We start from the raw sequence: 71,307 nt of genomic DNA, 5'->3' as shown, positions 1-71,307 counted from the left end.
TTGAGGTTTCCTGCCCACCCACACAATGTGGATTCCCCTTCCAGGTTTTAATTCTCAGCATATGCAACAGAAATTCGCACATAAGGGAGAAAAAAGAAATTTGCACGTGAGGAATTAAGAGTTTCTCAGACTCCTGGAAAAAAATTTTATTTAGGAAAAAAGCCCTCTAATTTCAGGTGTAAACCATCAGTGATTAAGTGACAAAGGCAGCCTAATTCTATTTCCCTAGCTAGCAGACCTAGGATCACAGGTGTAAATGTCCTCTCGTTTTACAGAGGCAAAAGCTACCTGTCCTAAGCCACTTAGGACATCAGGAGCCGATGAACCCAGGTGTTCAGAGGCCCAGTCCTGGGCTGGTTCCTCGCACCACCTAGAAATCTATGATAATGCGTCATCCAGGGTCTTGTTAGTGAGTCTCTTTCAAGTTCAGGCAGGACCCACAGTTAGTGGGGAACCCCTGTAGTTTCATTTCAAGTGAGTCAAAAATGAAGCTTGTGCTGCTGGTCAGGGTAGAGGGGAAACTTGCACTTGAGCCAGACACGCCAGATTTCAACTTCTGACCCTTCACCTCCTACTAGGTGGGTAATCTCAGGCAACTTACCAGAGCTCTCTAAGCCTCAGTTGCTTTATCTGAAAAAGTAAATATCCCCACCCCACAGAGCTGGCTGGAAAATAAGCTTAAAGGCGATAACATTAGTGAAGCTGGTAGCCCTGATGCTTAACAAAAGTTCACCCCTCTGCTACTTGCTGCCACCTGAATCCCTTTATCCTAGAACCAAGGGTCTGTTACGACCACGTGCACGAGCAAGGCATTGCTAAGGGTAACCTGTGACTTAACAACTGAAAATAGAAGATCCAAAAACAGATTCTGAAGACTTTAGATTCCCAGGACAAAGGGCATCTCTAGTCTGATTAGAGAGCTGAGGGGAAAAGGAAAAGGTGGGAGAAGGGAGACCAGGGCAGTACAGACCAGAGATGTCCAACAGAAATAAAACGCCAGCCTTATGTGTAATTCCAAATGTTCTCGTAGCCACATTAAAGAAAGTAAAATGAAACAGATGGCATTCATCTTAATAACACATTTACCTGCAGTTCAATCCTTGTCCTAAGAGACTTAGACATGCTCTAACCCCGTGGATGGTGTTCCTTCCCGTTGTTCACGTCAACAGCTGTCAGAGTATGCATCTGATTTGGAAGTCTGGGAATCTAAACAGCTGTCAGATTGCAGTACTCCAGGGAGCAGCGTAAGGGAAGCAGGAGGTGCCTTGCTCTCTAATCCCTGAAGGCTATACCATGCCTATTTTATTCTTGTGGAGCCCAGATGCCAGAGCAGCGGGAAAAGGAAAGCAGTCCCAGCCCTCCGAGAGCGGGTTACCTGTGTCCTGGGCCAGCAGCAGCAGCGCGAGGGGCCGTCCATGCCGCAGGGCAGCTGCGCTCACCACCCGCCCTTCCCGCTCCGCCCTGGCCTCTTGGCCTTGCCCCTCCCTGGAGTGCCTCTTCGTTTCCTCCACCGCCTGGCTGGGCTCCGAGGGAGGCACGCCAGCTGCTGCTTGCAAAGCTATCTTCATGCTGCGCCGGGGTGGGCCTCAGCAAAACCACAGAGAGATTTGCTTTAGATTCTCTAGCATTCTTTTTTTTTTTTTTTTAAGCTCTCCCTCTCTGTAACTCCATCCTTGCTCCCATCCTGAGGTCCCTCCTCAACTATTCCTGCTGAGAAACTAATTCATACCAAGGAGTTAATGGCTCAGTGAGCCATCTTTCCCAGCTATATTTGCTGAAGGACCACATATTAATAAAAAGAATAGCTGAAATTGATCGAGTGCTTGCTAGCACCAGAGTGCTTAAAAGGATCTCTGGCTCAGCATCACTAGGCATCATGAAAATGCAAATCAAAGCCAAGACCTCACACCTGTCAGAATAATACACAAATATGAAATCTAGGAAAATGGTACTGATGAATCTCTCTACGGGGCGGAACAGAGACACAGATGTAGAGGATGGATTTGGGGACGCAGCAGGGACGGAGAGGGTGGAACGAACGGAGAGCGGAGAGCGTAGCAGTGAAATACACATATCACCATGTGTAAAACAGGTGGCTGGTGGGAAGCCGCTGCATAACACAAGGAGCTCAGCCTGGTGCTCTGTGACAACTCAGAGGGGTGAGATGGTGGCTGGGGTGAGGGGGGCTCCAGACGGAGGGAATATATGCTTACTGATTCATGTTGTACAGCAGAAACCAAAACAACGCTGTAAAGCAATTATCCTCCAACTAAATAATTATTTTTTAAAAGTCAGCAAATAAGAAGTATTGATGAGGATGCGGAGAAAAGGAACTCTTGTGCACTGTTGGTGGGAATGCAAGCTGGGGGAGCACCGTGGGAAATAGAATGCAGCTTCCTCAGCAAACAGAACGACCACACGATCCAGCAATGCCTGTCCTGGACACGTGTCCAGAGAAAGGGAGAACACTGATCAGGAAGGGGACACACACTCCTACGTTCACTGCAGCACCATCGACAATCGGCAAGATACGGAAGCAACCCAAGTGTCCGTCATTAGACGAATGCGTAAAATAGGTGTGGTGTGTGTACCTACAATGGAACACGTGTGCCTGCATGCTAAGTCACTTCAGTCGTGTCCGACTCTTTTGACCCTACAGACAGTAGCCCACCTGGCTGCTCTGTCTGTGGGATTCTCCAGAAAAGAATACTGGAGTGGGTTGCCATGGCCTCCTCCAGTGCATCTTCCTGACCCAGGGATCGAACCCTCACCTCTTATGTCTCCTGCATTGGCAGGCAGGGTCTTTACCACTGGCACCACCTGGGAAGCCCACCGCGGAATATACTCAGCCATAAAAAAGAACGAACTCTTGCCACGTGCAACAACAGGAACAGACTTAGTGAAATGATAAGCCAGACAGAGAAAGACAAATACTACATGATTTTACTTATATGCGGAGTGGAAAAAACAAGTGAACCAACATGAAAGAGTCACAGATAGAGAGGACTAACAGGTGGTTGCCAGACGAGAACAGACAAATAAACGAGGGACCCTGCGGTACAGATTTCCAGTTAAAAGTAAGTGAATCACAGGTATGGAAGGCAGTGTGGGGAATACGATTGTATATAGGATCTTTGTATGGTAATGGAGGGTAACTATATTTATTATGGTGATCATTTTGAAATGTAAAGAAATATCAAATCACTATGCTATGTAATGGGCTTCCCTGGAAGCTCAGCTGTAAAAAAAAAAATCTGCCTGCAATGCAGGAGACCCCGGTTCTATTCCTGGGCTGAGAGGATCGCCAGAAGGGATAGGCTACCCATTCCAGTATTCTTGGGCTTCCCTGGTGGCTCAGCTAGTAAAGAGTCTGCCTGCATTGCGGGAGACCTGGGTTCGATCCCTGGGTTGGGATATCCCCCAGAGGAGGGTGGCAACCCACTCTAGCATTCTTGCCTGGAGGAGCCTGGTGGGCTACAATCAATTCATGGAGTTGCCAAGAGTTGGACATGACTGAGCTCCTAAGTACACAGCGTGTGCTATGTGACAGGAACGGTTAGTGCTGTAGGTCAGTTACATTTCAAAAACAAACTCGGAAAGAGATCAGATTTGTAACTACCAGAGGCAGTGGCAGGTGGGGTGCGGATTGGATGAGGGCAGTCAAAAAATGCAAACTTGCAGTTATAAGAGACATAAATGCTAGGAAAGTAACGTACAAAATGATAAATATAATTAACACTGCTGTACGTTATAATTGGAGAAGGAAATGGCAACCTGCTGCAGTATTCTTGTCTGGAAAATTTCATGGACAGAGGAGCCTGATGGGCTAAGTCCACGGGATTGCAAAAAGTTGGGCATGGCTGAACTCACACACACACACACACACACACACACACACACACACACACACACGTTATAATACATATGAAGGTTGTTACAAGAGTAAGTAAATTCTAAGTTTTCATCACAAGTTTGTTTCTATTTCTTTCATTTTGTATCTATATGAGATGATGGTTATTCACTAAACTTATTATTGTAATAATTTCATGATGTACATGGCAGACCATTATGCTGTACACCTGAAATTTATAGTGATGCATGTCACTGCTATCTTGATGGAACTGGAAGGGCTAAAAAGGACCTCTGGCTGTGGTCAGAGGGAGACATGACTATAGAAAGATGTCAGAGAAACGCACCTTTGCTGGCTTTGAAGAGGACGGAAGGGGCCCTGAGCCCAAGAACGTGGGCAGCCTCTAGAAGCTGGAAAAGCAGGCTAACAGATTCTCCTCTAGAGCCTCTAGAAACTCCCTTCTGACACCTGGCTTTTAACCCAGAGAAACCCAGATCAAACCTCAGGTATACAGAACTATAAAAATTTGGCTTGTTTTAAGCCCCTGCATCTGTGGTCATTTGTTACAGCAGCAATTGAAAACTAATAAAGTAACACAGTCACGATTCAAAATTCAAACAGTGCCAGAAGATGTACAATGGCAAGCCTCCTTCTCACGCTGCCCCTCCTCATCCAGTTCCCCTTCCAAAAAGCACCCGGTGCTACAGGCCTCAAGGGACCCTGGCCCGCAGGGCTTGAGGCAGGATTTCAATTTTCCTCCCGGAAGTTGAAGTCACGATACGGCTGCGAGAGCGCTGAATCCTAACCACTAGAGCACCAGGGGCCAGTGGCTATTGACAAGAAATAAATTCCCACAAAGAGAAGGAAAGTAGTGAAGCGTTTATCAGGAGGAAAGGGGATGTGTGCGGCTGGAAACACGGGCAGGCGCAGAGAGCGAGCCGCGCCCTTGTGGTAGGTAGTCACTCCTGCGGAGCATTTCTTCCAGGTTGCCTTTGGCCAGTCATCCTGCTTTGCCTGGTTCTGAGTCCATATTTGGTTTATCTCAGGATTCTCTCATGTGTGTGCACGCATCTCTCAGCCAAGATGGATTCTAGCAAAGAGACCTACGGGTGGTTGACATCACTCCCTTTTGGACCTCCAAGGAGCCTTTCTGTGCACGCATAGTCGGGAAGGTCTCCTTGACCGCGAGAATGAGAAATACACGGCCTCTGTCTTTTATCTGTGCAGGGCTCAGTTCCTCTCTCACTCCTGCTGTTTGGGTGGATCTGTCCACAGGGGACAAACTCTGGCTGCTCAGCCTAGTGCCCATCCATCTCCTGCTTCACCACCAACTTTCTGGTATATCTTTCCAGAGGTATTTTATGCATACATAAACAAATGGGACTATATGTACCTTCCCCCTTTTATTATATACCAATGGTAGTATACTGTGAGTACTGGTAAGGCATTTTTTTTTTAACCCAAAAATATATACTAGAGATTGTCCTTTGGTGCTTTTTCATTGTTATTCTGGTTCCACAGCATTCCATTGCATAGATACACCATAAGTATTCAGACACTCTCTTTTTGATGCCTGCTCCCAAGCTTTCCGAGCACAAACAATGCTCAATGGAAAAAAATCCGCGAAAAACAAAACCCCTCAGCTAGCAGCACTGTGCCCAGAACTAAGTACATCTCCGCTACACATTCCAGGCGCCATCCTAGGCGCTCCCTTTCCTCCGTCCCCGTCGAGCTCAGCGTCGCATCCTACGAATGCTGTCTCCACTCCTTTCCTAGCGCTCCGTCCCCCTCTGTCCCACACCACTGTCATCTGGGCCAGCGCAGTGGGAGTTAGGCACGGAAGACCCTCCACTGCTCAGCTTGCATCTTGCCCTCTAGGGGAAGAGCTCTCTGAGGGCCCTGATTTCTTGTCTCCGAAAGCGGGTCAGTAGGACTGGGTGTCCGGATTTTTGTGTGGATAAATGAAGGGTATTTGCCAAGACTTTCGTGATGGGGCTCCACTGGGAGGCTCTCAGACACAAGAAGCTGGTTACACCTGAAAGGAAGATTAGACGAGCATCTCTTTCATATATAAATTTGTTTATTTATGGCTGTGTTGGGTCTCCGTTGCTGGGGGCAGGCTTTGCTCTAGTGGCAGTGAATGGGGGCTACTCTCTAGTTGCCATGCTCGGGCATCTCGTTGAAGTGGCTTCTGTTTATTTTTATCTTTTCTTAATATATATATTTTATTGAAGTACAGTTGACTTACAGTGTTTCAGGTGCCCAGCAAGGAGATTCAGTTATATGTATACACATATATTATTTTTGAAATTATTTTCCATTATAGGTTATCATGGGACTTCCCTATAGCTCAGATGGTAAAGAATCTGCCTGCAGTACAGGAGACCCAGGTTCAGTCCCTGGATCAGGAAGATCCCCTGGAGAAGGAAATGGCAATCCACTTCAGTACTATTGCCTGGAGAATCCCACAGACAGAAGAACCTGGCAGGCTACAGTCTCTGGGGTCACAAAGAGTCAGACACGACTAAGCGACTAACACGCATCAGCTTTTGCAAGACAGTGACTGTAGTTCCCTCTGCTGTATAATAAACCTCTGTTGCTTGTTGCATATCTATTTTTTTTTTAAAACTAGAAATCTAGCATTCTATTTAAGCTAAGTAAAAAAAGTGGAATCAAAATGTCATTAATATTTTAGCTAGGCAAAAACTCTCAAGTTTTCTAAAATACATACATTAAACACACTATTTACATATATATGCAAAAGCTTTTCTGCTGTGCTTGATAAAGACTTGAGAAAGGACATTTGAAAAAGGGAAGGAAATTGGAAATCATAAACTAAATGAAGTGGGGATACTAAGTGTGAAATTAAGTGAACCAAACTACATAGAAGTAAAAGATCAGCATATAACCCAGTTGTTTTTAGACATGGCTGCTCATTAGAAACATATTTGGAGATGTGGAGAAAAAAAGCAATACCTGGGTATTTTTCAAAAAAGTCCAAGCTAATTTTGATATGCATCTGAATTTTAAAAAGTGATTACAGGTTTTTCTATTAAATGTTAGTTTTAGTGATATAGAATTTTATCATTTTCTGTTGACCAGTCATGGTACAATGGTATTAACTGAATAATAGTTACATAATCACAATAGTAAAAGATGTTTATCAGTTGATGGGGGACACGTGTACACCCATGGCTGATTCATGTCAATGTATGGCAAAAACCACTACAATATTGTAAAGTAATTAGCCTCCAATTAAAATAAATTAATTTTTTAAAAAGAAAGAAAGATAATTATAATTGTAGGCCATTATGGAAAGATGATTAACCTAACAATATAAAAAAATTACATACAACTTGGGGGGTTAAGTATAGCGGTGTGGTAAGTGGTGGTGCATATACGCACGTTTTCATCAACCCAGCCACTCTGTGTCTTTTGGTTGGTGCATTTAATCCACTTACATTTAGGTAATGATTGATGTGTAAGATCCTATTGCCATTTTCTTCATTGTCCTGAGTTTACTTTGCGCAGGTCTTTTCCTTCTCTTGTATTTCCTGTCTAGAGAAGTTCCTTTAGCATTTGTTGTAAAGTTGGTCTGGAGGTGCTGAATCCTCTCAGCTTTTGCTTGTCTGAAAAGCTTTTGATTTCTCCATCAAATCTGAAATAGAGTCTTGCTGAGTAGAATATTCTTGGTTGTAGGTTCTTCCCTTTCATCGCTTTGAATGTATGATGCCTTTCCTTTCTGGCTTGAAGAGTCTCTGTTGAAAAGCCAGCTGATGGCCTGATGGGAGTTCCCTTGTATGTTATGTCATTGTTCCCTTGTTGCTTTTAATATTTTATGTTCACCTTTCATTTTTGTCAGTTTGATTACTATATGGCTCAGTGTGTTCCTCCTTGGGTTTATCCTGCCTGGGACTCTCTGCTTCCCAGACTTAGTTGACTATTTCCTTTCCCATGTTTGGGAAGTTTTCAGCTATTATCCCTTCAAATATTTTCTCAGGTCCTTCTCTCTCTCTCTTCTCCTTCTGAGACGCCTATAATGGAAATGTTGCTGCATTTGATGTTGTCCCAGACGTCTCTTAGGCTGTCTTCATTTCTTTTCATTCTTTTTTCTATATTCTGTGCTACGGCAGTGATTTCCACCATTCCATCCTTCAGGTCACTTGTCCTTTCTTCTACTTCAGTTATTCTGTTATTGATTCCTTCTGGTGTATTATTCATCTCTGGCTGTTGGTCCTTTCGTTCTTGTAATTCTAACTGTAATTCTTTAGTTCTTATAGTTCTTGTAATTCTTGTAATATGTTTTTTTGGCAAGCATTTCTTGCATCTTCTCCATTGTTTTCCCAAGATCCTGGATCATTTTACTATAAATAATCTGAATTCTTTTTCTAGAAGATTGCCTGCCTCCACTTCATTTTTTTTTTTTCTGGAGGTTCATCTTGTCCATGCATCTGGGACCTAACTCTCTGCTTTTTCATCCTCATTGAATTTCTGTAACGTGGTTTTTGGTCTAGCCACTGTGGGATTGTGGTTGGTCTTGCTTCTTCTGTCTGCCCTCTGTTGGATGCAGCTAAGAGGCTTGTGTAAGCTTCCTAATGAGAGAGACTGGTTGGGGGAAACTGGGTCTTGCTCCGGTGGGCAGGACCTTGCTCAGTAAAGCTTTAATCTGATCATCTGCTGACGGGTAGGGTTGGGCTCCCTCCCTGTTAGTTGTTTGGCCTGAGGTGACCCAGCCCTGGGGTCTCCAGGGCGCTATGGAGGGTTAATGGCAACCTCTGAAAGGACTTGGGCCAAGAGGCGCCTTCCAGGACTGCTGCTGGCAGTGCCTCTGTCCCTGCGGTGAGCCACTGCCAACCCTCACTGCCACAGGGAACCCTCTTCACCAGCAGGTAGGCCTGACTCAGTCTCCTGTGGGGTCACTGTGTCTTTCCCCTGGGTCTTGGTATGCGCAAGGTTTTGTTTGTGCCCTCCGAGACTGCAGTCTCTGTTTCCCCCAGGCCTATGGAAGTCCTGTAATCAAATCCCACTGGCCTTCAAGGTCAGATCCCCAGGCTTGGAAGCGTGTTGTGAGGCTCAGAGCCTTCACAACAATGGGAGAACTTCTTCAGTGATTTGCTCTCTAGTTTGTGGGTTGCCCACCCAGAGGGTATGGGATTTGATTTCATTACTATTGCAACCCTTCTCATGTGACTTCTACTCTGTCTTTGGACAAGAAAGCAAACATAAAAATTGCTCAGTTGTGTCCAACTCTTTGCGACCCCATGGACTATACAGTCCATGGAATTCTCCAGGTCAGAATACTGGTGTGGGTAGCCTTTCCATTCTCAGGGAATCATCCCAAACCAGGGATCGAACCCAGGTTCCCTGCTTTGCAGGCGGATTCTTTACCAACTAAACTATCAGGGAAACCCATAAAGGGAAAGTGAAAGTCTGTTGTGTCCAACTCTTTGTGATCCCATGGACTGTAGTCCACGGAATTCTCTAGGCCAGAATCCTGGAGTGGGAAGCCTTTCCCTTCTCCAGGGGATCTTCCCAACCCAGGGATTGAACCCAGGTCTCCTGCATTGAAGGCGGATTCTTTACCAGCTGAGCCTCGATCAGGTATGTCTTTGGACATGGGATATCCTCTTTTGGGGGATCCCAGTGTCCTCCTGTCGATGGCTGTTCAATAGCTAGCTTAGATTGTGGCGCTCTCGCCGGAGGAGGACAGTGCATGGCCTTCTGCTCCATCTTGAACCAGAAGCCGAATTCTGCCTTTATTCTATTCAGCTACAGCCTAAGCCCTAGACTGTTGAGAAAGGATTGTTGAGAAAATTCCGGATGGAAACTGGTTCAGAGGCTCTAGCAGTCCTGATAGAAAAAATGAAAGCATTCAAGAGAGGAGCAGTGCCGAGGTGAGGCCCCTGTCTCGAGGAAGATGAAAATGAAAACCCAGGAAGACAGCAAAGGAGGGCACAGATTTAATTGTTCACTGTGCGTTTTCACATCTTCATAAATGCTTTTGTTTAATCTTCCTAACAACCCCATTTTCCCATTTTACAGATAGAGAAACTAAGGGTCAGGGAGCATTTTCATTTTCTAAACTTTAAATGGGCTTCCCAGTTGGCATTAGGGGTAAAGACCTGCCTGCCAGCGCAGGAGACATGAGAGACACATTTTCGATCCTTGCATCAGCAAGATGCCCTAGAGGAGGAAATGGCAACCCACTCCAGTACTCAGTACTCTTGCTTGGAGAATCCCATGAACAGAGGAGCCTGGAGGTCTACAGTCCATGGGGTCACAAAGAGCTGGACACAACTGAAGCAACTTAGCACAGCACAGACTGTAAATGGTTGATCCCCTGATCACATAGTAAAAACTAAGAACACGCAGAAACCTTGATAACACCTTTGAACAATTAAAATTGTCTGTGATCCCCACCATGAATTTTGATCCATTAATATGTATAGCATTATGGTACATATATGCTCCAGACAGCAGCCTAGTGTTGTGGAAGATCACAGGTTCCATAGTGAGACTTCCCAGGTTCAAGCCTGGTTCCATCATTATCAGCTGTTTGGCCTTGGACAAATTGCCTTTACCTCTTTGAGACTGGGGTTTCCCTGGTGGCTTAGAGGATAAAGCATCTGCCTGCAATGCAGGAGACCGGGTTTGATCCAAGGCCTGGGTTAGGAAGATCCCCTGGAGAAGGAAATGGCAACTCACTCCAGTATTCTTGCCTGAAAAATCCCACGGACAGAGGAGCCTGGTAGGCTACAGTCCATGGGGTCAAAAAGAGCTGGACACGACTGAGCGACTTCACGTTTCACTTTCACTTTTTTTGAGACTATTTACCTCATGGGGTTGTTGAACATGAGTAAAGTCACTGAGAGAACAGCATTAAAACATGTATATTACCATATGTGAAGTGTATCGTCAATCCATGTTCGATGCGTGAGACAGGGTGCTCAGGGCTGGTGCACTGGGATGACCCTGAGGGATGGGATGGGGAGGGAGGTGGGAGGGGGGTTCAGGATGGGGAACACATGTACACTCATGGCTGAGTCATGTCAATGTATGGCAAAATACCACTGCAATATTGTAAAGTAATTAGCCTCCAATTAAAACAAAACAAATTTTAATAAATAAAAAAATGAAGCACTTAGAGCAGTATGTGGCATTGAAGGGGCACTCAGTCAGTGCTGGGTGCCTGTCCTGATTCATATGGTTTAGCCAGAATATCAGTACTGAGTGCTTATTCAGAACTGAATGACACATAGAAAGCCCTCATCCTGAGGATGGTCTCTTGGAATCCTCATATACATTCAAGGAATTCTTCCTTTTCTGTAGTAGAGGAATCTGAAACTCCAAAACAACTCCACTGTCACGCAATGTCACACAAATGGCAGCGCTGGAATCCAAACCCTGTTTTATCTGCTTTAGAAATCTGGGCTCGATGACAAGCACAGAAGCTGGCGGTGCTGGTGTGCGTCCTGGTCGCTGGGAAATCTGAGACTTGATCTGCTCTTCCTGCTCCAGGCACAGGGGCCTGCGCACGTGCATCCACACCCGCCTGCACACGCAGTATTCCAGTGAGAAGCTTCCCCAACGCCTGTGCTCTTGGCTGACTCTTCACCCAACAGTTTCTGGTCAGAAAGGCATTTTCCCAGAATAGAGTTGATAGTGGTTTTTGAAATGACTCCAACTAATTGAATTCTTGACATGGTGAGACGTTAGTGACTTTGGATCCTTCTTATTTCCAGTTGCGCAAAAGCAGGAGGTCTTGCCAAATCAAAGCAGATCAAGCCACGGGGGAGAGTACCCGTTCATTGCCAGAGGCTCTTCATAGCAGTAAACCAGTGGTCTGAATGCCTTAAACTTTTGGTTTTCACAATTCAGTGTCTGGATTGGGGCGGGAGGGCAGATAACAAGCAGAGGCGTGCATGGGGGGATTTTTTGCACCTGTCAGAAATACAATAATGATTCTGCCTGAGAGGCCCCTTGAAGCAAAACAGAAAATATTTGCAAAAAGTAAACAGTGACAAGATTTCTCATCATACAGCTCCTTACCACCATACTCCACTCTGCACACACCTGTCACTCTTGCGACTAGAAGCCCTCAAAATTTCCACCATGTAGGAAATTAGTCTCTCTCCCTCTCTCTTTATCTCTTCCTTCCTCCCGTCCTCTCTCTCTTTTTCTCTTCCAGGAAGAAATTCTTGAATGCAAAACCCTAGGGATTGTCTAATACAGACTGTCAGCTTTATTTATTTATTTTTTAATTTTTATTTTTACTTTAATTTACTTTACAATACTGTATTGGTTTTGCCATACATTGACATGAATCCACCACGGGTGTACATGCGTTCCCAAACATGAACCCCCCTCCCACCTCCCTCCCCATAACATCTCTCTGGCTGTCAGACTGTCAACTTTAAAATCAGGAAAATCTGGATTTAAAACCTGGGTTTAAATTGCACATTATGCAAGTGACTTAAACCCTCTCTACCTCAGTTATCTCATCTGCAAAATGGGCTTTAAAATAAAACCTGATAGGACTGGTGTGAGTATTGAATGAGCTAATGCTTGCAAAGTCCTTAGGGCAAAGCCTGACACATAACTTATGCACCAAAATGTTCCTTGTTATTATCACCCAATCTACCAACTTCATTTTATAAACAAGGAAACTAGATTTAGAGGAAAGTGACCTATCCAGACATGGGTAGAGTGAGTGGCAGAGCCAAGTCTTGATCCAGGCACCCCATCCGGGCCCTCTTCCTGCTATACCACACAAGTATAGCAGATCACCTTCAGTCATGAACTGCAAGGACATGAGGTAGGGATGTTTTCCAGTTGCTCATGTCCGTGCTGAGCTGATGAACTAGGGCCAAGAGCATCCTGGGCTGCTGCTCGCGTGGTGCTCAGGAGCCAGCTGAGCGGGAAGGGAAGGGCAGCTTATATCTTACAGTGGCGCAGTCTCTGGGGTTATCAAGCCAATTTCCATAGAGCCCTGAGCAACTGTCCTCCTACTATTAACTTACCCTCTGGAAGCTGAAGCTCTAGAAAGAAGCTGATTGGATTGTGTCACAAATGTTTTAGTAACAGACAAAACCCCTGCCTCCAACCCCCATCCCGGAGGCCTGAGGGTTTTGCTCTCTCCCCTCTCCCAGCGCTGAGACCGCTGAGGTTGGATCACTGCCTATACTTCAGCCTGGTTTTGCCCACATGGTGCCATTTCACCCCAGGGCTCTGCCCTCTCCCTTTTTGTAAAGACCACCCACACACATATATACATGCCCAAGGGCTTTTGTTCCCTAGGGAAAGTGTTCAGATCCTCCACAACAGTATTTGGTTCCAGCCTAGGAGGATCGGAACCTGCAGCAGGGGCAGAAGCGGCTCCAAGTGTTTCCAGAGATAACAGACTCCCAGGTTCTGACAAACGGTCCCACCTCTAATCTCTGCCACACCTTCCAAATCCACCAGAGCCTGGAGCTCCTCGCACACCACCCAGGATGAGTTTGATCTGGTCAGTGGACAGACGGTCTATGGCTGCACAGACCAACAAATTTCTTCTTACATCTGAGCCTACCAAACCTTCCACTCGCAACAGACAGAGTTAAGGGGACGTGGGAACTAACTGGCCTGGAAGATGGGAGGGGAGGGAGGGATCATGGTGATCATGATGACAGCTCTGCAGCAGAAAGATCAGGCCTGGCTCCTAATCCTGACCACCCAGTGAAGTGCATGCCCTTGGTCAGTCACTTGGCCTCTCTGCGCCTTGGTGTTCTCACCTGCTATAGAAGTGAGCTTGCCTGGGGCGTCTGGAGGGAGTGTCTCAGGGCTAGGTTTCTATAGTGACTGTCTTTAGCCCTGATGGCACCTATGGGTGATTAGGGGCAAACCAAGGCGGATTCAGTGCTAAAACAAATTTTCCACATCCAGCCACTTCCAGCTCATGCTTTCTCCCTAATGTCAAAGGGAAGGACTCCTGGCAAGTTGGTAAAGGCCAAAGAGGCTTTGGTCCCTTGAGGACAGGGGTCAAGGGTCCAATGAGTGAGTGAAGTTGCTCAGTCGTGTCCAACTCTTTGCGACCCCGTGGACTACCAGGCTCCTCCGTCCATGGGATTCTCCCGGCAAGAATACTGGAGTGGGTTACCATTTCCTTCTCCAGGGGATCTTCCCGACCCAGGGATCAAACCCGGGTCTCCCACATTGGAGGCAGATGCTTTAACCTCTGAGCCACCAGGGAAGCCTGTCCCCAAATCCCTTTCGTGTCCTTTTTTAACATTTTTGGACCCCAAGGCAGGGCCCAACTTGTCTCCAAGCTCCAAGTCCATCCACTTCTTGGGCTTCAGAGATGGAAAGCAGAGCTCAGAGAAGCACTGAAGAGGCTGTCTAGATTTCTGGCTGGTCAGGGCAGAGCTGACCTCGCCCCAGGCCCCCTGCTCCTACTCCAGAGCTAGGAAGTTATTGGTGTGTGAGCCAGTGGTGGCCGCTGTGACAGATGGTGTGCCTTGTGCTGCGGGCCCCCTCATCGTTGACTTAGAGGCGGCAAGAGAACTGGCTATGTTCCTGTTCTCCTTCAACCTGGAGGACTGAACTCTCCCTTCTTTTCCCACTTGACCTCTGTCTTCCCTTGCTGGCTGCCCAAACTATAGACCTGAGTCTATAGCACCAGGGCAGAAGCAACATCCTGGAGTCCTCTGTTAGTCAACACCTACAGCTGCACAGAGTCAAAAATCTCGAATGTAATCCTTTCTACATACAGCTCCTAATGACTCTGTTCCCTTATAAAACCTTGACTGATACAGATAATTAAGCTATGACAAAAATATGTCAAAATTGTTGGATGCACCTAATGCAGTCCTTCAGGAAACAACCATAGCCTGAAATGTGTGTATTAGAAAAGCTGAAAATCAATGATCTCAGCATCTATTTCAAGCAACAAATAATTAAGAAAACAGGAGAGCAGATAAAGAAGAGCAAATCAAACCCAAAGAAAGTAGAAGGAAGGAAATACTAATAGGAAGAGTGGAGCATTCATAAAATAGAAAAGTCACATAATAGAGAAAGATCAGCAAAGCCAAGAATGAACTCTTTATGAGGATTCATCAAACTGGTAGTCAAAGTCAAAGTATTAGTCGCTCAGTCGTATCCGACTCTTTGTGACCCCACGGACTGTAGCCCTTCTGTCCATGGGATTTCCCAGGCAAGAATACTGGAGTGGGTTGCCATTTCCTTCTACAGGGGATCTTCCCAACCCAGGGATCAGCAAAACTGTTCAAGAAAAAAAAACACACACACACACACACACTAAACAATATTAGACATAAAAAGTAATACATTACTAAAGACCCTACAAACATTAAAATGCTAATAAGAGGATAGTAAGAATAATTTTATTTCTACAAATTTGACAATTTTAAAAATAGGCAAATGCCTTGAAAAATAAAGCCGATCAAAACTGGCACAAGAAAAATATTAGAAAATATGAATAGTGCAGTAGCTATTTAAACATTGAATGAATACTGCAACATCTACCTAAACGTTGGCTCTACTATTTAAAATATTTCCACAAAGAAAACTCCAGGTCTGGGTAGCCTCACTGGCAAATTCCTTCAAACATTTAAGGAAGAAATAGCACCAGTCTTACACAAACTCTTCCAGATAATTGATAAATAAGGGACATTTCAAAGCTCATTTTATGAGGCCAGCAAAGGGCATCATAAGAAATGACGATTACAGACCAGTCTCTTTCTCACAAATATAGACAAAAAGTTTTAAACAAAACATTAGCAAACAGAAACTGTATTTGTTTGTCAAAGGTCGCTGAACCGTACACTTAAAAGGGTGAATTTTAATGTGTATACATCATATCTCAATAAATCTGACTTCTAAGAAGGAAGAAAGTGAATCACCTCACCTGTTATCAAACTTCCAATAGACTGTAGACATATATAAATGTGAAAGTAAACCAATAAAGGTTTTAGAAAAAAGCAGGACAATGTTTTGATGACCCTAAGGTAGCAAAAATTTCTGTAACAAGTTTTAAAAATTACTAATTATTAATATAAGGGGAAAATTGATAAATTTGACTACACTGAAATTTATATGTTCTGTTCATCAAAAAAAAAGGAACACCCACCATTAAGAGAGTGAAAATACCAGCCACAGTCTGGGAGAAGATGTTTATAATCCATATATCTAACAAAGCGCTTGATTCAGAATAAAGAACTCCTACTAATCCATAAGATTCTTGGAGATAACCCACTTCACAAGAGAGAATATCCAAATGTCCAATTTATTAGTCATCTGGAAACACAAACTACAACCTCAATGCCTCCCACTGCATTTCACAAAAAGACTGAAGGGGGAAAGACAGGCAATATCCAGTATTGGTGAGGATATGGATCAACCGAACCTTTCAAAACATTGCGTATTGGAAACATCAACTGATACAATCTCTATGGAAAACTCTGTCATATTCTCTCAAAACACTTGCCAACCCTATCATCTAGCAGTTTTACTCCTAGACATACATCTAAGAGTGATATGTACACGGGCGTGCGTGCTCAGCTGTTCAGTCACGTCCCACTCTTTGCGACTCTGTAGTCTGCCAGACTCCTCGGTCCATGGGATTTTCCCAGCAAGAATACTGGAGTGGGTTGTCATTTCCTCCTCTAGGGGAATCTTCCAGACCCAGGGATCAAACTGGCATCTTCTGCATTGGCAGGCACTTTACCACTAAATCACCTGGGAAGCGTGTTCACCAAAAGACAAGCAGCACTGTTAGCACTAGTCAAATACAGGAAACATCTCAAATATCCGCTGATGGTAGAATGGATAAATAATGACAATATATTCATACCATGGAATACTAAAGACCATGAAAATTCAACAGCATGCAATAACATCATGTTGAGTAACAAAAGCTAGATACAGAAGAATTCATACCGTATGATTCCGTTCACATGAAATTCAAAAATAGGCAAAGATAAGTATAAGCTGTTAGAAGCCAGGAGATTGATAACTGGTCACTCTTCAGGAAAACCACATTTGGAGGGGTGCGTGATGGGCCTTCTGGGGAGCGAGTTGTCATGTCTTGTTTCTCAATTTAGGAGCTTGATTACGTGTGTGTATAGTTTATGAAGCCTCACTGTAGTGTATATTTGTGATTTCTGTATTATACTTCCATAAAAAATGTTTACACAGAAAAGTGAATGGAAACACGGAGAAAACATTTAATCAAGGGAAGTTAAGCAGGGGAAGAATTCGCTTTAGCCACAGAGGGTCTGAGACTGCACTATTTACAAGAGATCCCCTGTATGATTCTCCTCCAGGCTTCACCATTACATAGGACTGGCTGCAGTCGGCCAGCAGCTTGATAGAGTGTCACAGAGTAACCACGTATGCAGAGTCTGATGGGATTTGGGGCCTGGGATACCCCTGCTTGGCCGCAGAAGGGGAGGCCCTGGTGTTCAACATGACAGCTGAGAAGCTGGTGTATCTGTCCGTGAACAGGCAAGGCCTGTGAGGCTCACCAGATTAAGGTTACAACCGCAGGGAAACAGCATGTCTAGACTCAGCAGCCACAACTCCTGGCTTAGAGCTCTGGCTTGGGCTAGTACCAGCTGTGTGATTTGGGGTGAAACGTAGACTCTCTGAGTATTGAGAAAATGGGGTTTGCCTCAAAGTTGTTGAGGAAAGAACTTTATAACCAGTACCACACTAGATTAATTGAAGAAATCCCTGGGATTCGACGTTTATTTATGCAGTGAATTAATATTTATCAAGCCCCAGTTATGTGCTGACCATGTTGCTAGGCACTGGAAACGCAATGAAACAAGGAAGACAGTCCCTGACCTCAAAAAGCTTAATTCCAGTGGGAGAAGGTGGGGGAAATTCAAAAGCTAGCTGGCAATAAAATAATTGCACATTAATGGATGCAATAACAAAGAGTGATATACATACAATAGAGTATCGGGCTTCCCTGGTGGCTTTTGAGCTGTGGTGTTGGAGGAGACTCTTGAGAGTCCCTTGGACCGCAAGGAGATCCAACCAGTCCATTCTAAAGATCAGTCCTGGGATTTCTTTGGAAGGAATGATGCTAAAGCTGAAACTCCAGTACTTTGGCCACCTCATGCGAAGAGTTGACTCATTGGAAAAGACTCTGATGCTGGGAGGGATTGGGGGCAGGAGGAGAAGGGGACGACAGAGGATGAGATGGCTGGATGGCATCACCGACTCGATGGACGTGAGTCTGAGTGAACTCCGGGAGATGGTGATGGACAGAGAGGCCTGGCGTGCTGCAATTCATGGGGTTGCAAAGAGTTGGACACGACTGAGCGACTGAACTGAACTGAGTGGCTCAGTGGTAAGGAATCCGTCTGCAACGCAGGAGACATGGAAGTCGAGGGTTTGATTCCTGGGTCAGGAAGATCCCCTGGGAAAGGAAATGGCAACCCACTCCAGTGTTCTTGCCTGGAGAATCCCATGGCCAGAGGAGCCTGTTGGGCTACAGTCCATGGGGCTGCAAAGAATCAAATAGGACAAAAGCAACTTAGCACATACAATAAAATATTATTCAACCCGAAAGAGGAAGAAAACTCTAACAGTACGAAACAAACTTGTCACACACACAAAAAGAAAACAAGGACTGTAGCGTTTCACTTATCACACCCCAAGTAGTGAAAGTAGAAATAGAAAGTAGAATGGTGGCCCCCAGAGACCAGGGAAGGGACAGCGGGAAGTTATTGAATGGGTGTAGAGTTTCAGTTTTACAGGATGAAAAGCTTCTGGGGACTGGTTGCACAATCATGTGAGAATGCTTCACACTACTGAACTGTACCCTTAAAAATGGCTTGATTTTATATGTGCTTTGCCAATTTATACAATTTTTAAATTGCATGTTGTAGTTGGAAAAGGTCATGAGACTCACCTGTCTCTGGGCACTCTTACCTGGGGTACCAGGAAGGTCAGGGAGAGATTTCTTACCTCTGACTGCTTCCCAGGGAGACTTGTCCTGAGCTTATCCTATTTCAGCAGAAACCCAGATTCCCCCCTCACCTCTCCCATTTGGAGAGCCTTAAAAATCCTTATTCATTCCAATAATCATTGGAAGGACTGATGCTGAAGCTGAAACACCAATACTTTGGCCACTTGATGTGAAGAGCTGATGCATTGGAAAAGACCCTGATGCTGGGAAATATTGAAGGTGGGAGGAGAAGGGGATGACAGAGGATGAGATGGTTGGATGGCATCACCGACTCAAAGGACATGAGTCTGAGTAAACTCTGGGAGTTGGTGATGGACAGGGAGGCCTGGCCTGCTGCACACGACTGAGTGACTGAACTGAACTGAACTGAAAACTCCTTAAAACAGCTTCCTCTCCAGCCTGGCTGCAGTGGGGACATTTCTGATCAGAACTGGAAATAAGAGGGCAGGCTGTCTGGACACCTCCACTTTCTCCTTTCAGAGCTTCCTGCTCCCTTTCAGAGCTTCCTGCTCCCTTTCAGCCTGGAACAAAGTAAACTGTGATGGAAAATAGCAAAGACTTTGCAATCAGACTGACCGGGACTTAAAGCCCCCAGCTTACATTACTTCATCTCCCTGAGCCACATTTTCCTCAAATGGACACTAGGTTGACATGAGTATTAATAAGATTAGGCAGGGAACATTCCCAGCATGGCGCCTTGCAGAAAAGCCATCAACAAGCATCTGTTCGCCCACTCTCGCACCTCTAAAACCACTTTCTTTGGTTTTCCACAAATGTCCGTCCCCTGCCCCTTTACTGCTCTGCATATAGGGGCCCAAGTTTTGCATTTCACTGATCCTTTTCCTCCTGAAAACAAATCAGTTTTAGGTCCTGCTTCCCCAGGATCCTGCTAGGTGGTGGAACAGATTCTGAAAAATAAACACAATATTAATAAATATTCAAGCTCCAGTGAGTCATGTTGATTTCAAACAGCATTTTTGCCTAACACAAAGGAGTGAATAATGTGGAAATCCCAGGCACCACTACAAGAGTGGGGAAGATATTTGGAGCAAAGCGATATTGGGGGCACGCCACAAGTCACATCGCGAATGCACATCGCAGGATGGTGCTGGCCTTGATCCTACATGAGTTTGGCATGACCAGACCTGTGGTTTCCATTTTTCACCTCCCTACCCATCTATTGGAGAAGCAGGAGGATATTCACAAATCATTGAGCAGAGCTGTTTCTTTTTCTATGTTTTTTTGCCACCAAAGGTTCAGGTTGATCAGCTGTCGGTTGTAACTTGTCAATTTACAGCTGTCAGAAGCCCTCGTCTCAGAGGGTAGGCTGACATTTCTGCCTGTCTCGGTACTTGCTGTGAGTGACCAAACCAAGAAGCAGAGGCCTGGCTGAGGCTCAGCTCTCAGATTTTCCAGCGGCCCTTCCTTGACAATCTGCCCTTCTTTCCATGTGGTGACACGGAGGTGGTGCAGGGAGTGAGCTGATTTTCAGAGGCTATGACCACTCCTGTCTCTCTGGGGACCTAAATTGGGTTCTAGTCACCAAGCAAGGGCTTCCCAGGTGGTTCAGTGGTAAAGAATCCACCTGCCAATGCAGGAGACTCGGGTTCAATCTCTGGGTCGGGAAGACACCCTGGAGAAGGAAATGGCAACCCGCTGAAGTATTCTTGCCTGGGAAATCCCATGGACAGAGTTGCCTGGTGGGCTATAGCACATGGGGTTGCAAAGAGTCAGACACGACTTAGCCACTAAACGACAACATGACCAAGCAAGGCTACTGGCAGATTGCAGTGGACACATGAGGATCCTCCACAGAGTGGTTGCTATGAGGGGAGAACACAGAGCAGGCAAAACTCAAATCTGATGAACTGAGTTGGCTTGAATGAAACTGCTGGTCACTGGGGAGGATTCCAGAAGCTGGTTGTGTGAGGCTAGAGGTAAGGAGATGTGAGCAGAGGTGCAGGACAGGACAGCCAGCACACGGCACCTACTCTCAGCTCCTTTCCTACACGTGTGGTGCATCTTCAATTCAACAGACAGTAAATACTAAAGGCAATGGCACCGCACTCCAGTACTCTTGCCTGGAAAATCCAATGGATGGAGGAGCCTGGTAGGCTGCAGTCCATAGGGTCGCTAAGAGTCAGACACGACTGAGCGACTTCACTTTCACTTTTCACTTTCACGCATTGGAGAAGGAAATGGCAACCCACTCCAGTGTTCTTACCTGGAGAATCCCAGGGATGGGGGAGCCTGGTGGGCTGCCGTCTCTGGGGTCGCACAGAGTCGGACACGACTGAAGCGACTTAGCAGCAGCAGCAACAGCCAACTACTCATTCAACACAAATGAACATGTAAGACAGGGGCTAAGTGACACGGGGGTGCAGAAATAAGCTGGACTCGGGTTTTGCCTTCGTAAAGCACTGCAGAAGATGAAAATAGGCACAAACTACTGCTGTGTAGAGTGGAAGCTGGTCAGTTGCCCCACAAGATGGGCCAGCAAAGCGACCCAAAGGGAAGGGCAAGTCTACCGCTCTCTGAGGGAGTCCTCACGGGCTTCACGGAGGGCGTGGCACTGACTGAGCCTTCACAGACACACACTCAGAGGCATGGAACAATCGAGAGAAGTGGACATAGATTCCTGGCACTGTTCCAGACAAGGCAGGAATTCAAAGAAACATAATTTAAGATGTGCTTGGCACACAAAAGCCAAAAAGGCTCCAGTGATTACTGTCTACTGAGGGCTTTTCAAACTGAAAGGATTTATCCGTTGTGGGTCATGACACCATTTTAGGGGGTCATGACCTACCGTTTTTAATGAAATGGGTACCTTCATTGAAGTGAAGATATAAGTGTGAACTTCACATACTAAGCATGTTTCATGAAATTTTTGATGTGTGTGCATGTGTGTGTACTTGGTTGAGAAGTGAAAGTATTTCCAGAATGCTATAGACCTTACCACAGCCCCCCGCCCCCCAAAAAAAAAGAAAAATTGAGAAACCCTCATGTAGTGAGAGAGACCAAAATGGAAATTATTCCTGTGCTTCAGTGGATTAGAGAACCGGCAGGGAGTAAGAGTTGCTGGGGGCCAGGGAAGCTGGAGAAGGAAATGGCAACCCACTGCAGTGTTCTTGCCTGGAGAATCCCAGGGACGGGGAAGCCTGGTGGGCTGCCGTCTATGGGGTCGCACAGAGTTGGACACGACTGAAGCGACTTAGCAGCAGCAGCAGCAGCACCCACAGAAATTCTATTCAGATCCACTGCTGAAGGGCAAATGTTTTAACACTGAAGCTGATAAAACACTGCTTGACCCATACTAGAAGGCCAGTACGTTTCTGCTGTCTATGGGGTCACACAGAGTCAGACACGGCTGAAGCGACTTAGCAGCTTAGCAGCAGGGAAGCTTAGGAGGAGACGAGAAGGGAGGGGAGGGAGTGGCTGATGATGCTTCCTTTGCCCTCAGAACCCAGGCGGAAGGTACCAAGATGTTTGGTTCTGTGGGCCACCAAGTCATTGTGAACCCAGGGACCTCTATCGTCACAGGCCCCTCGGACAGCAGCAAGCAGCTGCACAGGCCACTGGGGCAGCGCCCAGCATGGAGAAGTGAGTGCCTGCCTGCGGCCGGGAGGGGCTGGCAGTCGGCCAGTCAGAATGGAGACGCATCTGAGCAGGTCCTCGGTGCTGTGTTGACATACACTGTAGAGTACGTCAACATCCTTACCTTTACCATCCCCGGAGTCCCCTACACCCTCCTACACCCTGCTGGTAAGAACTGCTTCCTTATTCCGCAAGTCACAGGCTGTCCTCACCCGCCTGCCACTTCCCCTTTTCAAACAGTCGCCTGCCCTCAGGAAGCCCCCTCCCGTCAGACCCAGTTTGCAGGCATTCCCCCTGCCAGGGGCCCAGCTGCCTCTAATTTGCTGTTCTGCTGCGAAGTGGCAGCCAGCCTTGCACAAGCCATTTAATGAGGTTTCCTGACATCGTCAGGGGGGACTTTTCAACTGACAAATTTAATCCCTCAACCACCAAGTCAGACCAGGATCCTTTCATCCCATTTTATAGATGAGGGAATGGAGACTCAGAGAGTTAAGTGAGTCAAGAGACGAGCTGCTGGGGTGGGGGTGGGGATACAGGATAAGGTTATACCTCTTCTAACATTCAAGCTAACGTTCTCCTCAAACAAGAAAATGCTTGGTCCAGAGACTGGTAAAAAGGGAGCGGCCAGCTGTTCTGAAAATCTGTGATCCCAAGTTTTCAACTGCGCATTTCTTTGGTGACACACTCTGATAAGATGGCTTTGCCCGGGAGTTTCAGGTGGCATCAGGGTCGCTGCACCAGGTTGGAAGCAGCAAGGCGTGAATGGAGGGCTTTGCCTAGGCCCGCACCTGGACCTCCTTTAACCCCCTCTCAAAGCCACCAAGTATAAATAGGCAAAGCCAACGAAAATGAACATTTTGCTTTAAAACATAGCTCTGTGTCAAACCCTCTGAGCTCCTCCAACAAAGGGATTCTGGAGCTGTCACTGTGAACACCGTGCTGAGGGCCAACTAGACGTTTCAACGGCGCTCAGCTCATCAGCCGACCCGTCCCCCTCCAGGGCCCCACTATCTCGTGCCCACCCTGCACGAGTCCCCGCTCACCCACACAACTTCCCTGGACCATGATGGTGCCGTTGTCCTTTTACGCCAGCAGTTTCCAATCACAGCCACCTCAACCCATCAAGGATGCTGTCATAAATCTGCATCTTCATCTCCTTCCTCTCGGGAAGACTCTTGAAGCCCTCAGTGAATTTTCCCAAACCCTCATTGGCAACCTCAAATTTCAAATGGTTGTTGAAACGACAACTCCTACTTGTTAGACCTCCAAGTTTTCACCAAATTGAAAAAGCAGGTTCGGGGAGGTCAAACTCTTCTCATGGAAAAATGAATGCCTACTTGCCTTAAAGCCAGAAGAAGCCACTCAAATGATTCTTCCCAGAAAATCAACAAGAGAATAGCAGTGGTAAGGCACTTACAGAGCAATGCCTCTACTTTGACAAATTAAGCTGAGTTTTGCTGGAAACCAAAGAAACCAGAATTTAAGCCAAGATCTTCCAACGCAAACCTTTTGCTGTTCTAGCCATGCAACAAGGTTTGAGTTTCTCCAGGTGTAAAATGGGGGTGTATAACAGACGAACGATTATCAAAACTGTAGAACTTAGAAGCCGAGACCCACATATACAAAGCTGTGCAAACACTTCATTGAGTGAACATGGATAGGTATGTGAAAAGGGGAGAGAAACTGATCTCGGGTTGCCCCAGCCTGTAGCAGAGGAAGCAGGGTTTCAGTTCCCAGCCGGAGGCTGTGGTCAGGCCAATGCTGTGAGAGCCGAGTCCTGGCCACGAGACCACCAGGGACTAGCCTCCGGTGGCACGGCCCTGGCCCATCAGCTGTGTAGGAGCGAATTTCCACATAGAAATGGGAAGTACTGGAGTGAGTAAAATGTTTATTAGGAGGAAAAAAAAGTATGTGTGGATAGACACATGCATGGGCTCAGAGAAAGTCAAACTCTCGTGGCAGTTCAAATCACTTTTATGGGACATTTCTTCTGGGTTTCCTTTGGACAATCATCTTGCTCTGCCTGGTTCTGAGTCTGTATTCAGTGTATTTCAGGGTCCTCCCATGTGTGCACACATATCTCTTGGCCAAGATGGATTCTAGCAAAGAGGCCCATGGGTAGCTGATATCACTTACTGTGGGGTGGCGCCTCCTCCCTTTCTGACCTCCAGAGAGTTTTTCTGCCTGTATGTAGTCTGGGAGGCCTCCTTAACTTCAAGAATCAGGAATCTGCAGTCTTTTACCTCTTGTCTGGGCAGGGCCCAGCCTGTTTCTCCCTCTAGTTTGCAGCATCTGAGCACCGGGCAGAACCTGCTCAGCTTGGGGCTTACCCATCTCCCGCCTCAGAACCCACCAGCCACAGCTGTGAAGCAGCTTTCCAGCGCCATTCAGCGCAGCTACCACCACCACACAGCAGAGCCTCTCGTCAGCTACTTCCTCCTTTCCCTGTATTTGCATTCTTCCCTCCAACTCCAGAAATCCATGGGTGGAATGAAGTTTTGAGCCAGTAGCTTTCCAGACTCTGACATCCAGCCTCCAGCGGGGTCCTTCTGGACATGAGGCAATATCTCCATTAGCTGCTTTTACTGTCTTTGGCCAAGGGAATACCCATGTGGGGCTGGCCCCAGCAGCCCCCTCAGCAGGGGCCTTGTGTCTGTGCCTACCCCCTTGGAAATTCAGCTGCGTATTCTCCACAGCTGTCAAAAGGTTATTCTCGATAGAATGCAGTTGTTCCAGAGCTGCAACCAAATTAGAGTGAAACAGCATGAGCGCGTACACACAAACACACACTCACACACACTTTGCGCATACCCACATACACACCAACTCCACCTCCATGATGGAAGAACTAAGCTGTATGCCCATACTTTTTATTGCATTATGCTAATGGTGGAAATCTGGCCTGGGAAGACTTCTTACTGGAGCTGCTGCAGTCTCTCCCTGTCCACAGGATAGTAGAATAACTGAGGTCCTAGGGGATGTGGGAACCACAACCACAATCCTAAGGGGTGTGGGAAACTTCTATTGCTTTACTGCTTTTTGTCTTATGATGGAAATCTCCAAACATGTGCCCAAGCAGAGACCACAATACAATAAATCCCTGCGCACCCCAACTCAATTTTTACGACACAGCCATGCTCGGCCAGGCCTGTTTCATCTTGTACCACCAGCCACTCCCAGCCCCACATACCTGGATTATTTTGAAGCAAATTCTTAGCATTATATCATCACATCAAAAATTTATCCATAAACCTTCCTAATACAGGTATCCCCTGCTTTTCAAAAGTTCACTTTATACCACTTAGATTTTATGAAAGACGTACATTAGTATCTGGGCTTCCGAGGTGGTGCTAGTGGTAAAGAACCTGCCTGCCCATGCAAGAGACGTAAGAGACATGTTCAGGCCTTGGGTCAAGTAGATCCCCTGGAGGAGGGCATGGCAACCCACTCCAGTGCTCCTGCCTGGAGAATCCCATCAACAGAGGAGCCTGGCAGACTAGAGTCCACACAGCTGCAGAGTCGGACATGACCGAAGTAACTTAGCATGCAGGTACGCACACACCAAAAGAGTTCATGGCTGTACATATATGCACACACTTTTTCCTTTTGTTTTTATTCTTTTTTGCCTTTATATATATAATATATATAGTCTTTTTGCCTATATATATATATACACACACACACACATATATTTAATGAAATTATTGCTTTCAGAGTGAATTGAGAATAATCTGATCCAAATAAACCAAGAGCAGCGTAAGAAATTTCTTGCCTGGGAAATCCCGTGGATGGAGGAGCCTGGCGGGCTACAGTCCACGGGGTCGCAAAGCGTCGGACACAACTGAGCGACTTCACTATAGGCTTCCCTGGTGGCTCAGTTGGTAAAGAATCTGCCTGCAGTGCAGGAGACCCCGGTTCATTTCCTGGGTCGGGAAGATCTGCTGGATAAGGGAGAGGCTACCCACTCCAGTATTCTTGGACTTCCCCTGTGGCTCAGCTGGTAAAGAATTCGCCTTCAATGCGGGAGACCTGGGTTCGATCCCTGGGTTGGGAAGATCCCCTGGAGAGGCGAAAGGTTACCCACTCCAGTATTCTAGCCTAGAGAATTCATGGGGTCGCAAAGAGTCGGACACAACTGAGCGCCTTTCACTTCACTTCACTTAGCGTAATAAAGGGGTTAACAACACAAGCTCTGTGGAGGCGGGGGCCAACGTGTAGAGAACACCCCCACAGTCTTTCATCCTCAAGGATGATTGCCACGTGGGCAGCTACGCTGGTGCAGCCGCCTGGTACCTGTGGTTCCAGGAGCCTGCGTGGCGGAGCTGAGTGTGAAGGTGATGCTTCAGTCAGGTCTTAGGAAGTGAAAGCGCCCTCAGTCTCGAGGCTGCCCTCACCTGGTTCTGTTCTGAGCACCCTGGCCCCTCAAGGCAGAAGTGACGCTTTCAGTCGGCGTGGACTAGGCTCCTGCTGCCTGTGTAAACCTGCTTAGCCCGAATAGCTGCTTTGGGTTTTCCACAACTGACTTTGGCTGCTTGTGACCTTCACCTCTGAAATCCAGGACCCTGTTCCGTGTCTGATACTAGGTCACCACCTCTCAGGGACGGGCCAAGAGCTTTGGCCAAGCTTCCCCGTGCCCTGGGAAGGATGCTGCATTCATTTCCTAGGGCTGCCCCAGCCAGGCACCACAAAGTGAGTGGCCTAAGTCACAGGTATCTATCGCCTCACAGTTCTGGAGACTAGAAACTAAGCCAGATGGCGTCAGCAAGGCCACACTCCTCCTTGGAGTCACGGGGAAGAATCCTTGCTCACCTGAGCCAGCCTGTGGTGGCGGCTGGAGTCCTCGCCACCCTAGGCTTGCGGCCGTGTCGCTCCGGGGTCTGCCTCCCTCATCACCTGATGCCGTCCCCGTGTGTGTCTATGTCTCTTCCTTCTTATAAGGACGCCGGCCATATCAGATGGAGGGCCCACCCCACTCTAGAATGACCTCACCTCAATTTTAATTGCACTTTCAAGGACCCTGTTTCCAAATAGGGTCATTCTGAGGCATAGGGTTCAGACTCCAACCCATCTTTCAGGAGAAAAAAATTCAAACCAGAGCAAATGCTCTGATAACTAACTGCTCTTAGAAGGTCCCCTAAAGTCCTTTAAGGGGTTTTTGGTGTTTTGTTCTTTTCTTTTTCTTCTTTCCCTCACAAAAAATCTGCAAATTAGGCAGAGGAGGTTTTCTTACCTTGTTTTGTTAATGGGGAAATTGGAGTATAAAACAATGACACAAGTCATCAAAAATAGAGATAAAAATAGGATGCATGCCTCACAGCCCCTCACCCACGGCTTCTGATTCATACTCCTCCCTGGCTTGGGTTACTGGCAGTTCAGGGTATGTCAAAGGTAAAGATGAAAGGTCGATTCCAGCCAGTCTCCCTAACAATGTTTTCTTGTTAAAATAAAAGTGCATAAGTTGCTGAAAGATTAGTGGTTGCTGACTCCCCCAAAGAATCCAAACGCCTTCCTCCTGCCTGCTCCTACATGGAGATAAGATCCTGCCAAGAGGATTCCAGGGAACCTGCTATTGTTTGTTGGGGGACAGGAGGCCTCGCTTCCTTTGAGGCATCCTCCTCCTCCTGTTCTAAGTCCTATAGCCTCTCCTGGGGGGCCTGGGGTTCCCATCATCACCACCGACATGACAGGAAGAACACAGGCCTCAAGTCACCCCTGTCTAAGGCTCTCGCCTGGGAATGGGAATCTTGAGTGGGCCCCACAGGGTGGAGGGGCGCCTGGCACTGAGTCGTGCGTGGCAGGCACACAGAGGCAGCTCCTGAGGCCTCAGTGATGAGGTCGTCAGGGCTTCTCTGCTCTGTCCTTCCTGCTGCGTCTACTGTTTTCAGCTGAACAGCTCTGGCACGTGCATATCACCGTGGAAGGGAGGCTGGGATGACTGCCCTGTGTGGACGTCAGTGGTCTTGGGAGCACGGCTCAGTGACTTTGGCTAGGGGGCTCTTAAAAGAGCTTGTGCTTATGAGAGGAGGTGTACAAGAACTCACCCAACATCCACACAAACCTGGGGTGTGTGGAAGACATCAGGGTTTAGAGCCACAAGGCCAGGCCTCAGGACCACAGTGTGTTCCACTCCTCAGCTTCAGCATCTGCCCTCGTCTTTTCCACACTTGCTAGGTTATGACTTAACACTAGCTTCTTTAACAGAGAACCCCCCTGTCCCAGCCAAATCAAGTGGCTTAACACAATTGAAGTGTATTCCTCATTCATGGGGAGGCCAGTTGAAAGGACAATGCTTCAAAACCCTGGACTCCATTTGCCTGTGGTCCCCGCACCCCCTTGGACCTCAGAGTCATTCTACTATCCTGTGGGCAAGGAGAGTGCAGCAGCTCTGCTAGGAGGTCTTCCCAGGCCAGACCTGAAAGAGGCCCAGGTACCAGCGGGACACTTCTCTGGATTTATCTGACTTGAGGTCCACAGGAGCAGGCGCTCTGTCTTGTTCATCTTTCTGTCCATCGGCTAAAAGGTGGTCTGCGGCCACAGCTGTCTACGGGCTGGGAATGGGTATCGAGCTGTGGCCTGGTGGTGTATGGGGCCTTTGAATGAACACTGGTCGTCTCTGCCTCACCAGGCCTCTTGTGAGGATCCCTTCTTTTCTCCTGCTTCTTAAATGTGAGTGTGACCGTGTCTGCCTCAGCCTCTTCTCTCTGTCCCCTTCCCACCACTCTGAGATGGGGCGTCTCTGCTGGGTATGGCCTATGGAGACAGTCCCCGAGTGGACCGACCATCTCTAAACCTGTGACTTTTTCAAATTAGCTCCAGTATCTTTGTTTCTCATCTTGCACCAGTTGGTCATACGGTTCTTCCATTTGCCCAGCAAATATTTATGGAGCCCTACCTTAGGCCTGTTTCCCTAAGAGGAAATTTTTTTTTGAAATGCCTGAGTCAGAAGCTGATATTTAAGTTTTTATTGGGAAGTTCAATTCCAAGGAAGCAAGAAAGCAGAAAAGGGAAGTGAGAAAGACAGAGAAGGGGAATAGATACAAGGAGGTGAGCTCAGAATGGACCATTGGCAGGATGGTGTGAGGGCCGTGAGTGAGTTAGGACTCCTATCTGCCGGCATCTTTCTTCTCCTGGCTCTGTTGCTCAGAGCCTTTCTTGGGGGATTTGGTCCCTGCACGTCTGACTTGTAATCGCGGCCTCTCCAGGAAACTCCTGGGAGCCAGGGCTCCTGCCATCCCCCAGCCCGGGAGGAGGCCCAGCACCCTGTCCTTGGTCAGCACCCTGCCCTCAGGCTCCTTGACCCCGGGGGTCGTGTTCACAGGTCTGAGACCAGGGAACGGCAGGAGCCCTCCCCAGTACTGCTCTGGCCAGAAACGAGGTAGGGAGCGGGGAGGAGGCAGGCCTAGCCCAGAGCAAGTGCCGGGCACTGTCCCTGCGGCCTGGGCACACAAGCACACACCAGATAGGTGGAGTCTGCCCTCACGGAGCCTGACGGGGTCAGGAAGACGTCCCGCTGAGAGGAGCCCCCGCACCCCCTGCCAATCGCGTTGTCTCCCCCCAAGGTGAGCGGCATCACACCCGGGCCCCCCAAGCGGCAGCCTCCTCTGCAGAGCTGGCCGCTCCCCCGCCCCGCACACCCCCTCCAACCCCGAGCAGTTCTTGGGTTCAGTCAGCCATCGTAAGCGCCCTCCAAGTGCCGGAGTGAGGGCAGGCGGCCGGGCTGGCAGCCACACCCGGCCCAGCAGGGCTGCCACGGCATCTGCAGGCGGGGGTGGCGCCCGGCGCGGCTTAACTCCGCGACCGCGGGCCTGGCGGGTCTGTCACAAGACCGCGTCCACCACTTGTTCCCTTGTGCCCCGTCACTGCCTTTCACCAGGACTATTTCCAGGGCATCCCAACCACCCGACCGGGTCTCTCCTCCTCCCAGACACATTTCGGAAGCCCGGCTCTAACTGCATTTGCACCTGCTCCAGCTCCCCAGCAGCTCCTCACGGCTCGCTCAAACCCAGGCTCGGGGCTCCGGGGCTCTGGAGGGCCTGGCCTCCACCTCACCTCCTCCCTCCACTCCCGTGTCTTCTACCCCGGGCCAAACAGGGCCACCGCCATTTCCTCAGCTTCATGGTTTTACTCCCAAGATTCTTTCTTCCCTGTTCACCAGAGGAGCACAGTCCCCAGAAGGACTCCTTTTCAACAGGTGTTGACACTGTAGCCGTGAGATATTAGACCCAGGGCCACAAAAATCCAGGTTGGCATCTCAGCGCTGTGGGGTGCGCCTGTGGAACGGTCAGCCCTGGCGGCGCCTCTTTTGTGCCATCTCTCTTCTGCCAAGCAGATTAGCCTCTCTTGAAACCAAGGGGGGCCCTCTGGGGCTCCCAGCACAGAGGCCTTTTCCCCCTCATTTCTTGTAGGCAAGACTCCAGCCTCCATGACCTTTCCTGAGTTCCATAGGGCAGATGTAAACAGTTTCTAATCAAGGAAGGAGCCACCAAGACCCACCTGAGGCAAAGATTAAAGGGCCTCGAGGATTAGGAAACTGCACACACCCTCATCTCATCAGCAAGCCCACACTTGGGAGGTATTGTTACAAAGCTTCTCATCAAGTCCTCCTCCGGGGGACACTTGGCTTTTCAAGGCAGGCGTCTGCTGTGTCACCCTTTGCCTGGCAAAGGAATAAAGCTGTCCTTTGCTTTTTCACCTGAAACTCTGACCCTTGAGACTCCATTCAGCACCAGTGTGCAGAGAAGCTGAGCTTTCAGCATCACTCTTCCTGTCACCCAGGGCCCACGCCGCCGTCCTCTGCCCCCCGCCCAAGACCATGTCTCATAGTGAACCTCACTCCCTGGCCACCTACCACCATCTGGACATGTTCCCAAGGCATGCACCTTCCAGTGAAAATCCTTCCTCTTCACAAAGCTTTCCTGTCTGAGATCCTTTAAATCTCCACAACCCTTCAGCTGTGTTTCTTATACCATTATTTGCACCATGTCTTATTCCCACTGATAAAATGCCAAGTATCCATTTTGTGTCCCCACACGGGGTCTGACTATTGAATGAATGCATGCAAGAGAAAGAAAGGAAGGTAATTCAATGAACACTTAGTCAGGGCCTCCCCGACAGAGCAGAGGCTGAATGCCATTTTCCAGTGGAGCCTGTGTCAGAGGGAGAGAGGGGAAGCTGCTGACTTTTGATCCCTGTGGACAGAGGAAGCGGAGACTAGAGCCCAAAGGTGCTTGGTGACTTGGCTTCCCAAGGCATTAAGGGCAGTTCTGTAATCATCTCTGAAAGTTTAAGTTTCAGTCTCATGTTCAAAATCAGCTGAGGACAGTCCACTTCCCCTACTCACAAGCGCCCACAGCAGCCAGGGGGCCCGTGATCACTTCGAACATGCTCTCTGCTGCTGCTAAGCCGCTTCAGTCATGTCCGACTCTGTGCGACCCCATAGACGGCAGCCTACCAGGCTCTCCCATCCCTGGGATTCTCCAGGCGAGAACACTGGAGTGGGTTGCCATTTTCTTCTCCAACATGCTCTCTAAAGAGGCTCAAATGTATTTCTGTAACTTTACGGATAGCTGTCTGTCCCCTCCCCCAGCACACATGTGTCATTTAAAACCGGGTCCCCGAAAAGGAGAAGAATGGGGGCCAGGAGATTCCAAAGGGCACCCATTTAAAAGCAAATTAGCTGTCAGAAACCAGTGGTTGTCCCGAGGGTGAACTGATACACCCTTTCAGTTCAAGTAGACCAAGAGGAATTTGCCCTGGAATTTTTCCAACTTTAATGTATGCTGTCCAATTATTACACTTCATGGAAATCACTGCACCCTCCCTCCAGGCATGTTTGCCGGTGAAACAAAGAAATGAGTTTCAACTAGAGCTTCTGTTCCATCAAACATTCCTTTCCAGGCCCTGTATCTGTCACTTCATGTGGCCAAGTGTGGGTTCAAGGATATTAAGTCCACCCTTAAGAAATGTAGAGTCTAGTTGACCTAACAGACCTAGACAATAAGCAGCGATGAAGCGGTATTGGGGACTCAGACTGGACAAAAGAAGAACTTTGTAACAGTGAGGACTATTAAACAAAGGATGGTCCTCATGAGGAGGGAAAAATCCCAGCTCATGTGGGGATGGGGGGCAGGTACACCCCCAGTGTATAAATGTATTATAAGCCTTAGAGGGGTTCCTTGGGATCTGGTGAGTCACCTCATTTGCAAGTGTCTAAACTCACTTTATTCTCCTTTAATCTGCCAACCATAGTTACCCAAGGCATAGTTACAGGTGGCTCAAATGAACCTTACACTAATGGTACTGAGCAGGACCCTGTGGGACTCTAGGGTGATAGGGAAAGAGTAAACAGACAAAGTAGATGACTGAATAGTTAATCCCACTAGGGAGCTGTCAAAAAAAAATATGGGAGACCCCTATAAGTTAATGATTACTCAAGAAAGCAGGTTTGCTTAACCACAAAACCAAGCAAGCTTGCTTAGCAACAAAACCACGCAACAGAAGCATGTGACACCCCGCAAACAATGAAACAATGGTGGCGTGAGACCATGCGCTGCCCAGTGAGCTCAGGGCGTTAATGATCCCTACGACATGCTCTCTGCACACACAGAAAAACAGTAACTGCGGACCTAGCTTGACCGCGTAGGGATGAGAAAACTCCGCTGCTCACCCTGGAGGAGGAGCTGGTGACGGAAACATGATGTCTCCTCAAGAAAGGCAAAGAAGCTCTTCTCCGGCTCCTACTTTTCTTTTGACTATAAGACTGTAGCCCACCAAGTTCTCGGGTGCGGCATTTCTCACCTGCCGCCTGTAAGCCTCACCAGCATCCTATTCTAATAAATCACTTCTCTGCTGTCACTGAACTCTTCTCTGCACTGGGACATAAAGGACAAGCTCTTCAGAGGCCCCGGGAATGACACCTAATGGCTTCAAGGGCACAAAATCTTTCTGTGTCTTTCATTTCTTTGATTATAGGAAAAAGTCTTCCTTCAGCCTCTGTGACCTTCCCTGAGTGCCAATGGGCAGTTTCAAGGAGTTGTTAGTTAGGGAAGGAAGGGGATGCAAGACAAGGGAGACGCAATGCAGACCAGCCTTGGGGCAAGGTCCTGCTACCCCATCAACGGATACACACAACACTATCTAAGCTATTCTGCAGGTACTGCCGGAGAAGGCGATGGCACCCCACTCCAGTACTCTTGCCTGGAAAATCCCATGGACAGAGGAGCATGTAGGCTGCAGTTCATGGGGTCGCGGAGAGTCCGACATGACTGAGCGACTTCACTTTCAATTTTCACTTTCATGCATTGGAGAAGGAAATGGCAACCCACTCCAGTGTTCTTGCCTGGAGAATCCCAGGGACGGCGGAGCCTGGTAGGCTGCCGTCTATGGGGTCGCACAGAGTCAGATACGACTGAAGCGACTTAGCAGTAGCAGTAGCAGCAGCAGGTACTGAAACCCCCTCCAGGGGAGAGAAGTTAAGGATTATCAACGGTATGCCGCCCACACGCATGCAGACCCCAGACCAGTTGGACCTGAAGGATGACGGTACTGACTTCTACTTACCTCCTCCAAAATGTGCACGAGCTGACCACACCTTCTTTGAACAATTACTATAAAACCTCTCACCATCTTCTTAGGTTGGGACACACAATTTTGAGGACATTAGCCCTCTGTGGCCCCCCTTTAACTGGCAAGGTAATAAAGCTATCCTTTTCTGCTTCACCCCAAAGTCTGTCTCTGGGATTCGATTTGGCACTGGTGTACAGAGAAGCTGAGCTCTAGGGAACACTAACATTTTAACTCACTGTAGGTTCCTAGGAACTTCAGGTTGGGTCACACGCTCTTACCCGAGAAGCCCGGGGAGATGTCAGGACTTGCCTCCCATCTCACGAGTCTGGTTCTGTGTGTGTGTGTGTGTGTGTCGGGGGTGGGGGGTTGGTGGGGAGGGAGGTATTGATGTGGTGTGCGTGTGCAGCGTAAGAGTGAGGGCAAGGTGTGGGGACCAGAACCTCTCCCTAGCAGGCACACACGTGAGTCTGAATTCAACCGACAGAAGGGCAGCTCTACTGGCTGGCTCCCAGCAGCAGATGCAGAAGTTCCTAAAAACAGCCAGAGGCTTTTTATGGTCACAGACCCTCTGAGGCACAGACTCAGACCCTCAGCCTCTCCTGCCTCGTCCCTGCCATCCGCCCCGCCCGCCCTGCCCTGCCCTGCCCCAGGGCCCAGAGTCTCTGTACACTCCATTCTCAGCAGGCCCCAGATCCAGTCTGCGAGGAAGCCCAGCTTTCCATCCTCCCCACCCACTCCACCCACAGGGCTGAGGTCACACCAGCCCGGCCTCTTTTGCAACTTTCCCAAGTTTGTGCATAAAGAGAGAGGAGGAAAACTCAGAAGGAAGTGACTTGGCCTCAGCAACTTTGCTCCCAAAGCCTTTTTCCTTTGATCTAGCTGAGACTGCTGTTCTAAGAGGAGCCCCCCAGACTCAGAGAGGACCCCCACCTGCCATCGGAGGCTGAGAAGGCTCTGGAAGCTTTTCCTGGTTCTTGTCTGTTCCAGCAACCCCAGAGGTATTTGGGTTTGTGGGTGTGGGGAGGAGTGGAGGACAGGGAGGCTTCGAATCTGGCAGCTGTGGAGCGGAGATCCAGCCCAGAGACCCCTCCACGCCTGAGTAGCTCCTAGAGGGTGGCAGCAAGCCAAGGCAGAAAGGACTCCTTGCCCAGCCCAGCGAGCCGGCCCGGTTGGGGCTCTGCATGGCCGCAGGCAGGGGGCAGGACGCTGCGGCTGGCCACACAGTCAGAGGAGGACAAAGAGGGAGCCGGTGGGGCTGGGTCCTTCAGCACCCCATCACACTGACAGGGCACCTTCCAGGATGGAACTGGGTCAACCCAAGGGTCTCGTGGGGAACCAGGAAACTCCTGGAGTAGAAAAGCGTCCCTCTTGTTCTAAATCGTAAATATTCCTCAACGTAGCTCTGCAGGGCTCAGGGAGTCAATGAACAGAGTTGAATAGACTCAGAGCTTAGTCTTGGCTCACCGCAAGCTAGTTGTTTCCGACTCTGGAGCCTGCTGGGCTGTGATGGCGTTTTGTTAACTGCAAAGTGTCGTATAATTACTAGGCATCATTGTATATTAATGAAAACAATTGCTCTGGACTGGCTGATCCATTCCCTATCACACAAGTGCCACAGAGATAGTGATTGATCTATTATCTTTGACCTCCATAGTACTGATGTGTGGTAGGCACGCAGTATATATCCTGATGGATGGATGGATGGATAGACGACTGTTCATTGAAGACTCAATATTCCTGGCATGGGTCAGCCTCTTTAGAGGGGTTGAAAGGTGTGAGGCATTGTCCTGCCCTCTAGGCACTGACAGTCTACTTGGAGAGATAGGACTAATACCCCCAAAGAACTTAAAGAACGGGAATGCTGAGCCTCCTGAAACCAGGACTGTGGGTACACATCCCCGAGGGAGCAGGTCTGAACCTGCTGGGATTGGGGTGGGTGAGGTGGACTTGCAAGCCTTCCTGAGAGGCAATAAAGACTTGTGCTCTCTTGATAGCCTCTTTTCAAAGACAAACTTGCTCCCAAGATTGTAAACCCCATTTATGTGTTAGGGTGGATACCTCTGAGATTTGCCAAGGCGTGGGAGCAGAGAGGGTAGGAGGAAGGGGCAGGCTTTGCCAGCTGCTGAATGCTCATCTGCCCCTGCTCACTGCCTCTCATCCCTCCTCCCTGTCCACAGCAGTGACCCCTCACCCAACACCAAGGAGGCAGAAGCTTGTGTCTGGGTCCTGGTTGGGGCCAGAAGGGCAGAGAGAGAAGGAAAGTGGGCAGGTGAAAGCAGATCGGGTCCAAGAGTTCTTAGGAGACTGGCTTAAAAACACTTGTGTGGAGGGGGTGGGTTGCGTGGGGAGGTATCAGCTCTGTCTTTCTTACTCTCTGGGCAATGAGTTAGCTTTAGCAGATGGGCAAGGCTAAGTCCTGGCAGGCAAGAGAATAGTTCCCGGCAGACTCTGTTCTGTGTGAGCCTGGGCTGGCTGAGCAGGGGCCCTGCTTTCCAAACCTGCTTTTCTCTGTTATTTAACAGTGGAGGGTGATGACTCAGTCTGGCCTCTAGGAGGATGCACTGGTTTAAAGCATCTGAGTCAGCTGGGTTGGGAGGGAGGAAGCTTAAAAGGACAGCCGGTGCCAAAGCCCAGCCAAGGGCAGAACCCGGAGGATATGGGAAGAGCCTTCAGCACATGCTTCCCTGGGGAGCCCAGCCAGCGTCTACCCACAAGCCACCGAGTGTCGCCACAGATGCAGGCTGGTCACCCTCCGACTGCTAGTTATCCTGGGCCCAAGGACCAGGCTGTTTTATTTTTCAAGTAGAAGGGCTCACACATTTACTGCTGAACCACCCTACCAATGCATAAGCACAAAAACAAAGAGAAAAACCATTTTTCCCCCAGTAGAATGTGCCCCCAGCTGTCCAGACAGCGGTGATTTGTCATATGCATGTGATGAATAGCAGTGACCCTTATACCAGGTCAGCATGGGACCCTCTCACGTGGGATTCCTTACAGACCCAGCTGGGTTCTTCTCCCAGGTCTCGGAGTTGTACCTGATCGTATTACCGGCTGTCATGCGAATCCATTGGGAGAATGGGGCGTTTCTTCTGCTTTTGTTTCTTGGCCAGGCATTGCTTGATCCTAAAAGTCTTGTGAGAAGTCACGGTGAGGAACAGAGTCAACCGCACACACCAAGGCGGTGGGGCAGGGGAGGGGGCGACATGCTGTTGTAAATAGCCCCCCGCAGCAAATCCCTGCCGTTCCGGGGGCGGGGGGTGGAACTGCCTGGCAGCACACATGGAGGGCACATCAGGGGAAGGACCAGGTGGTGGTAGGTGAGGGAGCTCAGAGTAGAAGCTGAGGTGAGCTAGAATCTGGAGAAGAAAAGACTCAAGTAAAACTCCCACCCTGTGAATCTCAGGAGGGCTGGCGTGGAGCAGAGGAGCTGGGCCTTCTGTCTGCAGCTTCTGGAGGAAATCCTCCCCTGGAGGAGGGAAGCCCATTGGGGGCACATCTGGCTCCGTCTCTCCGTGAATATGGTGGAGGTGTGGGAGGTTGCTCCAGGTGAACTTCGGGGTCCTTGTCTAGCGTACTGGAGCAGGATCCACACCAGTCACTTGAAATCGGCCTTGGTGGGAGCCTGCACCGCAGAAAGCAGCAGGCACCGCGGATCCGGCCTCTGTCCCCGGCCACGGTTAACCGTTTAACTGGGTCTTTTTAGTTTGCTATAAGAACGAGACACACTTGCTACCCTGCAGAATCAGCCTCAGCCATGACGGATGTCTATTTTACCCACAAGGGAACAGACTCACCAAGGTTAAGAAACTCTCCCAAGGCCACAAGCACACGGAGGTGGGATGAAAATCCCGACTCTGAAACTCATGATCATGCCGTGGTCCCCGGAGGCCTCTCTCCTGCCCCAGACACAAATGTGCCTATCCTGTCAGAAGACTTTGGGCTGCCATCCATCCATTCACCTGCTCTTTTTAAAGGAATGTCATCTTCATCAGATATTTTAAATTACAATAACTTAGACTTGTGTAACGAAATTTAACAGGAGGTATATAAAAGAAAACAATAGTTCCTAGCTTTTAATCTGCCTTTCCCAACCTCCTGTTAACCATTCAGTGTGTATCTGTTCATAGCTTCCTGTATACGGCAAAGAAGGAGTGAAATAGCTCAGTTGTGTCCGACTCTTGGTGTCCCCACGGACTGTAGCCTACCAGGCTCCTCCGTCCATGGAATTTTCCAGGCAAGAATACTGGCTGCTGCTGCTGCTGCTAAGTCACTTCAGTCGTGTCCGACTCTGTGCGACCCCATAGACAGCAGCCCACTAGGCTCCTCTGTCCCTGGGATTCTCCAGGCAAGAACACTGGAGTGGGTTGCTATTTCCTTCTCCAAGGGATCTTCCCAACCCAGGGATCGAACCTGGGTCTCCCACATTGTGGGCAGACGCTTTGCCGTCTGAGTCACCTGGGAAGCCCAAAATTGGACCCTGAGGGAAGTCCCCACAAATGTCTTAAGAGCATGGTTGAGGGTAACACTGGAGCCATTATAATTCAGCATTTCTATGGAGAATTTCTCCAGACAAGAATACTGGAGTAGGTTACCATTTTCTTCTCCAGGGGATCGTCCCAACACAGGGATTGAACCTAGGTCTCCTGCATTGCAGGCGGATTCTTTACCAACTGAGCTATGAGGGAAGCCTCTGTGTATTGCAGAGCAAGGCAGTTTTGTTTTTTCTTAAAGGAGTGAATTAATAAAGGGTCTGTGTATTACAGGACAGGCATAGATATAATATTAAACATATGGTCACATATGTAGGGCTATTGTTTGTTTTTATACAATTGGGATCATACTATACAAAATGTTCAGTGATTTTATTTTACTTAAATCATCCTTTCCCACTTCATTAATTGACTCCTTTGAAAAGTGCCTAGTATTCCAGAGTGTGAATGATCATAATTTATGCCACAGTCTCTTTCTGATGGACATTTAGGTTACAGGGTTCTTCAGCAATTACCTTTACAAAAATGTGTATTTGAGCATATGTGTATTTCTGTTGGATACACTTCTCGAATTAGAATCTAGGGTATGTTCCTATTAAATGTTGTTACTGTCAAGTTGCCCTTCAAAAAGATGGTGCCAATTAATAGTCTATCAGCAATAAACGAGAGTTTTTCCCCACCCATCTGTCAACACTAATTTTTTTTTACTGTTAGTTTTTTTAATTTATTTTTTAATTGAAGGATAATTGCTTTACAGAATTTTGTTGTTTTCTGTCAAAACTCAACATGAATCAGACATAGGTGTACGTATATCCCCTCCCTTTGAACCTCCCTCCCCACCCCACCCCTCTGGGTCAGTTCAGAGCCCCTTTTTGAGTTTCCCGAGCCATACAGAAAGTTCCCATTGGCTATCTGTTTTACTTATGGTACTGTGAGTCCATGTTTCTCTTCCCATACACCTTACCCTCTCCCCATGTTATTATCATCGTTTTTCATTATTTACTTAGTTAGCTATTTGGCTGTGCCAGGTGTTAGCTGTGGCACGCAGGATCTTCGCCGCATAATGCAGGGTCCTTCACTGCAGCATACGGACTCTGCAGTTTTGGTGTGCAAGTCCAGAAGCTGCAGCATACAGGCTTAGTTGTTCCATGATGTGTGGGGTCTTAGTTCCCTGACCAGGAGTCGAACCCACATCCCCTGCATTGCAAGGCAGATTCTTAACCACTGGACCACCAGGGAAGTCCCTATCATCAATCTTCTTAATTTTTGCTGTTCTGGTGGATGAAAAAAGTAGTATTTTTTACTTAAAAAGTGGTAAGTTTGAGTTCCGCTCAAAACTCACTGCTCTGCTGGTTGCTTACTCTTTGCTCACTTTTGTGTCCTGTGCGGTCTTTGATTGCCGTCTGCGGAGTACTCTACACAGAGTGGGTCTCGATCTTCTGTTACCCACATACGCTTCCTGCCTCCCCTGCCCTCAACCCCAGCTCTGCCGCACCGTGTCAATCCCAAACCATCCAGCCCCCAAGACTCTGACAGGGGCACCAAGAGGGTGTGTGATCCTCCCTTCCGATTCGCAGAAAGCAGTAGGTAGGACTTGGCAGTTGAGAGTGTTCTCTGGAGCTAGGCCTGGATTCAAATCCCAGCAACGATTAATGTAGGCTCTGCCACTCACAGACTGCTTCTAGAGGTGAGCTACATACCTGGCTCCTCTAAACACCTGCTTCTTCAGTGGGAAAACAGATAACAGTAGCATCAATCCCCCAGGCTATTTTTGGGTACATCAGATAGCTAACATTTCTTGAGCTCTTAATTTGTGCCATAAATGCATTATAATAAGGTATTATGTGTTATTAAATTCATGAAGATATGCATATTATTTGCATATTCACACAGTGCTCTGCACAACACCAGGCAAGTAAATTTTAGCCTAGAGTGAGTGTTGACGGCTGTGTGGTGACATGTCTCACTCCTTTGCTTCAGGACGCTCACGGACCCCTGTGGTCAGTCTGCACACGAGAGCTCCTGTCCAGCAGCCCATTCCCTCAGCTTCTGCTGTGCCTCTTAACCATTTTGGCTGCCTTTCTCTCAGCCCCCTACAGCTCTACCAGGAATTGGTTGGGGTTTACCAGACCTGAGTCGAATACCCTAGATCCAGCGCACACAGATTCTACAGATTCGAACTCACGAGGTCAGGGGGCAACACGCACAGAGCAGCCTCTCTGGCCTCCAGCTCACACATGAGCGCATCCGTATGCTGCGTGTGTGGCCTTAGATGAGCTATGAGTGACTTGGCTTCTCTGCGCCCCGTTGTACACATTTTGAAGCTCAGAATTCTCTAAGCTCTTCGGAGCAACCCCTGCGGATGCTCAGCCAATGCTGGTTCCCTTCCCACTCCCCTGCCCCGCTGTTTTCTGACTCCCCAGGGCTCTGTACTGGCTTTTGAGGCGAAGTTAGCAGGTTACACCAAGCCTTTAGGTAGGAGCCCACCCTCGCTCCCTTTCCTGAGTGGTGACTGATGCTTAGAGACACGTGCCCTTAGGAGCTTCTGAGTCACTTATCCTGAAGCTGGTTTCCTGGTGGGCAGTGACCCCATTACAACATACTAGCCCTGCTTCATAGCTTGACTTCTCTTCCTCTGCCTGTCTGAAGTGTGGGAAGCGTATGACAAATGAGTAAATAAGCATTTGGCAAGATTCTTGGCCTGATAGTCATGACCCTTAACCTTGCTTCCTTCCTAGGCTTTTCTCTCCCTACACTCTCACCTCACCCTTCCTGAGGCAAACCACCCTTGTCCTCCACTCACCTATCCCCCGAGCTTGATTGTTTCATTCTCTCCTCTGAAATATTCCCCCAACCTCACGTGTCATTTCTGCAGGGCTCAGGTGGATTGCCGGCTACCACAAACACATGCACACACACACAACCCCTCACAGCACTTTCTCCAGGCTTCGGTCAGGACAGTTTCCACTTTCTCTCTGCGGTAATCGCTTATTTGCTTTGTCCTTTGCTCCCCCCACTGTCCAGGGCAAGTCTCTCATGGCCCAGCGACTTACAACTCCAATAGATAAAGCATTTTTCAACTAGAAGGAGCCTTGTGTCACTGGGACCCAGATGGCTCATTCTGTAGTCAGAAAGCCAAGACTCAAAGACAGGAAGTAACTGGCCCCAGCAGCAAAGTGGGAACTAGAACCGAAACCACAGGGCATCCAATGGAAGCCATTCCCAGCACCAGGGAAACTCAAGTTGGCCAACTTTTGATACCTCAGCCAGGCAAAGTCGGATCAAGGTTAACTCACATACATCTGGTGCATCCGAGATTAGAAGACCCAGGAGTTGGGAATAGTATATATGTGTGTGTACATAGGGGTAGAATGAAAAGGCTAATTAAGCACAATTCCCTGAAACAGTTTTGCTATATCTTCTTAAAAATAATAATACATATGCATAAATATATCATTTGTATGTATGTATGTATAAACATGAGGCTTCCCAGGTGGTGCTAGTGGTCAAGAGCCCATCTGTCAGTGCAGGACAGGTAAGAAATGCAGGTTTAATCCCTGGATCTGAAAGACCCCCTCGAGGAGAATATGGCAACCCACCCCAGTTTTCTTGCCTGGAGAAGCCCATGGACAGAGGAGGCTGGCGGGCTACAGTCCATACAGGCTCAAAGAGTTGGACTCAACTGAAGTGGTTTAGCATGCACGCATATATATAAACATACAGATAAGCGTTTTCCTCTTACAGGAACAACACATGTTTGACGTGTTAGCTGTAAAAAAAAATAAAAAAGGAACATACTGAAAAATATAGAGAACAAAAGTAAAATCATGTAGTTTTCTACCATCCAGAATTAATCACTTACATTTTTTATATATTTCCTTCTAGAACTTTTTCCATGCAGGTGGGAATTCATTTCAGGCTTCCCTGGTAGCTCAGCTGGTAAAGAATCCGCCTGCAATGCAGGAGACCCTGATTCAATTCCTGGGGTGGGAAGATCTCTTGGAGAAGGGATAAGCTACCCACTCCAGTATTCTTGGGCTTCCCTGGTGGCTCAGATGGTAAAGAATCCGCCTGCAGTGCAGGTGACCTGGGTTCGATCCCTGGGTTAGGAAGATCCCCTGGAGGAGGGCATGGCAACCCACTCCAGTATTCTGGCCTGGAGAGTCCCATGGACAGAGGAGCCTGGTGGACAGAGGAGTCCGTGGGGTTCCAAAGAGTCAGACATGACTGAGTGACTAAGCACACAACAGGAATTCGTTTCAGTACTGGGGATGGGGGGATGGTTTCTGCAGTTCAGTGTCTTTCGTTTTTCATTTAGATCCCATGGCATAAGCATTTTCCCCGCATTATTATAACACGCTCACAAACTCCACTGTAATGACTGCTTAAGAGTTCACTCTGTGCCGTAATTTTTTTAACCATTTCTTAATTGTTGGATGTTTATCAATGACACTGGGGAAGCACATTCTTGAACAAGAGCCTTTGCCAGCATTTCAGATAATTTTTTTAGAACAAATTCCTAGAAGTGGAGGGCAGGGACATTTTTAAGGCTCTCTATTGGCTGCCAAGCAGCTTTCCAGAAACATGTACCAGTTACACCCCCACCAGCTGCATGAGAGAAGAGCCTTTTGATTCTGCCAAGGCAGCAGCACCTCAGGCTGGGGGAGGGCACCGCTCCACCAGAGGCCTCTCTGCGGTCCGAACAATGGGCCCCTTGTCCAGCCCCCATCTCCTCTTCCCGCACTGCCCTCCACCCCAGCTCCAGGCTTGTCTGTCTGCAAGGCCTCTGTTCAGTCCAGTCCAGCCTTGGTGTTCCAGGCTGCTGCCTCCAAGAGCAGGGAGGGTTAGAACTAAAGGTGAGAGGAGAGCCTGTCCCGTGGGGCCACCATCCTTCCAGCCCCAGGGAGACCCCCAGGAGAAGTGAGGGCAGGGGTGTGTGGGGGCTGCTCAGTCATCTGCCTCCTTCGCAGAACAAGCCCACCCAAGCGCCTGGTAGTGATCTGCACATGGCAGGGGAGAGGAGAGGCCAGCCCCAGTGACAAAGGCCACAGGGGCCTCTGGACAGCTTGGGAACGACTTCTGTTTCCCTGCAGATTCTGAAGCCCCTCCATGAATCCTCGGAAGAAGGTGGACCTCAAGCTCATCATCATTGGAGCCCTGGGGTAAGCCAAGTTCAGCTTGGGGGCTGGGGGCTGGGAAGCAGCCCCTCCCAAGGACAGTGAGACATCCAGGATGTGCTGCCCGCTTCCATGGGTCCCTTTCTGATTCAGAGTGGCACCAGGGAGGGCATTCCACCCCAAGGAAGGGAGCTGAGGTGGGAGAAACAGACCTGGTTTTTGAACCCAGCTCTGCAGCAATGCCTCAGTACCTGGGTGTGTGAACTAGGCAAACCATTTAGAACGTCTGCCTTCCTCCGTCTTGCCACATACAGGAAAGGTCTGACCATTTTGCTGGGAGGCACTCAGCTCTCTACAAACTTCTCTGTTCACTTCGGTCCCTATTTCTAGAGTCCACTCCCTAGTCCCTTGCTACTCAAACTGCAAATGTTAGAAATTCAAAGTCTCAGAGAGAAACAGTGGTGAGAAGGGCAAGATGCTGAGAATGGTATGGGGGTGTGTGTCACGTGTCCTGGTTTTTTCTCTCAGTGTTGGAAAGACCTCCCTCCTCCACCGATATGTGCATAAGACATTTTACGAAGACTATCAGACCACACTGGGGGCCAGCATCCTCTCCAAGATTATCATACTGGATGACACAACCTTGAAGCTACAGGTGAGCAGCCCTCCCATCCCCTCTTCAACATACATGCCTGAAAGTCACCCCACAGTTCCCGGACAGGCACTCACACAGCAATGTGCACCCAGAAATAGAATCGTCTAGAGCATAGATCAGCAAACTTCAACTCATGGGCCAAATCTGGCCCTCCATCTGCTTTTGAAAATAAAGTTTTAATGGAGTACAGTCCTGCTCATTTGTTTCCTCTTGACCTTACGGCTGCTGTCACACTACATCAGCAGTATTGAGCAGCAGCAACAGACAGTATCGTCTGCAAAGCCTGGTATCCAGGAGTACTTTCACATCTGACCTGGGAGAAAATGAGGGCTCAGATGTGAAAGTACTCTTAAAAGGGTTAGTTGCTCAGTCGTGTCTGCTCTTTGCAACCCCACGGACTGTAACCCGCCAGGCTCCTCTGTCCATTAGATTCTCCAGGCTGGAATACTAGAGTGGGTACCCATTCCCTTCTCCAGGGGATCTTCCAGACCCGGGGATCGAACCTGGGTCTCCTGCATTACAGGTAGATTCTTTACTGTCTGAGCCACCAGGGAAGCTAAATATTAGTGCAGAGATTCTGTAGCGTACATGAATGACAGAGAGTCACATCCGTGTATGAAAGGACTGCATGAACCTTTACCAGGGATCTGCCCCCTACCCAGAAAGGAAGCTTTGACATGAGGTGGCCTGGTTGAACGTCCCTTCAGCCACTCATCACAGCCCCACGGGGCCACTGCTCTTTCCCTTCCAGATCTGGGACACAGGCGGCCAGGAGCGATTCCGCTCCATGGTGTCTACATTCTACAAAGGCTCTGATGGCTGTGTCCTGGCTTTTGATGTCACTGACCTGGAGTCCTTCGAAGCCCTGGAAACCTGGCGGGGTGATGTTCTGGCCAAAACCATTCCGATGGAGCAGTCCTACCCCATGGTGGTGCTGGGGAACAAGATTGATCTGGCTGACCGGCAGGTACCGTCGGCTCATCCATCCATTCACCACACGTGAGGACCAGCCACATGCCAGGCGCTGGGCTAAGTCCCACACATACAGAGCTGAAGCAGGCATAGTCCTTGCCTTAAGAATTTCACAGTCTAATAATGGATGCATTTTAAAGATAATTATGGTGCAATATGGTAAATCATGAGCAATCATAGAGATCACCTTGGGGACCACAGTGAAAGGGCATCTATCTACTGAAATCCAGGGTATAGAAAGGGCTTCCTAGAGGAAGTGGGTTCCAGGCTGAAGAAACAACATGAGCAAACATAAGAAATAGCATCATGATATGAGCTGAGAACCGAAGGCAATTCTGTCTAGAGACAGGGAATGAAAGAATGCAGGCCTAAGAAGTAGGCACGTGGGATTTGAATTAACCTGTAGAATAGTATTTTTTTTTTTTGGTAGAATATTAGTTCTACCCAAAGTCAGATGGGGAGTCTGTACTTATGAATCTTTGAGTCTTCAAATATTCTGAGAAAATAGTAATATGTATTTTTATTAGCTTAAGCATATTCTACATCATCTGGCTAACCACTTAACAGATGATCTGCTTGCTCCATGACGGCAATGATCACATTTATGTAGGTATTTACTTATTGCAGTGGCATTGAGTCAAGCTCTGTTCATCGTTGCCTACTAATAAGAAAAGAGTAAAAGTAATGTAATTTATAAAAGATGTTCTTGTGCCAAACAAAACCCGAAAGACACCACAAAGAGTGTTTGAACAGGTTGTCTTAGTGTTTCAAATAGAGACAATAAATGGGGAACTGAGTCATCACATTTGAACCACATTTTCAAAAGGGTTCAAGTAAAAAGTGATCGGAGAACCGAGGCATCATTTGGAAGGATGAAGGGTGGATGGTGAATGAGGGTGCTTCCAGCTAAGCCACTGCCTCCATAAGGAAGAGCCTCCTGTTTAGAGAGAAAGATGAGCTTGGATTTGACACGCTGAGTTTGAGCAGCTTATAGAACAACTGACAGGGGATGACCGGTAGGCTTTAGAACACATAAGAATGAAACTTCAAAGGAGAAGTCTATGCTGGAAATAGAAATATAGAAGTCATCAATTCTCTGGTTACTTCAGGTTGCAAATTTAGTGTCAATTCTCTAATTACAAATCCTCAATCTCAAATAAGAGTCAAAGTCCTAAGTTGGTTCACAGCCAAGCAGTCTCGAACTTTCGCACTGGGGCCAGCAGCAGGTGAGAACATGGTGGCCTAGGAGGCAAATCCCACTGCCAGTTTTTCGCGTCCACATGTCCCCCCCTTCTCAGGATGACTCTGGGTTCAGGCTCTGTTAGGAGTGAAGCAGAAAGAGGGAGAAGTGGTCGGAAGGGCAGGGAAATCTTTATTTGACTGGTACTGTCTCGAGACGGTTTGTGCGCTCCAGCAGATATGTCTCTTGGTGGGCGACTCCTTTGGGTCCTAAGAAGACTCCAGTGGAACATTTAAATGAACCTCCCATGGCAAAGGTCTTGCATATTCTTCCTCTCTCTCCTCAGCTCCTAATTTAGGAGTTTAAGAGCCATCCTCCGTCCTGCAGTTCGGCTTCTTCTGCAGATGCTCTCCTGGGGTTTGTAACAGCCGCAGGCTGGCGAGCTCTCCTTCCCAGGGCGCACCGGTGCGTGCTGGCTGCACTGATGAGCCTGGGATAATTCATTCTCAGGGCACCGTCCTCTCTCTGCCCTGATGCCTTTCGCCTTAAACCCCACGGGTGCAGTTAGATACCAGTCCACTGTAGCCACCAACTGCCACGTGGCCTCTCTGAAGTCCTCTTTTGGTCAGAGTTGAAGCTTTATACGGTCTTCCTCTTGTGTGGGTGTTCCCCCAACAGAGTTCTTGGCAAAAAATATCCTTTCTAAACCCTCCTTTTCAATCTTTTTCTATTCACGCCGGAAGGCTTGGAGTCATTCAGCAGATTCTTGCTCATCAACCTTTGGAAATGTGCACGGTCCCGTGGGTGGGCTCTCTCCCAACCAACTTGATGTCCAGCATCTATCAGATGGTAGTGTCTCTGCCACAACTTCCATTTTAGCATCTTGCTTCTGTAGGTCGTGGGGAGGTCAGGGGTGTTCAAGACTGAGAGTCTGACTTTCCCTCAGTGAGATAAGAGGCAGCATCTTCTGTTGAGAGGGAGGAGGAAAGGAGGCAAGAAGGAGTCTTGAGCACCACGGTGAGGCTGCGCCAGGTACTGTGGAGAGAAAAAGGTGGAGTTGGCCAAGGGCGAAGCACGGGACTGATGGAGCAGCAAGGGCTCTGCTACGGGAGGAGACCAGGAGACCAGCTGAGCAGGTTGTGGTTTTCTTCAACTGCAGTGCATGGGGTGAAGGCCAGGGACCTGAGGGAAGGTTTTTCCAGACAAGAGCAGCTGAAGAACAGAGCTGTGAGAGCGCTGAGACCTACGGAGGGAAGAGGAGAGACTAAGAGAGGCTGAAGAACCAGGGGGCTGCCGGAGGTTGAAGAGCAGGCAAAAGGAGGAAGGGAAAAAGAGACCACATGTAAAGGTTCATGGAGGCCCTGGGCTGGGCCTGCAGGGGCAGGCGGAATGGGGAGATGGTGGAGATGGTGGGAGGGGAAAGAAGTGTGAGGCTCGGGGTTGCATGGAAAGGAAGCTTCACCAGATCACGAGCCTCCAAGGAATGAGGGTACCCAATGGGAGGCGTAAGTGGTGACTCAGAAGGGTAGAGGCATCCAGTCCCAGCTGCAGGGGCATGAGCTTTGTTCTGCAGAGAGAGGAAGAATAAAGGTTTGAAAGAAGCAGTGAAGCCCCAGGCAAGCCCAACTCCATCTTTGGGATCTGTGCTGAACAGGGTGTGGAAAGAGCCCTCCCCCTGGAGAAGGCGACAGGATTTGCAGTGGGGCAAGCTGGAGGAAGAGAGGGGAGGAAGAGAGGGGAGGAAGTGCTCACAGGCATGAAATGAGCACAGGGACGTGCAGAGGAGGAGCTGCGAGTGGGGCTCGCAGACGGACTTTGATCCAGAGACCCGGGATGGGGAGCCAGAGGTGAGGCTGGGAGGCGGCCGCCCTGCAAGGGCACAGACCGGGCGGAGGATGCTGCCGACCCTGAGAGGCGAAGCCCGGGCTTGGAGAGTGGGCTGCAGATAGTCCTCACTTTCACAGGGCTGAGTGGATAAGGACCCTGAAGGACCACCTTCCGTAAGCTCAAATTCATGCGTGTCTTTGGCTAGTTCCAGCTTTGGACACCAGACTCAGATTTCATGAGGTTATTTGAGGCTCATAGGCAATGATGCTATAGAGCACATGGCAATCTTAATACATGAAAGAGATTGTTACCCACCTTCTTAATTTAATATCTCCGGTGTGTCGGCTGGAAATATAGGGAAGTTCTTCCTACTTAACAAAAAGAAAATTAGTATTTAAAACACATATGCTAGATGTGGCATGATGAAGTGTTAGTCGCTGAGTCGTGTCCAACTCTTCGCGACCCTGTGGATTGCCACCCCATGGACTGTATCCTACCAATCCTCTGCCATGGGATTCTCCAGGCGAGAATACTGGAGTGAGTTGAAATTCCTTCCTCCAGGGGATCTTCCCCACCCAGGGATTGAACCTGGGTCTCCTGCGCTGCAGGCAGATTCTTTACTGACTGAGCTGAGGATATGAGCGTTGATGATGCTTGCACAGTGATGTGATGTACTGATGCCACTGAACTGGATGCTTCAGTATAGCCAAAATGATACATTTTATATTTATATAAAATATATAATATATAATACAATTACATTAAATATATAATTATATCAAATATATTATACTTATATAAAGTTTAAATTTTATATTTATATATATGTTTTATAGTTTATATTTATGTATATTTTACCACAATCAATCAATCAATATCTCAGCAGGATAATTGTAAAGAAATTGCTGACTTAGGTTTTTCTTTAAGTCTCTACCTGTTTTACAGAGGTAAAAGTGAAAAAAAAACTGTTAAAAAAAAAACAGCTCTGCTAGCATCTGTGCTATGAGGAATTTATTCACTAGGATGTAAATTCTTCGCTCTCAGGTAGGCAGCTTCTGATTTACTGCTGATCCATCACGTTGGGATTATGTTTTCTGAAGATATTCTCTGTTATTTTTTATTGGTTTAGGATGTATCTGACCTGTCTCAAGACACACAATTGATCATTTTAGATGCATATGAGATGGAAAAGCATCATAGATAAATGTCTGTAAAATGGACTAATTTTGTCAAACATTTGACCGCTGATGAAAAATAAAATGTTAATAGCATGTGTGCATGCTAAGTCACCTCAGTTATGTTCTACTCTTTGTGACCCTGTGGACTGTAGCCCACCAGGCTCCTCTGTTCATGGGACTCTCCAGGCAAGAATACTAGAGTGGGTTACCATGCCCTCCTCGGGATCGTCCGGACCCAGGGATCAAACCCACATCTCTCATGTTTCCTGTTTAGGCAGTTGGGTTCTTTACCAGTAGCACCACCTGGGAAGACCATTAACAGTATATTGTCAAGGCCAGAGGAGCCTGGTGGCTACAGCCCACAGGGTAGAAAGAGTCAGACATGACTGAAGCAACTTGGCACACACACACATCAGCCAAAACAAAAATCAACGGAGTAACACTTCCAAAGATTTCACCCTTCCCATGTCTCCATGTACCACAACCTGAGTTTATGTCTACAGTCAGAGCCTCAGATATATATAACTGTTATTTTATAAATAAAAGACAACAAGATTTTAAAAATCGTGAAGCTGGTGCTAGAATTGGAAAGGAAAAATGAAAACTGCCATGTGGGTCATTTTTTTCCCCATGGCAACTTTCTGAGGTTGACTGGAAGACGTGGGGGGATTATAAAAAGAACACAACACAATCTCAACTGATATTCTGGAGTATGTATTTAACCACTCTGTAAAAACTGGACAGAGAAGGAGCGGGGAGAAATGAGATAAATGCCTGTCACGCCAGGCAGCGGGCAGGGTCGGTCACTGTCCACGGCAGAGAAGGGGCTGTACCTATGTGTCACTGTACATGTGGGCTTATCTTCCTAGCTCTGTCTCTGGGTGAACCTGGGCACCAGTCTGGGCTTCTGCTTCTCACGCCGTGAGATATGAAGAAGCTCCCTGCCTCCCGGAAAAGCAGAGGCACTTGAGTTCATTTCAGTTCGCTTCCATGTTTTCTGCAACTCCCAAGGACCAACAGTGTGTCCAGAAAGATGCTCGTCACCTGGTGGTGGGGGCAGGAATAAAGAAGGAGGGAGCAAGAAGAGGAAGTCTAGTCCTTGCCCTAAAGTCTTTTCAAGGACTTTAAAAGATACAAAGCCCTTTGCACTCCTAAGATGCCATCAACATATTGCAACATGTTAATTTCTAATGGTCGATTATGTGTGTGTTAGTGGTGAGGACAACCATAATCAGCAACCTGGCCATCCTCGACGCTTCATCCACATAGCTCAGGATTTTGCCCGAGCTGTGAGGCATCTTGGTTGTTCGCCGGGTCAGGGGCACTTATGCTCCAGGGGAGGGGGCCGTCCTGGCTGCTGGGGAGCCCCTCGCACCACGAGGAGGAGGATCTTAGGACCAGAGGCCAAGGCCAGCGCCGGGGCCGCTCCCTGCTCTGCTCCAGCACAGCTGGAGGCTGGGGAAGGAAGGGGGTGTGGGGATGCCGTCCGGACACCCCAGGGGGCAGGCCACTCAGCCAACCCCAGTGCCTGGACCTGTGACCAGAACAGCAAGGACCAAAGAGACAGGCAACAGTGGAGCTCCTTTAACCCCAGGAAGACAGACTTTCCCGAACCTGCAGGAGACAAAAGATAGTCTCAGATCTCCCCCTGGCTGCCCGGTGTTCAGGAAAAGGAGCTGAGTCATTCTTTGTTATGAGGAAAACCTTGGCTACCTTAAACAAAATGAAACAATGGTTATAAAGTTCCAGGCACAGCAAATATCAACATATGGTCATTCCTTATTCCCCCAAATAACTGATGAGACTAAACTCAGCGGAGCCAATGGTCTTTGGAGGTAAACTGCAGAGCTGCCAGAGCCTTCTCCAAGGCAATGTCCTCAAACTGTGATTGCTATTTACATTTGGGTAGAGGTGCATTCATTCAGCCTGTAGAGAGCGGCTTGTGGAGCCAGGCCAAGAGCTAAAAAGTCCTGACTCTGAGCTCTCAGACAGTAAAGGGTCTACCTGCTGTGCAGGAGACCTGGGTTCGATCTCTGGGTCGGGAAGATCCCCTGGAGGAGGAAACGGCAATGCTCTCCAGTGTTCTTGCCTGGAGAATGCCATGGACAGAGGAACCTGGCAGGCTACAGTCCATGGGGTCGCAGAGAGTTGGACACGACTGAGTGACTTCACTTTTACTTTCTTTGTTTCTTTCTGAGCTCAAGAAAGCTAGAGTCCAGTGGGAGACAACAGAGCACAGTTCCTGCGCAGGGCCCGGCAGAGGGCAGTGCAGGCAGCGTGACAGGGCGGGGCTGGGGCTGCCTCTGAGCTCTGCCTTTCTTAGCTGTGTGATCTGAGGCAAGCTGCTGAAACTCTGACCTCAGGGGTCTTATTTACAAGTGAGTGAAAGTCGTTCAGGCGTGTTTGACTCTGCAACCCCGTGGACTATACAGTCCATGGAATTCTCCAGACAAGGATATTGGAGGATAAGGCCTTTCTCTTCTCCAGGGGATCTTCCCAACCCAGGGATTGAACCCAGGTCTCCCACATTGCAGGCAAATTTTTTACCAGCTGAGCCACAGGGAAGCCCAAGAATCTTTCTGACCCAGGGATTGAACCGGGGTCTCCTGCATTGCAGGCGGATTCTTTACCGACTGAGCTATCAGGGAAGCCCTCTTACCTATCAGTTCAGTTCAGTTCAGTCACTCAGTCGTGTCCGACTCTTTGCAACCCCATGAATCACAGCACACCAGGCCTCCCTGTCCATTACCATCTCCCGGAGTTCACTCAGACTCATGTCCATCGAGTCAGTGATGCCATCCAGCCATCTCATCCTCTGTCATCCCCTTCTCCTCCTGCCCCCAATCCTTCCCAGCATCAGAGTCTTTTCCAGTGAGTCAACTCTTCGCATGAGGTGGCCAAAGGACTGGAGTTTCAGCTTTAGCATCATTCCTTCCAAAGAAATCCCAGGGCTGATCTCCTTCAGAATGGACTGGTTGGATCTCCTTGCAGTCCAAGGGACCCTCAAGAGCCTTCTCCAACAACACAGTTCAAAAGCATCAATTCTTTGGCGCTCAGCTTTCTTCACAGTCCAACTCTCACATCCATACATGACCACAGAAAAAACCATAGCCTTGACTAGATGGACCTTAGTCGGCAAAGTAACGTCTCTGCTTTTGAATATGCTATCTAGGTTGGTCATAACTTTCCTTCCAAGGAGTAAGCATCTTTTAATTTCATGGCTGCAGTCACCATCTGCAGTGATTTTGGAGCCCAAAAAAATAAAGTCTGCTACTGTTTCCACTGTTTCCCCATCTATTTCCCATGAAGTGATGGGACCAGATGCCATGATCTTCATTTTCTGAATGTTGAGTTTAAGTCAACTTTTTCACTCTCCTCTTTCACTTTCATCAAGAGGCTCTTTAGTTCTTCACTTTCTGCCATAAGGGTGGTGTCATCTGCATATCTGAGGTTATTGATATTTCTCCCGGCAATCTTGATTCCAGCTTGTGTTTCTTCCAGTCCAGCGTTTCTCACGATGTACTATGCATAGAAGTTAAATAAGCAGGGTGACAATATACAGCCTTGACGTACTCCTTTTCCTATTTGGAACCAGTCTGTTATTCCATGTCCAGTTCTAACTGTTGCTTCCTGACCTGCATACAGATTTCTCAAGAGGCAGGTCAGGTGGTCTGGTATTCCCATCTCTTTCAAAATTTTCCACAATTTGTTGTGATCCACACAGTCAAAGGCTTTGGCATAGTCAATAAAGCAGAAGTAGATGTTTTTCTGGAACTCTCTTGCTTTTTCCATGATCCAGTGGATGCTGGCAATTTGATCTCTGGTTCCTCTGCCTTTTCTAAAACCAGCTTGAACATCTGGAATTTCACAGTTCACATATTGCTGAAGCCTGGGTTGGAGAATGTTGAGCATTACTTTACTAGGGTGTGAGATGAATGCAATTGTGCGGTAGTTTGAGCATTCTTTGGCATTGCCTTTCTTAGGGATTGGAATGAAAACGGACCTTTTCCAGTCCTGTGGCCACTGCTGAGTTTTCCAAATTTGCTGGCATATTGAGCGCAGCACTTTCACAGCATCATCCTTCAGGATTTGAAGTAGCTCCACTGGAATTCCATCACCTCCACTAGCTTTGTTCATAGTGATGCTTTCCAAGGCCCACTTGACTTCACATTCCAGGATGTCTGGCTCTAGATGAGTGATCACATCATCGTGATTATCTGGGTCTTGAAGATCTTTTTTGTACAGTTCTCCTGTGTATTCTTGCCGCCTCTTCTTAATATCTTCTGCTTCTCTTGCCTATATAGTGCAGCTAAAAAGACCCACTTCACAAGGTGGTTAGAGGATTAAATGAGTTAGTATGATCAGTCTTCTAATCCATCATGTGGCCCAGACTAGACGCTTATCATCTGCTCCCAGGACTTTCTCCTGGGAAAGAAAGGTTAGCAGGGACCCGGGTCTCTACCCAGCAGCATGGGCCTGATACTCCAGCTCAGGAGAATGGGTCCTCCCCTCAGGCCCTGGCTGGTGTGTGTTGCACCCACCTCCCTTTGCAGGCACTGAGGAAGGAGCTGCTGGCAAGAAGCCACTCCCAGTGTAGGCCTCAGGAAGACGCTGTAGGGAGGAGGGCTTTAATTCTTCCAAGCCTGTGTTCAGATCCTGCTCAGCCCTACATATGCCAGTCTCCAATCTCCTCGTGTGTGAAATGGAGCTAACAATAGCCACCTCGTTGGCTTATGTTTAAAAAAAAATAGCACACGTAAGCTTAGAGCCGCACGGAAGGTTCTCAGTATTTGGGATTGGCAGTGGAGAAGGTGGGGCTTGGATGGTGGAGATGATCGTGGTGGGGACATGATGACATCAGGGATGATGGTGAAGATGACACAGGAATGGTGGTCGTTTCTTCCCCTCATGCAGGTTCCGCAAGAGGTAGCCCGAGGCTGGTGTCAAGAGAAGGATATTCCCTATTTTGAAGTCAGTGCCAAGAATGACATCAACGTGGTACAAGCCTTTGAGATGCTGGCCAGTCGGGCTCTGTCGAGGGTGAGTGGCACACGCCAGGGCTGCCCCCTAGGGTGGGCACAGGGAGGGATGTGGCTGCGACAGTACTGCTCATTATCTTAATCAGTCGCTGAGTGAGCTCAACAGTACTCTAATTCTGGAACCACAGAATTCCAGAGGCATTAAGCTTCCTTAGCTTTATGGGGGGGTTCATCATTGGTGGTCCCTCAATCAGACTGATTATCATTTGTGGAGCTTCCATAAAATACAGTCCTGTACCTCACCCCCGGAGATTCGAATTCAGTAAGAGTCTCAGAAGCGATGAGCTAGTTCAGTCCTCACTGATGCGAGAGCAGCCGCGTGGTGTTAAGTATGCGTCCAGGAGGAATAATCAAGCCTGGAGAATTTGCTGACATCCTCCAGTCAAGACAATGGATAGATGTAGACCCCGTGGTGTGGTCTTGCAACAAGCAGATCTTAAGTGCACCATCTGCGCCGAGCCCCTTGCGGTGCCCCAGGGCCCCTCGGTCTCGTAAGAAGACAGGTCCGCACGGGAGCAGCTGCAGCGCAGGCTTTGCACGATGGGCAAGGACGGATGAGGGGGCCCCAGAGAAGGGGCACACAGCCCGCACTGCGGAAGGGAGGCAGGAGAGAGGAGAGGAAGGTCAGGGCGGGCTGCCCAGCAGCATTAGCAGGGTTTCAGTCCCATTCTGTGTGGAGTCTGGAAACTATGAAGAGGGTCTGTGAGAGACTGGCATTGGGAGGGGCTCAGCCCGTTTCACTGTTCTGCCACATCCAGCCAAGGTGGGATCTTAGAAGCATGGAGAAGGCCATCACAGCAGTGATTTTTAATTTTTAATCTTTAAGGGAAAGAGCAGATGAGGACAGCCGGTTGGAGGGCTGCCCTCTGTGGAGGAGCCCACTGCCTGGCACTGCCCACCATGGGGACAGCAGCCACCCCCAGAAGCTGCCCAGGGAGAGGGTTCAAGCTCGCCATCTTCATACCCCATTGCCTTAACCTTAGGGTTTGTCCTCGCGGGCTAGTCTTAATACATGCCCTCCAGGCCACCCGCCCTCACCGGCTCCTTTGGTGGGAAGCAGGGGCTGACTATCTCCAGCACTTGGTCAAGCACAGCTCTGTAACCCAGTCGGTAGCACAGACGTGCCTGCTTAGGCCATTCCCTGGAAGGCGCGGGCAGCTGCTTGACCCTGTAGGGTGACGCGTGATCGACGATCCACCACACACACGGTGCTGTGATCACCGAATGCTTCCTCACAGGGAAGCCCCATCAGCTCCACCAGCCCGTGTCTGTGTGCGGTGAGCATCCGTCCTTCCTGGAGAAGGCGTGTCCTCATTCCTGAGGCCATGTCCTTCCTGCTGTGCCTCTGTCCTGACGCAGCGGCGTTATTAGACGTTAGCCTGTCTTGGCTCGTTTCCTTCCCAATGGCCTTACTTGTCAAGAGGGTGGACTGGCAACCCCGAGTCGGTCCCTCATGATGATGGAGGGAATCTACATGGGAAGTCTAGAGGCCACAGGCGTGATATCCACAGTCAGACTGACCTCAGTTGGATCCTGGCCTTATGCTTTCAGGTGGACTCCTGGGCAAGACCTATGACTTCTCTGAGCCTCAGTTTCCTCATCTATAAAACAGAAATAATTCCATCCCATAAAAATTCTTGAGATGTCAGGCCAGGGCTAGCGATGCAGACCTCCTGGCCCGTGGTCAGGTAGAGGATTAAGGCATCCACAATAGACGGTCGAGGGGTGAGGAAAGTGCCATGGGCGGGGGTGCGGCGGTGGGGGGGAAAGGCCAAGGCATCAGCGTGACTGAGAGGCGCTGGTGGCAGGGCCGGTTAGGATGCCTACCCAGAGAAGGGGCCTGTCGGTTGGATGCTGAGATGACACAGTTTGCAGGTGGACGGCTAGGCCAGTGCAGGTGTGAGCAGCAGCTGCAGAAGGGCAGAGAGAGGGCGTGACAGAGGCCCAGGTGTGAGTCCCCGGGGCTCATGTGAGGGACCACCACGGGCTCCATTTGTACGAGGGGGAGATGTGGCCTGGAGGGAGCTGGGGGCGCTGGGCCGAGGTGAACAGCGAGGCTCTCGAGGTCAACAGCAGCAGGCCATGGAGGCCTGCTGAGCCCCGACCAGACCTCAGACTGCGTATGCTAGGCCCGTCGTCTCTAGACCCACTGCCAGACCCCTGGGCCACACAGGAGCCCCCCGGGGCCTGGAAGCCAGGGTCTGTCCTCCTGCAATGTCTCCGTTATTGAGAAATTTGGAGGAGAAACATTTTGCCCTAAAACAAACATACGTACTAGGACGAAGAATGTAGAAACACATGTGGGTTTTTAAGGTGAAGCTGGAGTTTGCAAAACTCTATTTTAAGGTCAAAGATGAGTTTTCAAGGACATTTCCTCCAAGGACCTGTCTCTCCTTCGCATGTGCTCATGCACAGCAGCCCAGAATCCTTGGAGAGGAGGATGACGGAGGGAGCCCAGCCTGGGGTGGGAAGAGCTGGGTTCTGAATCAGCGGATCTGGCTCTAAATCCCGCTCTTACTCACTGTGTCCTTGACAAGTCACGTGCCTCCTTAAGCCATCGCTTCCCTTCCTTTACAGTACAAGTGATAGTTATCTTCCTCACGGGGTTGTTGCCAGGGCTAGATAAAGTAATGTGGTGATACAGAGAAGGCTATAAAGGAAAGGTAGCGGTTTCTATTCATTTATTTTGGCTGCACTGGGTCTTCGTTGTGGCACCTGGACTCAGTAGTGATAGCATGTGGGTTTCGCTGCCCCGAAGCATGTGACTCTTAGATCAAACCTGCATTCTTAATCCCTAGACCACGAGAGCAGGCCCTGAAAGGTAGCTATTTTTAAATGAAAGCGCAGGGAAGTTTCATGCTGCAGGGAAGATGAGCCTGATGGGTGGTTCTGAAGGTACAGGCATGAGAAGATGGGGATGACAAGGATGCGGTGGATTTAAGAGACTTTGGAGGGAGCGCTATTGGTGGTTGGTGATGATCAAATAGAGGAGAGAAGGAATCAGGAGCTGCTGAAGTTGATGACGAGGTTTCTAGCTTGCCAAACGTAGGAATGATTGATTAGCGATGCTATCGACCAAGACAGAAAAGAGACGAGGGACAGCAGAAGCCTCACAAGAGGAGCAGCGATGGGGCACACGGCTTCCTTGGACCGTCTGAGTTCTGCAGCGAGCTCTGGGTGGAAGGAGCGGTTTACAGGTAGAATGCCAGAAGAGATGCTCAGTTTGCATTCCGAAAGGAGAGAAGGCAGGTAGTTACTTTAGCGTCCCGATCCGGCCACTTTGAAGGACCAGGTGTTTAGTCATGGTTATGATGCCCCTCATAGAATAGCATTGAAACATGTATATTACCATATGTGAAACAGACCGCCAGCCCAGGTTCGATGCATGAGACAGGGTGCTCAGGGCTGGTGCACTGGGATGACCCTGAGGGATGGGATGGGGAGGGAGGTGGGAGGGGGGGTTCAAGATGGGGGACACGTGTACACCCATGGCTGATTCATGTTAATGTGTGGCAAAAACCACTACAATCTTGTAAAGTAATTAGCCTCCAATTAAAATTAATTATTTAATTTTTAAAAAAAGAATGCCCTCATAATCAAAGAAGGGGAACCCGCCTGCTTTGGGGGATTTGGGCTGATAGGATTTTGCTCTTACCAAGCTGGCAATACCACCCCTGCTGGGCTGGTTAGGCCTGGCATGGGCCGCAGTGCGGAGGCCCAGTTCCTTTTGGGTTAATTAGAGAAAGACATAATTACCATGTCTGGGAGAAGGCAGGCTGACTAACAGCTGAGCCTAGTGAAATTACAGGACTTTTATAAGGTCCTTGGGGTGTAGGATATAAAGGCAGGGTCATGAGGTGACCAGGCTCAGAGAGACAGACTCACAGCCACATCCTCACCGAAATGGTGTGTTAGGATTCTAGGTGTTATGTCACTCGGCATGCACAAACTTGCCAAGAAGTCAGTGGTCTGAATTTCACAGGGAGCCTAATTATGGCCTGCCGGTGACTTGGAAGCTCTGTAGGAAACCCGAGGATTGAGATGATGCCCTTATCGAGTGAAATGATGTCATAAACAGAAAGAGCTCAGGGCTGACGTGACCCTGGGGAGGATGTGACTATTACTGGGTGAAGAGAGCCGGCCTGAAGACCTCAGTCTTTACCTGTGTAACGGATGAGTAGGCTTCTCACGTCTTCCGAAGCAGCATTCTGTTTGTTCCGCAAAGCGCAGAGCAGCTCAGAAAGCGCACAGCTGCTCCGGCAGCTCAGACTCTCCTCCCCAAGTCCAGCACTGAGGCCGAGGCCCAGGCTTTCCTCATGGTCTCAACCGGCCTGGATGTGAGGCTGGGGTACTCTCGGGGTGGTGAAACAGCAGGCCCAGCCTCCTGGTCCAACAGGTCCAAGAAGAAACGTTCTGATTCCAGCCAAGGTGCCTTTGTCGTTCCCGGTGAGAGGGGACTGACAGAGTACCACAATAAGAGGCTCCTTTCAAAAGCCTGTCTTTCTGGAAGCAGTGGATCGGTCAGCCTAAACAGTAATGCTCGGCTCCGCCTTGCCCCTCTCCGTGAGGCTCAGAAGAGTCAGGCTTTTAACCGCAGTCGGCTCAGTGGAGCGCGCAGGCCCTGCAGAAGGGACTGACGGCAGGACTAGGCGGTGTCCCGAGCCTAGTGACCCCAGCCCGCACACCAGCCCTCGGCGGTGCTGGGAGAACGAGCTTCTCGAGCCATTTTCTCTGCTTGGGCACCTCTGGGTAGGAGTCTGCTCTCTCGGGGTGAGGAGCTGGGGGAATCTGAGGTCTGCCAGGCTGGGTCTACAAGCAGTGGGCTAGGATCCTCCCCAGCAGAGGGAGATACAGGGCTGGCGTGAGACATCCCTGGAGGGACAGGCTTTCACTGGGAGACGCTGGCCCTCACTCCCCAAAACTAATACTTGCTATTAATACATATATATATGACAAGGCTTCTCAGGTGGCGCTAGTGCTAAAGAACCCACCTGCCAGTGCATGAGATGTAAGAGACATGGGTTCCATCCCCGGGTGGGGAAGATTCTCTGGAGGAGGACATGGCAACCCACTCCAGTATTCTTGCCCAGAGAATCCCATGGACAGAGGAGCCTAGAGGGCTACAGTCCATAGGGTCACAAAGAGGCGGACACAGTTGAAGGGATTTACCATGCACACGTGCATACATGACAAAGAAAATTCTAATTTCCCCAGAGAATTTGCTGAGGGCTACTCCAGGCCCATCATCCAGGCTGACTAAGGCCAGGACACCCTACCAGCTGAGAGACGGGGGCTCTGCAAGAAGCAAACACGTGAAGAAGGGCTGGGTCCCAGGCCCAGTGCCCTGAGTTCTGGGCTGTCAGGCTGAACTACTGCTCAGCCTGAGGGTGGCAGCGAGCGGTGGGGCATCAGAGGATCTTCTTGTGCATCTTGGGGGCCGCCATCGTGAGGGCGAAGCAGCCTCCTGGGATCCAGAGTCATGGGCACTAAGGATCTGGTTGACATTCCCCAGCTGGGACCCACAGAGGAAGTAAAGGCACAGACATCATTCTGGAGATTGTCCCCTCGGAGGGGCACTTGAGACAGACAGCCGCATGGAGGGGGCTGGTTCCCAGCTCAGGTCCACACCGCCATATCCACTGGTGTGGGTGGTGAGTGATCCACTCACCATCACACACGCAACACCCGCCATGGGAGGAGCGTGAAGGCTGGGAGCTCAGAGACGGGGGAGCGTGAGCAGGGAGAGAGAAGAGGCCCATCTCCTGCGGGAGGTCGGCCTCCCCGCCTCACCCCTGTGCCAAGAAGGGCGGCTCATGGCGGAGGGGTGGCCAGCCAGGTGAGCAGAGGCCTGTCAGGCTGACCGCAGGCTTTCTCTGGACCTTGCTGGGACAGGAGACTTTGGGAGGCTGGGCAGAGAAGCAAAAAGGCCCAGTAGAAACATTGAGTCTGTTTTTGGGAGGGCTCCCTGGACGTGGGAGGGACAGAGGATGGAGGGGAGGTTGGGAGCTGGACACAGAAGGTTGGGGTGTGGGGACGTCCGCAGGGGCGTCTTCTGCAGACACGAGCAGCGGGCTCTCATCATCTCTGTCACCTGAGGTCAGATGTCCCCTGGGTTGTCCTCTCTGGAGAATGGTGAGTGAGGGCACCCGGCTGGAGGTCAGGAGACCTGGGCTGCTTCGCCCTCACGATGGCGGCCCCCAAGACGCACAAGAAGGTCCCCTGATGCCCCGCCACTCACTGCCACCCTCACGCTGAGCAGTAGTTCAGCCTTACAGCCCAGAACTCGGGGCACCTGGCCTGGGACCCAGCCCTTCTTCACGTGTTTGCTTCTTGCGGAGCCCCCATCTCTCAGCGGCTCCCTGGTAGGGGTGTCCCGGCCATGCAGCCGCCGGCCTGCTCTGGGCTCCGCTGAAGGAGCTGGAGAAGGAGGTGAGGCAGGAGCGGGCGGGGAAGACCTCCCCTGGGCCTCCCAGCTGCACAAGGCTAGCGAACAGAAAGCCCGACCACCACCGGCCATTGAGAAACAGAGGGCAGGGGGAGCTCGGCCCGCCGCGAGGCGAACGCTAACTCCTCTTTTCCTTCCGCAGTATCGAAGCATCTTAGAGAGTTACCTCACAGACTCCATCAAGCTCTCACCGGAAGACCAGCCCAAGAGCAGATGCTGCTGACCCTCCGGACCCCGGCTCTGTGCACCCAAGGACCGAGCGTGCACCGAGCTGGCCTCCCGGGCCCCCAGCCCCGCCGGCCGCCCGCGCTCAGACGGCAGCCAGGCTTCGAGGCCAGCCGCCGCCCTCGCCTCCGCGCGGGCTCCAGACCAGCCCTGCCTCAGGCGGAGTGCAGACAGTCCGGGCGGAACCCGGGACGTCCCAGCCGAGTCCCAGAGGAGTCACGACCCCCTCGCTGGCCCCGGCTTTCCTGCCCTGCGCCCTCCCCTGACAGCTCCTGCTTTGGAAGGCGCATCCCTGCACCCGGGCCCCTGCGTGCGGAGGCGATGGACCGGCCTTCCTCAGCGCGCCCACCGCACCCCACCCCCTTAGAGCCGCCGCACAGCTGTGGACCAGGGTCCCTGCAACCAGGGCCGGGGAGGAGGTCCCCCTCAACCCCTGGCAGCAGCTGGTCAGGCCTGGGACACCGCCTGTCTGTCCGCCCCCCCCCCCCCCCCCCGCCGCAGCGCAGGACAGAGGGAGCACAGGAAGACCCCCCCACCCCGGGCCGTGTGTGTCTCCTTGCTGGTAGGCTGCAGCCTCAGCTGGTTCGTCTGTCACACGAGGGTGGCGCGTGCCCTGCCCACATCCTGTGGCTCCTGAGGACCAGAAGCTCAGCTTCAATCCCAGGCGCTCTTGTGGACACACTGGCCATTCCCTCAACAAGTCCTTTTGTGTATCTACTATGTATGATGCCTTGAGGTCCAGGGACGCTGGTAACAAAGACCTTGCTCTCCTGGTCTGACGTTCTGGAGAGGGGGAGGCAGTAAACCCAGAATTTAACCAGATGTTTTCAGTTAGCAGGTAAGCAAGGTGATGGGAGAGAGAAGGACGGAGGGTGGGGTTAGGTGCTGTTTCAGATGTTTCAGACGAAGTAGCCCAGGAGGGCTTCCCTGGGGAAGCGACATTGGCCCAAAGGCTGGAGAATGAGAAAACGGCTGCCATCTGAATTGGACGAAGAGCGTTCTGAAGACAGGTAGAAGCAAGGGCCAAGGCTCCAAGTCAAGGACAAGCTTGTTTTATTCCAGGGACAGTGAAAAGACACTCATTAACATGAGAACTCAAAGCTGCTATTCCAGGGACAAGGTGGACCCCCCACCCCCACCCCTGGAAGACTCCTTGCCAGCCGACCACCAGAGGGCAGCAGTGCGCCTCCCAGCAGAGCGGGAAAGGGCGGCTCCATGGACGCTGGAAGGGCCGCAGTTTTCCTCTGCTGAGATGGTCAGAGCTATGTTCTTTGGCTCTGGGCATTTTCAGTCCTTCGAGATTCGTGAGGCAGAAACATCCCAATTTCTTAATCCTACTGAAAGATGGGCAAAAACTGCAGCATCAGTGATTCAGGCAAGAAATCAGCATCGGTGATAAATACTGGAACGCTGGGGAGTCTGTTCCTGCAGATGCTACAGCCATAACCTTCTTTTTCTGCTGGTGACGAGCAGCATTTACAGAGCCCAACCTGAAGGGAGTAGGCGAGATGACCGACCACCCCCAGGGTTTCCGCGGCCACATCCATGCCCACCACGGAAGTCTCCTGTCTACACAGAAGTACCCTTCCCTGAATGTTAGCACTGGACTTCTAAGCATCACCTGACACTGAAGATTTGTCCAGAGGTAGAGGAAAGGGCAGGTGAGGGGTCAGTAAGAGTTTGGGGAACCCCTTCTCCCCACAGGAGCAGGCGGCCCCGCGCACAGCTCTGGCTCTGCGTCCTTCGTGGGGGCAGCACTCTGCGTGTCACGCGGGCTCTCCCGGGGGCAGTGGGACTGTGGACTGGATGCGTGGTGCGTGGAATGTGAGCCACAGCTTGTGCACTTCAGTGGGCCTAGGGACCATTCTAAAAGTGCACAACAGATAATAAATGTCTTTTAGTTTTAATCCTTTGTGGTATTTGGCTTTTAAAGTCTTTTTTTTTTTTCAATATCTGCATAGTTCAAAATTCAAAAGATACTAAAAGGGAAGACAAAGACATCAAAACGTGAAATAGGACCGTACTGGTCAGTGCTCACTGCAAAATGAAAATGCCTTGTGCCTTGTCCAAAAATCACAAGTTCCAAGACGGTGACGCTGAACTATTAAAACAAGCATGGGGTCCTTCTGAGCGCAGGTACCACCTGCTTAGGAAGTCATGACTAAGTACGCGTGTTCTCAGGGCTCTCCAGAATGACAGACCCTGGCCAGGACCAGCTGAGCTGCTTGGAGATAAAAGGTTCTGTCTCTGCAAAAGTCACGTGGAGATCCAACCCCAGGCCCAAACCACACATTCTGAGTCTTGTCTGGAGTCAGGAGCCAGGACCGAATGTTTGCATGCGGGTGGAGAGTAGGGGCCGCGGCCCACAGCCTCCCTCCTATCACGACTAAGGGACATGCTAGTGACCAGTCTCAAGATGGAACTGAGCTGAAACACTGTGGGCCGCTCCTCACCCCCAGCCCCACGTCTGAGTCAGGCTGGCCCTCAGTTCCCACCCCGCAGGGGCAGGTATTGGCAGCGAGAGGCAAGGTGAGGGGGCTCTAACTCCAGGCCCAGGAGAGCCCACTAGAGCCTGCATGGGGGTGGGACAGCAAGTCGCAGGGCCCTGCCCTCAGCATCCCTTCAGAGAGGGGACCCAGCCAATAAGACTGGGTGACCAGGCCCTTCCTGGACCCACCACAGCCCTGCTCCGAGGGGCAGCTGCAGGCTGCTAGTGAATAATCGAGAATCCAGCCCAGGGCTCTGTGTGGCACACACCCATAACGTGAAAGTGAAAGTCACTCGGTCGTGTCCCCCTCTTGCTGCTGCTGCTGCTAAGTTGCTTCAGTCGTGCCCAACTCTGTGCGACCCCATAGATGGCAGCCCACCAGGCTCCCCCGTCCCTGGGATTCTCCAGGCAAGAACATTGGAGTGGGTTGCCATTTCCTTCTCCAATGCACGAAAGTGAAAAGTGAAAGTGAAGTCGCTCAGTCGTGTCCGACTCTTAGCGACCCCATGGACTGCAGCCTACCAGGCTCCTCCATCCATGGGATTTTCCAGGCAAGAGTACTGGAGTGGGGTGCCATCACCTTCTCCACTCTTAGCCACCCCATAGACTATACAGTCCGTAGAATTCTCCAGGCCAGAATGCTGGAGTGGGTAGCCTATCCCTTCTCCAGAGGATATTTCTGACCCAGGAATCGAACCAGGGTCTCCTGCTTTGCAGGCGGAGTCTTTACCAGCTGGGCCACAAGCGAAGCCCACACATGCCCATGGGCCTTGGGAAAAAAAACAAACCTGGCCTGGCCCCACCGCCCATGGGGATTGGGGGAAATGCTGTTTCTACGTTTGCTCCTCCTCAGAGGCTCCCACTGCCCCCTCCACAGCCAGGGGCAGGTCCTGCTCTCAGCCACCAGCAGGCACCCACGATGTGATCCTGTTCCCAGAAGCTCAGTCCAGGGGCAGCCACATTGGCCGCGGCAACACCCAAGACCCACTGCCGTGCACAGCAGACCCAGCTGCAACAGTGGACCGGTGTGAGGCCAGACCTGTGGCGTGCGCACCTGGAGGCTCCCCCCGAGGTGAAAGCTGGAAGCAGGGTCAGGCACAGCGGGAAGTTTAGTTCCATTAGAGGGCAGCGGCCTGCACCACTGTACCAGGACCAGTGTGTGCCTGTGTGTGTGTGTGTGTTGAGTGGAGGGGGTAGGGAGCAAGGGATTAGAAGATCAGACAGTGGATTTCCCTTGCTAAAGTACAGACAAAGTAAAAATAAGCTCGTAGGCTTGGAGGGGAGCAAAAAACCACGTGAAGCGGTGTTGGCAGTGCAGGAACAGAAACGCTGCTGAGAGCCTCCCTCACACCAGTGAAGCCCCAGAACAGCCCATGGGGGGAGGCCTTGGCCTCATCTTTCAGAGGCTTCCCCTCCTCGCTTCACATCCCACCTCATCCTTCTCTTGGAATCATTCCCTTCCCCCCTCATCCTCTGCTCCAGCAGGTCCAGCCAACCGCATGCCTCGCCTGGACCCCACTGCCCTCGCCTGGAGCCCGCCGCCTGCCCGCTGATCCCTTTCCTGGCTGCTCCGCACAGCAACCATCGCAGCCGCATCCACAGGACAGTTCCTGGGATCTGCAGGGGCTGCCCCCACCAGCCAGGGCCTGCTCATCGGGGCTCAGCTCTGGCCACAGCCTCCCTCACGGCTGCAAATGAAGGACCTTCTGTCAGTCCCCAGACATGCCTCTCACCCTGCCACGCCTGGCATGGGGACCTCTGTTGGGTGCACTGGTTCCTCTCTGGCCCTTCCCCAATCTAATTCCCCCTTAGCTGCTAGTTATCAGCTAAATCATTATCTTCAGTAAAGATTCCCTGATCCTGAGACCAAGTGAGGGGCCCCACTGTGGACATCCCCGAGACCCCCGTGAACACAGTGCCAGAACTTCAGCTCCACTAGTATGGAAGTGCCGCAAGGCAGGCATTTTCATTGGTTTTATTCACTGTCTTCTTCCCCATGCCCAGAGCAATGCCTGAAAAGTGGTTGGGGCTGGAGAAATAGTTTTGACAGGCACAGCTCCTCCAGTATTTTATCATAGTTTTTTGTCCATTTGCCTAGACTGTAGTATCCCTGAAGGTAGGGCCTATTTTGATTAATCACTTTAACCCCAGCACTTAGCATGGAGACTGGTGCATGGTAGATAACAAATACTGTGAAATGGAATACTACACAGGTATTTTTTTAAATGGCAATTGAATGTTTTATATAATGACCTGGAATTGATATCTGAGATGCACTGCACATTAAAAAGCAATGCAGAATCATGGGAGTAATATGCTATATCTTCTATAACAGGAGACTCAAATAAGACTTTATGTTCATTTTCGCTTGTATATAAAGAAAACTCTAGAAGAATGCATGAGAAGTGGATAAAAGTGATTACCTTTCAGAGAGGGACTGGGCAAACACAAGACTGGAGAGACAGCAAGACTCTTCTTTGTATAATTTTGCAATTCAAATTTTGAATTCTTTGAATGTATTATATAATCAATAATTTAAAAGAAGGAAAATGAGTGTTGATGGAAAAAAGGAACAAACAGGGAGAGAAGGAAAACTCCAACCAGGATCTGCCTGCCTCCAATCAGTCACATCCTATGGCCTTGAATCCAAGGCTGACAAACGTAGATTCTGCTGCCATAGAGGACACCCTTAAGAAATCCTCCCAGCCCACGTGCTCTGGCTGAGATGCCAAGTCCTCTGGGATGTGGTGAGAGCCCCTCAGGTTCTCTTGGTTCTCCTGCCCCCTCAGGTTCTCTTGGTTCTCCTGTGTCCTGGAGGAGGATCCTCTGTACTGGGATGTTAGCTAGTAACTGAGCAAGTGTTTCCAGTCTCAGAAACTCAGCTCTGGAGATGAACAATCAAGTCTGCACTGCTTTGTGAATTACCATGTAATGACTACACTTAGGAATTTCCCAAGGCTAATCTCAGGGCTTACCAGTTTGTCAACACCCTGGAACTCCCTTTCCTAACTGAAACATTGACCCCTGAAAAGACGCTGCTCTAGCTTATAAGCTCCAAAGTAAACTGGTGCAATTATTTGGGGGCTATATTGAGTAAGGCACCACATACAGGCCCTCAAATCCTACAGTTCTGTCCCTGCACAGGCACAACCCTTCCTGGTGCACCAGAGGACATAATCAAGAATTTTCTCCCATGGCCGACATAATACTAAATAGTAAAAGTCTGAAAGCCTTCCCACTAAATTCTGGAACAAGACAAGGTTGCTCACTTATACCACTTCTATTCTACATAGTATTGGAAGTCCTAGCCACAGTAATCAGGCAAGAAAAAGAAATGAAAATATCCAAATCAGAAGGAAGAAGTAAAATTCTCATTATATGCAGATAACATGATGCACTACATAGAAAACCCTAAAGACTCCACACCAAAACTATTCAGTTCAGTTCACTTCAGTCGCTCAGTCATGTCAGACTCTTTGAGACTCATGAACTGCAGCACACCAGGCCTCCCTGCCCATACCAACGCCCGGAGTTCACTCAGACTCACGTCCATCGAGTCAGTGATGCCATCCAGTCATCTCATCCTCTGTTGTCCCCTTCTGCTCCTGCCCCAATCCTTCCCAGCATCAGAGTCTTTTCCAATGAGTCAGCTCTTCGCATCAGGTGGCCAAAGTATTGGCGTTTCAGCTTAAGCATCATTCCTTCCAAAGAACACCCAGGGCTGATCTCCTTCAGAATGGACTGGTTGGCTCTCCTTGCAGTCCAAGGGACTCTCAAGAGTCTTCTCCAACACCACAGTACTAAAGCATCAATTCTTTGGCGCTCAGCCTTCTTCACAGTCCAACTCTCACATCCATACATGACCACAGGAAAAGCCATAGCCTCGACTAGACGGACCTTTGTTGGCAAAGTAATGTCTCTGCTTTTGAATATGCTATCTAGGTTGGTCATAACTTTCCTTCCAAGGAGTAAGCGTCTTTTAATTTCATGGTTGCAGTCACCATCTGCAGTGATTTTGGAGCCCAAAAAGATAAAGTCTGACACTGTTTCCTCATCTATTTCCCATGAAGTGATGGGACTAGATGCCATGACCTTCATTTTCTGAATGTTGAGTTTAAGCCAACTTTTTCACTCTCCTCTTTCACTTTCATCAAGAGGCTTTTTAGTTCCTCTTCACTTTCTGCCATAAGGGTGGTGTCATCTGCATATCTGAGGTTATTGATATTTCTCCTGGCAATCTTGATTCCAGCTTGTACTTCTTCCAGCCCAGCATTTCTCATGATGTACTCTGCATAGAAATTAAATAAGCAGGGTGACAATATACAGCCTTGACGTACTCCTTTTCCTATTTGGAACCAGTTTGCTGTTCCATGTCCAGTTCTAACTGTTGCTTCCTGACCTGCAAGTATGTTTCTCAAGAAGCAGGTCAGGTGGTCTGGTATTCCTATCTCTCTCAGAATTTTCCAGTTTATTGTGATGTGATCCACACAGTCAAAGGCTTTGACATAGTCAATAAAGCAGAAATAGATGTTTTTCTGGAATTCTCTTGCTTTTCCCATGATCCAGCAGACGTTGGCGATTTGATCTCTGGTTCCTCTACCCTTTCTAAAACCAGCTTGAACATCTGGAAGTTCACGGTTCACGTACTGCTGAAGCCTGGCTTGGAAAATTTTGAGCATTACTTTACTAGGGTGTGAGATGAGTGCAATTGTGAGGTAGTTTGAGCATTCTTTGGCACTGCCTTTCTTTGGGACTGGAATGAAAATGGACCTTTTCCAGTCCTGTGGCCACTGCTGAGTTTTCCAAATGTGCTGGCATATTGAGTGCAGCACTTTCACAGCATCATCTTTCAGGATTTGAAATAGCTCAACTGGAATTCCATCACCTCCACTAGCTTTGTTCATAGTGATGCTTTCTAAGGCCCACTTGACTTCACATTCCAGAATGTCTGGCTCTAGGTGAGTGATCACACCATCATGATTATCTTAGTTATGAAGATCTTTTTTGTACAGTTTTTCTGTGTATTCTTGCCACCTCTTCTTAATATCTTCTGCTTCTGTTAGGTCCATACCATTTCTGTCCTTTATCAAGCCAAAACTATTAGAACTGATAAATGGGTTCAACAGGGAGCAGGATATAAATTCATATATAGAAATCTGAGGCATTTCTTTATACTAACAATGAAATATCATAAAGTAGAAACAAAAATCCTGTTTAAATTTGCATCAAAAAAATAAAATTCTTAGGATTAAGTCTAACCAAGTGGTGAAAGACTTACACACTAAGAAATATAAAAATTAATAAAGGAAATCAAAGGAGATTCAAGGAAATGGGACATGCATATCCTGTGCTCTTGGGTTGGAAGAATCAATATAGTTAAAATGGTCATCCTAGCCAAAGCAATCTACAGATTTGAAGTGCTCCCTATCAAAATATCAATGATATTTCCCCCAGAACTAGAACAAATAATCCTAAAATTTATATGGAACCACAAAAGATCTAGACTTGCCAAAGAAATCCTGAGGAAAAAGAACAAAGCTAGAGGTATAACCCTCCCAGACTTCATACAATAGCTACAGTAATCAAAATAGTGTGGTATTGAACAAAAACAGACATACAGATCAATGGAGCAAAATAGAGAGCCTAGAAATAAACCCACACACCTGGGTCAACTAATTTTTGACAAAGGAGGCAAGACTATGCAATGGAGAAAAGACAGTCTCTTCAACAAGTGGTATTGGGAAAGCTGGACTGCTGCTGCTGCTGCTGCTGCTGCTGCTGCTGCTGCTGCTGCTGCTGCTGCTGCTGCTGCTAAGTCGCTTCAGTCGTGTCTGACTCTGTGCGACCCCATAGATGGCTGCCCACCAGGCTCCCCCATCCCTGGGATTCTCCAGGCAAGAACACTGGAGTGGGTAGGAAAGCTGGACAGCCACATGTAAATCAACGAAGTTAGAACACTCCTTCACACCACGCATAAACAAAATGAAAAGACAGCCTACAGGATGGGAGAAAATATTTGCATATGAAGCAACCAACAAGGGCTTTATTTCCAAAATATAGAAATAGCCTCATACAACTCAACAACAACAACAAAACAAACAACTCAATCAAAAAATGAGCAGAACACCTAAATAGATATTTCTCCAAAAATACAACAGATGGTCAACAGGCACATAAAATATCCTCAACATCACTACTTATTAAAGAAATACAAGTCAAAACTACAGTGAGGGATCACCTCACTCCAGTCAGAATGGCCACCATCAAGAAGTCTACAAACCATACATGCTGAAGAGGGTGCAGAGAAAAGGGGACCCTCCTACACTGTTTGTAGGCATGTAAGTTGGTGCAGCCATTATGGAGAACACTGGAGAGGATCCTTTAAAGTATAGAAATAGAGTTACCATTGTTGTAGTTGTTCAGTCACCCGGTCATGTCCGACTCTTTGCAACCCCATGGATTGCAACATGCCAGGCCTCCCTATCCCTCACCTTCTCCTGGAGTTTGCCCAAGGTCATGTCCATTGCATTAGTGATGCCATCCAGCCTTCTCATCCTCTAATGCCCTCTTCTTCTACCCTCAATCTTTCCCAGCATGAGGGACTTTTCCAATGAGTCCGTTTTTCAAGTCAGTTGACCAAAATACTGGAGTTGCACCTTCAGCATCAGTTCTTCCAATGAATATCAGGATTGATTTCCCTTAGGATTGACTGGTTTGATCTTCTTGTTGTCCTTGCCATCCAAGGGACTCAGGAGTTACCTGGGCATATGTCTGGAGAAAACCATAATTCAAAAAGATACATGCTCCCCAATGTTCATAACAGCGCTATTTACAATAGACAAGACATAGAAGCAACCTAAGTGTCCATCAACAGATGAATGGATAAGGCGATATGGTGTATATATATATATAATGGAAAATTCTAAACCATTAAAAAAGAATGAAATAAATGCCATTTGCAGCAACATGGATTGACCTAGAGGTTGTCATACCAAGTGAAGTAAGTCAGACAAAGAAAAATATTGTATGATATCACTTGTATGTGGAATCTAAAGAATAGGACAGAAGAACTTAATTACAAAACAGAAACAAACTCACAGACATAGAAAGCAAATTTATGGTTACCGAAGAGAGAAGGGGAAGGATGGGGATAAATTAGGAATATGGGACTAACAGATACACATCATCATATATAAAATGGGGCTTCCCCAATGGCTCAGATGGTAAAAAATCTGCCTACAATGTGGGAGACCTATGTTTGATCCCTGGATCAGGAAGATCCCCTGATAAACAATAAGAGTTTACTGTATAGCACAGGGAACTATATTCAGTATCTTGCAATAACCTATAATGCAAAAGAATCTAAAAAAGAATGTGTGTATATATATATATATATATATATATAACCAAATCACTTTGCTGTACACCTGAGCCTAACACAATATTGTGAATCAATTAAACTTCAATTTTAGTTCAATTTTTAAAAGGAATTTTTTTTTTAATTTGCTTATTTCTTGTGGCACACAGGAGCTTTGATGCTCGTTGTGGCATGCAGGATCTTTGTTTTTGGTTGCAGCATGTGGGGTCTTTAGTTGTGGCATCTGGGATCTTTAGTTGTGTCATTTGGGATCTTTAGTTGGAGCCTGTGAACTCTTAGTTGCAGCATGTGGGATGTAGTTCCCTGACCAGGGATTGAACCCAGAAC

General features: G+C 49.0%; 2 protein-coding genes across 4 annotated transcripts in view; one reads left to right on the top strand and one right to left on the bottom strand.

Annotated features, from left to right (window-relative positions):
• The window catches only part of LOC108637764, a 23,104-nt gene extending 21,643 nt beyond the window's left edge, over positions 1 to 1,461 (bottom strand). For 2 of the 3 annotated variants that reach the window (XR_001919269.1, XM_018060070.1), the window contains exon 1: positions 1,376 to 1,449. The gene's annotated coding sequence lies outside the window, so the exon portion shown is untranslated. Of the gene's footprint in view, positions 1 to 1,375 lie in introns of all 3 variants that reach the window. The other variant, XM_018060071.1, reaches the window with a different exon arrangement.
• Positions 34,753 to 63,021, top strand: RAB7B (RAB7B, member RAS oncogene family). Its single transcript, XM_005690407.3, has 6 exons — positions 34,753 to 34,981; positions 43,570 to 43,638; positions 44,122 to 44,248; positions 45,000 to 45,215; positions 54,320 to 54,445; positions 61,032 to 63,021. The coding sequence occupies exons 2-6, from the start codon at positions 43,586 to 43,588 to the stop codon at positions 61,110 to 61,112; spliced, it is 603 nt and encodes a 200-aa protein (XP_005690464.2). The 5' UTR covers positions 34,753 to 34,981; positions 43,570 to 43,585; the 3' UTR covers positions 61,113 to 63,021.

The sequence above is a fragment of the Capra hircus genome, chromosome 16 (assembly GCF_001704415.2).
Source record: "Capra hircus breed San Clemente chromosome 16, ASM170441v1, whole genome shotgun sequence".
Lineage (NCBI taxonomy): Eukaryota > Metazoa > Chordata > Mammalia > Artiodactyla > Bovidae > Capra > Capra hircus.
This window is presented reverse-complemented; position numbering and strand designations above follow the sequence as displayed.

Excerpts from the sequence above, each read along its gene's own strand:
- RAB7B (XM_005690407.3), top strand. The coding sequence starts at position 43,586 with ATGAATCCTCGGAAGAAGGTGGACCTCAAGCTCATCATCATTGGAGCC. Across the intron at positions 44,249-44,999 it reads ACACAACCTTGAAGCTACAG|ATCTGGGACACAGGCGGCCA; the intron begins GTGAGCAGCCCT and ends TTTCCCTTCCAG. Across the intron at positions 54,446-61,031 it reads CCAGTCGGGCTCTGTCGAGG|TATCGAAGCATCTTAGAGAG; the intron begins GTGAGTGGCACA and ends TTCCTTCCGCAG.